The sequence below is a fragment of the Pseudochaenichthys georgianus genome, chromosome 3 (genome assembly GCF_902827115.2).
Source record: "Pseudochaenichthys georgianus chromosome 3, fPseGeo1.2, whole genome shotgun sequence".
NCBI lineage: Eukaryota > Metazoa > Chordata > Actinopteri > Perciformes > Channichthyidae > Pseudochaenichthys > Pseudochaenichthys georgianus.
Window position 1 is genome coordinate 51,495,340 of NC_047505.1, and position 72,089 is coordinate 51,567,428.

The window sequence follows — 72,089 nt, forward strand, 5'->3', positions numbered from 1 at the left end:
ATTAAAACAGTGGGAATTTGAAGGATATGTTCTATTGTTTGCAGAAACCACAGGAACAAGAAACAGGAATCAAGTTATACTTTCCATCGCACTGAGCACTTGAATCCCTTTCTTTTAGGAGAAAGTTGTTCTTGTTTGTCACAAGTTTACTTATGATCGTTAGCTGCAGTCCTACCTTGTTCTCTGTCCATCTCTTCTTGTAACTGCTGCTCCCACTGCTCTCTGTGCTTGAGGTCGTCCTGGTTCTGCCTCAGACGCTGCTCCAGCTCCTCCAGTTCTGCTTCCAGGGCCGGAGTGAGACTGAGGACTGTGTCCGACGTCCTCTCCAGCACCTCGGCCTCTCCTTCCAGAGCCTCAAGCCGTAAGTCCAGGTCCTGCAGCCTCCTCTGCTGCTGCAGGATCTGCTTGAATACCTCTTCTTTGGAGGAAGAGGAAGAGGAGGGAGGGTCCAGGAAAGAGACTGGGGAGGCTCTAGGTTCCGGGGAGGCTCGGGGCGACGGAGACCACTCCCTGTTTGATTTCATCCTCTTGGGATGTGTGGAGGGACCCAGGCTGAAGCTGAGAGCTTTGTGTGGGTCATTGCGTTTAAGCGGCTCTGGTTCTGACGGTCCGTGCAGGGGGAAACGTCCCTCTCTGGTGGGGGTTTCCTTACCCTCACTGAGGCTGGGGCCGGTCCTCCGCAGAACGAACTGGACCTCCGCCGCCTGCTGCCCCAGGTGAGCCAAGTGCTGGAGAGGACGTTCATCTGCAACCAGCTGCCTCTCCGTCCCCCGAAGCTTCAAGATGAGAATATAACGACCTGTCTGACCTGCGGGAAACAAACAAACAAACAATCAATCAATCAATCAATCAATCAATCAATCAATCAAAGTCAACTTTATTGTCAATCATTCAGTTTGTGCTACAGAGAGGGAGATCGAAATACTGTTTCCTACAATCACGAATACGATAACAAAGATATATACAAATATGTATACAAATGTATTTACACAATCAACACATTTGTACATATGCACACATTTAGACATAATTAAAAGCACAGCAATCAATATATACAAAATAACAGTCGTAAAAATAACTTTGAGAAATGTGCATTACTGCAAGACTGTCCATAGCAGCGTAAACAGTGTCTGGTGCTGGATTTGAGTCAATCAATCATCAAAGTTTCATTTACAAAGCCCAACATCACACATTCTACATTCAGGGGGCATTATAGTTTACAGAGAATACGACTCCCTCTTTCCTTAGACCCTCACATCAGACAAAGATTAACTTCCACACAACCCCACAGATCATTTGGAGAAAATGCGGGAAAACTCAACGAGAGAAGGGATCCCTATTCCAGGAAGGACAGACTTGCAAATTTAAATAAATTAAAAAGAGAATACATTTACAACATAGATAGTCCCAATGCGAAAAAAAAAAATCATGTGTCTACTAAGAAGATGAAGATGGATCCAGGTGGATGTCAACAGTCCTGTTGGAGCCATCAAAGAAGTAGTAACACAATACAGAGATATGAATATCTAACAGTCTTTGTTTTTGGGAAAGGTTGCCACCCATTGGAGATATCTGAGTGACGCAGAGTGGTGCAGGAATGAGTCCTAAAACCCTAAAACGATTTTACATTTGGGTACTTTTAGCTTTTTACTTGTCAATGTCAATGGTTTCGTATTTGTGTTTTTGGTTGTTATCCTGAAATAAGGTCTGTGGTTAAAACAAGCTACGACATAAAGTACATTGGTAAATGCCCCAATAGTCAATTATTAAATAAACAAGGAGATTATTTTCGGCAATTATCCAAAGTCCATTCGAAAAATCCCATTGACTTTTTGTTGGAGGGAACCGGGAAGATGCAGCCTTCAGGGTCATCCTGCAAAAATACAACATCCCTGACCCAAAACTAATCCCTAATTCCACTTACTCATCATTTAAAAGGCTCACGTTACAAAATAAAGCCAAACTAGATGTTTCTATTGCAATAACACTAAATAGCTTGTCTCTAAACACATTGTGTAAACTATGTGTTTAAAGACAGTCAAGCTAAATTAGGAGCCTTACCGATTGCTTGTGCGAGTGCTATGACCACGTCCTGACAGGAAGTGTTTTCTGATAGGCCGCACACCACTCTGACCACGCCCTGCACCCACACCTTCAGCTCCATCTGCAGGGAGACAAACACACACACACACATTTAAAATTGATATTGAAAATGTTCAAACTTTCTGTGAATAATAAGAAAAAAAGATGATATGTTATGTTTTTGTTTTTTGTACCGCGGCTTAGTTGAATACCCAAGTAAAGTTCGTAAATTCAAAATGTTCCTTAAAGGTGGGGTAGGTACGTTTCAGAAACCGGCTCGAGATACACTTTTTGTTATAGTCCATGGAATGCTCTTAACATCCCGATAGCAATGAATATCTGAAGTGCTTTGACAAAAAATCCATAAAAAAATGTCATCTGTAGAAGCCGTAATACTGTAAAAAGTACAACCGGCCCGGCTAAACGGATTGGATGGCCTACCTGCCTGTCAGCCTTCCATCGGGGCACAAACTTATCTCGTGCCCTCATTGGTCATGTGTGTGTTGGAGGAGGGGCTCTATAAGGAAGTGGCAGATTTTCTCCGGTTGTGTATTTTCAAATTCTAAAGATCTCGAGCCGGTTTCTCAAACTTACCTACCCCACCTTTAAGTAGAAGAAGAACAGCACAGCATTACACTTTTCGTAACAGTAGCCTACTCCACATATTTGATTTGATGAATTTGTCAAATGATCCTAACTGGACGTAGTTTTTTGGTACATTTATATTTCATATAAATATGTTTTTATAGTTTTTTTCTTGTGGTTGTTTTTCGTACATTTTATCTTCGACTGTGTTTATGCACCATACACCAAAGTAAATTCCTTGAACTTGGAAATAAACTTGTTTCTGATTCTGATCTGCAAAACTACCTGTTGTGTGTAATTGCACATTATAGCACTTTCACAGTTTTATATAACTATAGATTATATCAACCTGTTTTTATTACTCACAATTGCATGTATCCTAAAAGGATTTTATTTTGTTATATACTTTTTTGTATGTGTATTAAATATAGTTAATGTAGAATGACATTCTCCCCTTTATTCTTATAACTTTGTGGTGCTTGATATGGATATATGTTTTATATTTAAAACAAACACACATTATTTGGCCAGATGTGACGGTTTGTCAGTTGGTCACAGGTTCGTCACCTACGTTCGTACGTACGTGCGCGTGCAGCCCTAAACTGTGTCCGGCTAACAGAGAGGTGGGTTGTGTCCGTCTTAAACATGTTTAAATACGTTTTCAATTGTAATTAAATACATTGTTATTGTTTGATCTAATTGTACATATTATCAAATACATTCCTGTTATTTTTACCATCGCTAAATAACTTTTTTTGATGGTTTTTATCTTACATACTATGGGCTAATTGTAGAAGCTCCCAAGCTAGCTTACAGATCACCGTTTTCGTGAAATGTATTTATTTTGCTTTTTAATCAGGAGAGCCGCCTCCCACACAGAGCACGCAGTGGAGGATTGTGTTCATATATTTCACGACAGGTATGGAGATGTTTCCTTTGTTTTAATCTTTATTTTGAACTTGTTTTATTTTAGGCTTTATCCGTTTAGTGGAGGGTGTGGTTAATATGACAACACTGCAGCGCTGTCTGCGTGATCGTAGTGTCTAACATCAAATGTCTATCTGTTATTTAAATTGGGATTATTATTTTGCTTACATATTTATTCGTTTAAGTAATGATATTATACCGTTTATAAACTTCAGTTTAAGTGCAGAAGAAACATTTACTTAAAATACTCAACTACATTTAACAGGCAGCATTTTGACAGCTTTAGTTATAAGCAGTTATAAGTTATATATAAACAGTAATATTAAAGGTTGAAATATCTAGGCAAAGTCAGACTTTTATATGCAGTAGTTGTAAAAGACTATTTTTGCAATTTAGTTTCAGTAATTATTTCACATCTGTGTATAATGTTAGTGGAGGTTAAACTATGTAATGCAATATTTCTGTAACAATGGACTCAAGCTTTTGCTATTTAAAACGGTTTCTAATTCTTAATAGATACATATTAATATATTCTGTGGTTGTTGTTGTTGTATATATTATATTACATTCATCTTCAAACTCTTCTAAAATGTGTGTTTTTTGCATTAACACACTACACACAAAGCATCATTTTCATTGGCACACGGAGCATCAACTATTCACAGATAATAAAAATGAAAACAACAGCCTGGGAATAGCAGGTTGCGATTAAATAGGAAGTAAGTAAGTAAATAAACACAGATACACACAGGTATCCACATGTGTAAACGTTTCTGCCTCCATTCCTGTCCAAATCACACTTAACCCTGTGGCCAATTATAATGCTGGCGCTCTGATTTGTGAATCATTATCTAAAAGTATTTTCACACAGTTCACAGCCATACTGTAATAATGTAGAGTTATTCAATAACAAAGTCAGTGTAAACCAGATAATATGCATTCAGTTTGCACACTCAGTAAATACATTGGCTACAAGAGTTACAGTAATACTTTCCGAGTGCTTCAAGAATCAGTGAAACAGCAATAACTCTGTATGTATATAAACTTGGACCACATATTTTTCATCAGCTTAACGCATCAGGCCGGTTTAAATTTAGGTCAAGGAAACCGGTGTGTGACAGTGAGGTGTGTGTGTGTGTAGTTTCTGTGTGTTTGCAGAAGAAGACACTCAGGTTTGCTGAGGGCAGGAATGTGGCAAAACACGCTGACATTCCTGCAGGACTCAGACTCCACCCACAAATACCTCAACTCTCTGTTTACTTCCACTGTTCAAACTCTCCGTCAGTATCGTCAACACCAGATAATCATAGAAACTACAGCTCCTGTTTGTTAAGCTGCATGTAGCCTTCAGTATTCAGTCAATCCCGTAATATGGCCAAAGGACATGAAAACATTACATTTAGCCAACGCTTTTATCCAAGTGCAATAAACCATGAAGAAACAAAATCAGAAAGCGCTTTCTGTTTACTCCCACTGTTCAAATTCCCTTTCACAAATAAGATAATCAAAGTGAACTCCTGTGGAAACTACCATTAAAACCATCTTTGTATTGATGATCAGAAACTTATTTTCTAAATATTTCTGATAACAAATGTAATGTGAAGCCTTAGGAAGTATTTAGGAAATGTATGTGTCTTTTCAGTTTTAAATAAAAATGTGTTGTATACATTTTATAATGATAGAAATAAACCTCCTTAGTTTCTTTTGAATATTTTTGTTTTGTTTGAGGTATTGAATTTATTTATAAACGTAAATCCGTAAATACTTAGCTTTGATTTTTTTTCAATTGAATACATCTTTTCTAAATTAAGACATTATTATAGTTGGTGTTTTACACTAATGGTTATTTTCAACTTGTTTTGTTAGCTTGATTTTATGTGCACCTTTTCCCAGGCTTATATCTGTATCGTGTTAAACTGTCTGCAACATAGTTATAACCTCATGAAACCTAAAGTATATTATGTACAACATCATTTTGAATAAATCCAAAATCAAGGTATTTGGAATGCCCTTCTGTTCTAGATTTAATCTTATGGAGCCACAATAAAATACAAGTCATGCTTTTCATTACATACAAAAATGACTTTTGAAAAATATATTTCCCATCCCACAAGAAATAACATTTGTATTTTTAACAGAACGGAATAAGCATCAGTATGAATTTAAAACTTACCTTGTAGTTTAAGCTTCTCTCAGTTTCATTGATGGTTTTTTCTCTTTCTCACTCTTGTGTATTCAGGCTGTGACACAAAAACACACCTACAGACACTTTAGAGGAGGAGGAGGAGGAGGAAGAGGAGGAGTGAAGATGAGGAATGCAGCCTTTCTTGATGTGCTGTATGAAAAGTGATGTCACTCTGGAAATGGCGGGAGGTAATTAAATACACTCACACATCCACTTTCACCTCAGAGGAAACTATAATTACACTGAACAAAAATATAAACGCAACACTTTTATTTTTGCTCCCATTTTGCATGAGATGAACTCAAAGATCTAAAACATTTTCTATAAACACAAAATAACCATTTCTCTCAAATATTGTTCACAAATCTGAAAAAAACCTGTGATAGTGAGCACTTCTCCTTTGCCGAGATAATCCATCCCACCTCACAGGTGTGGCATATCAAGATGCTGATTAGACAGCATGATTATTGCACAGGTGTGCCTTAGGCTGGCCACCATAAAAGGCCACTCTGAAACATGCATTTTTGCTTTATTGGGGGGGTCTGGGGGGGTCCGAAAACCAGTCAGTATCTGGTGTGAGGGGTAGGGTTACACGCACGCACGCACGCACGCACGCACGCACGCACGCACGCACGCACGCACGCACGCACGCACGCGCACACACACACACACACACACACACACACACACACACACACACACACACACACACACACACACACACACACACACACACACACACACACACACACACACACACACACACACACCAGAGATCCTGGGACGGGGAGATCTGCTTTTTAACATACTCTGCCGCTGTTCCGTGGTCCAGCTCCGTTCTGCACTTTTTAACCACTCTTTTGAAACGGTCTTGTCCTCACGGAGCTTTTACAATGCTTTTTAAAAGGGTTTTTATAAGGTTTATGTTTACGGAGGTTTTTAATGTTTTTTTAAACACCTATTTACCGAGAGCGCAGGGCTCCAGAGGAGGCTCTCTTCCCCAACCTAACACTACCCCTACCCCTCACACCAGATACTGACTGGTTTTCAGACCCCCCCCAGACCCCCCCAATAAAGCAAAAATGCACGTTTCAGAGTGGTCTTTTATTGTGGACAGCCTAAGGCACACCTGTGCAATAATCATGCTGTCTAATCAGCATCTTGATATGCCACACCTGTGAGGTGGGATGGATTATCTCGGCAAAGGAGAAGTGCTCACTATCACAGATTTTTTCAGATTTGTGAACAATATTTGAGAGAAATGGTTATTTTGTGTATATACAAAATGTTTTAGATCTTTGAGTTCATCTCATGAAAAATGGAAAACAAAAGTGTTGCGTTTATATTTTTGTTCAGTGTATGATTGTGGCTCCATGTCTATCTTTGCTGCTGAAATTACTCTGCAGATTTAGATTGGGTGGTATCATAACACATCTCTTTCCTTTCTTACATCTTCTTTATATCCTTCAAGTACTTTATGGAAACCCCCAAAACTGGAAAGACAGTGTTAATCAATGGAATAAGTACTCACATCTTATACATAATAATACCACAGTGTAGACATACTTTGTTACAAGCCAAAGTCTCTATGTCTCTACGCATTGAAAATGTCACTTAAGTAAAAGTACAAAAGTAGGCCTAATCGCAACAACATGTACGTAAGTACTGATTCTTCACAATGGCCTATTTCAGAATAATATAAAAGACAGACGTAACAGATACATGTACATCAAGTATCAAAAGTAAAGAGCATTGTACTTTGTCAAAATGTGATTACAATTCTAGAAACTTTAAATACTGTGTATATTAGTAGTACAGCAATGCATTATACCACATCATCTTATCGTGTGCTTTTATATGTACAAATTCAATTTGAGTGCTTAATAAATGTAATAGAGTAAAAAGTACAATATTTGCCTCTGAATGGATTAAAAGTATAAAGTAGCACCACATCTAAACGTACTCATCATCCAAAGAGACCATTGTTGGAATAATATATACAGTATATTAAAGGGATATAATTATTGATCTTTTATTGTGTTCAACATTTTAATCGTACAGCGGGAAAAGATTGAGATACCTTTAGTAACAATAACCTTTTATAACGCCAAGTATCTTAATTTAAAATAGTACATTATAATGTATTAGTTGATGTCTTTTTGTATTAATAATATTAACCTGTAAACACGCAACCTGTAAACACGCAGTGGAGTAAAAAGTACAATGTTTGCTTCCAAAATGTAGTGGACTAGAAGGATATAGTAGTATAACATGGAAATACTCAAGTAATGTACTACATTCTGTGAGTAAATGTACTTAGTCACTGGTTTTAATCTGAGAGCCAAACTCAGTAGCTTAATATTTTGTCTTTCTTCTACTTTGTTCTCGGAGGAACATTTTCTTATTCTTCCATATTAATCTTTAGTGCTGAATTAATTTGTTAGAAACTCAAGGTAAGTCCCTTAAATATTTAAAATGTCATCCCTTTCTTTCATTTCTTGCATCATTATTTTTCTTCTTCCCTTGTTTCATGGAATCCTGGAACTAGAGATACTGGGTGTTATCCTGGCATACAAGCTCTACTTTTCTTGACAATCAGTAGCATAATATATTGTCTTTCTTTCACTTTGACCTTAGAGGAAAATGTTGATATAAGGTAAGATAAAATAAACCTTTATTAAACCTCGTAGGAAAACCCAGGTGTCAGAGCAGGAACAAAAATGAGGGTGAACAGGACAGCTAAAAGTTCAGAGGAACAATACATTAGAAATCTAAGTGACAGTATAAGGTACAATTTAAATATCTTTACATATAAACAGATATAAATAATTATGAATATGTCAAATGTATACATGTGAATGTGCAAGTCGAAGTTTTTGGCGAAATTTGCCATTTTTGGCCAGCACAATTTCCCTTGAAGACCAGAGGTGGTTTTGAAAACGTTTGTCACGTCGCAATCTTCTTCTCAGTAAAACATTGTTTCAAAGATGCTTCTTGAGTCTTTGGGCCGATCAGAAACACGGTAAGGGCATTGTTTTATTTTCCATGGAAGAAGAACTTTTTGCGGTTGAACCATCACTTTATATATCCATGGGTACAACATGAAGACACTATGTCCTGTTTGTTGCTAACTTTACTTTAAGTAAGTTGTTGCTAATATAATGTGAACTTGCCAAATCAAGTTTTAGTGCGTCATAATAATCTTTCCCAACCTGTTAATAATAGAAAGATTGCCAGCTTGTTAACACGTCAGCTAATGTTAACTATTTCATGTATTTTTGCTGAGTTAATGCTTACGAGTGCATCAGTATTATGTCATGTCATATGATTTTAACTTGCGTCTTTGTCTTAAGTTACGAGGGAAATACAAATGAAAACTTGTATACATGTATACATGTGAATGTGCAAGTCTTGAGTATGTACCATACCTGCAAAAGTAGTCGCTTTTCTGGCGAAATTTGCAATTTTTGGCCAGCGCAATTTCTCTTGGACTGTAGACCAGACGTGGGTCGGAAAATGATTGTCACGTCGCAATCTTTTTCTCAGTAAAACACATTTTCAAAGATGCTTCTTGAGTCTTCGGGCCAATCAGAATAACGGTAAGGGCATCATTTTCCTTTCCATGGAAGAAGAACTTCTCGCGATAGAACCATCACTTTATATATCCATGGGTACAACATGAAGACACAATAGTTATGAGGTAAGTCCTGTTTGTTGCTAACTTAACTTTAAGTAAGTTGTTGCCAATGTAATGTGAACTTGCCAAATCAAGTTTTAGTGCGTCATAATAATCTTTCCCAACCTGTTAATAATGGAAAGATTGCCAGCTGGTTAACACGTCAGCTAATGTTAACTCTATTTCATGTATTTTTGCTGAGTTAATGTTTCCTTCCGGTGCATCAGTATTATGTCATACCATATGATTTTAACTTACGTCATTGTCGTAAGTTACAAGGGAAATAAAAATGTAAACTTAATGAAATAAGAACCACGGTTTGATTGGTGAATGGCTCTCATCATAACAATTTGTAGTATTATGTAGTAGTGAAGGTGTTACACAGTTTTTGGTGACCAATTAAAAATGTTGACCTGCAGTGATGAAAAAAAAAAAGATTTATCTTTGGTCTTTGTTAGATTCTTGCATGTTGTCCAGCGCGTCTTTAATGTATTGTACCCCTATTTTATACTGTAATACAAAGTTACAGTACTTCCTCTATCTCTGTAAACAGTGATGCCACTGTTTCACTAAACCCGGGCTCCTCCTACCGTGAGGAAAATATAAAAACAACCCTCTTCCTCCTCCAAATCTGCATTCCACTATGCAAGTGACGTGTGTGTGTGTGTGTGTGTGTGTGCTGAGGATTAGCAACTATGTTCAGCTGGTTAAACACACGCTATAAAGATAAACTACGTGTTTAAAACAAATTAACGTAGATTAAGAAGACAATTTCATTTTAGTAAATAGCTAGTCTTAGCCACAACTCAAAGGGTTAAATGATATGGGAACAGTAAAGTTCTGGTTATTTAAATACTATTCCAGTTTTTGTTTTAGTATTACCGGTATGTGTTTGTTTTATTTGACTTTCTTGTGAAGTAGTTGTGCTCTGTTACTGCTGTATTTAAATGGCCTTTGTCTGTAAAGCATCTGGTGCTGCTGACCTTTATTCATTGTGGACTTCATGAGCCTTTAGTGCCCTCTAGTGGCTTTTCCCCCCAATTATTAATGAGTAATATTTTTGTGCAGACTTTATTTCCCGTACAGTATTTGGTATAGCCTGTAAAAACAAACAAATACAAATGTGTACTTTTTACATATAAAACCCCTATACTATACAAAAATACTATATGATATGATGAAGTATGTTCAAACTTATGAACCTAGTATTTGAGACAGTATCTAAAATTGGCTCCACATTCACAAACTACAACATTAAAATGCAAGGTATTTGTAATGATAAAAAAACAATATAATAACGATAATAATATAATTCTGTGAAAAGAGCCATTCTGCCTACATGTACTTTTACATTTGATACATAGTATATTTAGCTGATAATAGTTCAATAGTTTATATATTCTATACTTGTTCTGGTATGGGCCATCGGGCTTACATTTACGTTTGTACTTTTACATACTTAACATTTTGAATTCAGGACTTTTATTTGTAACTGAGTATCTTAAAACCATATAATTTCCACTTGTACTTAAGTTGAAGATCTGAATACTTATTCTCACAATAGATTTACAGGCAACCTTGAATCTTATTCAGATTTTATGAATAGCATTATATAATATTAAAACATGTATACATATTGTTTTGTTTAAAGACTTGGTTCAACAGAAAAAAATATAGACACCACCTTTCCTAACTACTGTAACGTCTTTGATGTAACCTAAATGAACAGAAACAGATTTAAATTAGTTTGTAGTAATTATAGTATTTTAAATCCCATCAGGGTGTCCATGTTACTATCGATAATCCACAGAAATATTGTAAACATCCTTTATATTTGTTCCAATTCTAGTGACAACTTAATTTGTTCTACCTCTATGTTATTCTGGTGTTACAGATTACTCAATACAATCTGAAAAAACATAGATTTTTACTTGAGAAAAGAAAACTGACAACTGACTTTGATCAGAATCATTTTATTGTTACATTTGCTTCAACATTCATAGGATCTGACAACATATAATATCCTTTTTGTTGGTTTCCATTATGCACGTCACTTTATGTTTGTTAACCTGAATACAAGTAACACACAAAAAAAGGATATAAAAGTTAAACTATATATGATATATTTTTCAACTTTCTTGTGGCTGGATCTACTTTTAATATATCTGAAAATATCAATACCATGATCAACAGTATTCTCTGCTGTTGTCTTGTTTAGATGATATGTAATCTACAGCAACAAGTCAGTTACACCAACATCAACATTTCTTATTCACTGCCTTTACTTCAAGTAAACAAAAAAGTAGAGCATATTAAAGAATAATGAGTACATGTTAGAAAACATCTGTTTCTCATGGTCTTTGTACTTTAAGCACTAAGGATGCACTGCAATAAGTGTTGTGTAAAAATAAGAAGAATAATAATAGTAAGTAAAACATGATTTAATCACACAGTCTTTGTACGACGCAGACCCGCAACATCATATTGTGCACACAGCATAATGCTCTTTAAGCAAATTATTTGAAAAGAATAAAACAAATGGAATATTTAAAAGTAAAACATATAAATGAAAAGATGAAAATGTCTTGCATGAAACTATAACAGTACAAATATTAAAGAATAGTGATGCCCTTAGATAACATCTGTTTCTCATGGCCTTTGTGCATTAAGCAAAGTTGAATAATAAAACATGTAAATAGTTGAGTAAGTAATAATAAGTAGTACAAATAAAAGTAAGTAAAACATCTTCTCATCACTAGTCTTTGCCTACATCATCATGTTATGCACACGGCATTGAGAGTTTTTCAAAAATATTATTAAAAAACATTAATATAAAAATGTCTTGCATGAAACTATAACCGTAAAAATATTGAAGACATATGAGACAACATCTGTTTCTCTGTTCTTGTATTTTAACATTATCAACAACATCAGCTTCTTTATATTTTTGCACTAGTCTTTATGAAAAGAGCTGCAATCATCAAAAAACAAAACTCAAAAAAATGAAATCTGAGCATTCAAACAGTCCTTCTTTCTGACTTGTTCATCACATCATTATCCGTTAAAAGAATAAAAATCAAAAGTTCCTCATCAACAAGATGTGAAGGATGCCACAGTATTTGCACATGAAGCAAAACGTCATCAACATGCACTTACAGTACTTCAACTGAGGCTGGCTTATGTACTCTCCAATAAGTTTATATTTACAATACATGTTCAATAATAAAATGAAAAATGAAAAACTGTTGAGAAAGTAATAATAAGTAGTAAAAACAAACACAAACATGATCTCATCACATGGTCTTAAGACACAAGGAATGAATATAAATTAAAAAAACAAAGCAAGTCAATTGTATCTTTTTGTATTATTCTCAGACTGGTATAAAATCACAAATTGTGTCCTCCTGGTTTTTATCTGCACAACTTGTTACTTAAAAGCTCAAAAGTGAAGCAACACATGACTCATGCGGACATTTACATCACAAAACATCTCTTTGTTTCCAACACGGTCTTTGTAGTAAAGCATCTTCATCATTGACATCTCTTTGTTGTGCACACCAGTTATAATGCAATCTCTTTCTTCAGGTGGACTATGACGTACCTCATTTTCAGAATATTATTTTGTTATGCTAGTCATTACACCCAGAGGAAAACAACATCTTGAACATAGAAAAAAATGGAACAATAAAGATTTAAAGAATTGTTCCTCTTTTTTGTTAACATCATTATCGTGCATACTAGTCATTGTACATAAAGATTTAATAGAAAATTGATAATGAAAAAAAAACATAAAGAAAAAAAACTTCTCACATAAGCATCTCTAGCTTTTTAACTTCTCTGCAACTTCTTAAACTCATCAGTTGTCAATGGTGTTCATCAGACTGAATGATGCAGTCAACTTTATCATTTAAAAATGTTGTTTTTGTTTTCTCCCTTCATATGGATATGAAAAATCCGCACGTTTTTAAACGTTGTTTTGTTTAAGAGATTTTTGTCAGGACTGTACGTTGTTCATTTAAGGCTTCCTTTGCGAAGAATAATCAATACACTATCTTTTATACTCTCGATGTTCTCTATTTTCGCTGCAGTTATTGTCCTTACTGTATAAAAAAGGGGCATATTTCCAAGAAGCTGGTGGCTGTGTGAAATATTATTCCCTTACTCATGTCCACTGTAATCAGCATTATTTTATTTTTTGTAGGCAGACCAATCAGGCCAGCCACGCGAGCCTAACCTAGGAAAAGGGGGGTTTGACCTTAGAAGGCTTGGAGGGTTAACATTGAAGGCTTCCTTCAAGCCTTTCAGTGCTTGTTTATTTGTAATTTCCCTCCATGCTTCTGGAACATCAGCTGGCTTGGCGTTGTATTCTTGGGCAAATCTCGCATTGTATTTAACCAGGACATACTTCCAGTAGTCAGATGCCTCAATGGTGTAGTCTGGAGGAATGAGCCAGTCTGGGTAGATTGTGGTGTACCTCTTGTAAGGATGCCACTCTCCATTAGTGGCTGCACATCTGAATTTAGCTTCACTGTGAACGTCAGTTGTGCACAGTGTTTCCATCAGCTTCTCAGTGCCATCATGCCTGTATTCACCCAGACCTTGTGGCCGATGAACAGCTGCATGATGTTTGATATGTTTTTTCCCTCCGGCTTCACAAGGAACTTTACAAAATGGACACTGTTGTCCACAACCAAACACCCGACTGAAAAGCTCATCCTGTGGTTTGGTTGGAAGTTTGTTCACAGTCTCAGCAATGTTTTCAGATTTTGAGAACTCCTCCTGCAGCTGTCCCTTCATTTCACTCAATGATCTGACGAGGCTCTCTTTAAATGGATGGCATGTGCTTTGGATTTGAAACAGGGTGGTTTTTTCAGCCTCTTCTGAAATCAAGATATCTTTGGTCAAAAATGTGCGCATTCTTTTGATGAGCTCTGTGATGCGTTCCTTGTTATCTGGCAGCAGGACACCATCCTCTCCTTTTGAGGCCCTTTCTGTTGCATCTTTCAATTTTTTAACTATGACTTGCAGATTCTGAATTTTCAGTTTGCATAAAGCTTTGTCCTCTGACATTTCTTGCAAGATGTGCTGAAATATCAAGTCCTTTACATACATTTCATATTTACAAATGAACTTGACAAAACTCTGAAAGTCTTTCTTTTGCAGCAACTCTTTCTGAATGTTGTACTGGAAAAAGTTTCGGGAACTGTACTCTTCTGAATGGCGGCCTGCCAAAACTTGATCCACAATGTTAGTTCCCAGATGTCTACTGATGTACTCTTCCACAGCAGGTTTGATACAAAGTCTGACAAAAGCATTTGCTTTGCGTTGGCAATGATCTTTCTTTTTGTATAGATCAATAAAATCCAACAAGTACTGTGGCCTGTACTTTTCCAGCTGCATTTTGGGATCCCTTCTTGACAAGACATGTCTGTGCATTTGAAGGAACTCTCTTGAAGCAATGCCACAAATGTGAAGTTTCAGGTCAATCTCAAACTTGGGCTGGAAAGTGTTTCCTTGAAGGGAATCATCTACTTTTTCCAAAAGATCCTTTGTAAAAGAGTCATGGTAGTCTGTGTCAGTTTTTGCTTTACCAAGTACAAACAGTGTGCAAGACTCAATGGCAGTGTCTGCAAAACTCTGCAAATCTTTATGTAAAGCTTCTTTTTGCCAGAATTTTATACCATTCCAACCTACTTTTACATGTTCAGATTTGACCTCAAATGGGCCCTTGATTATGTCCTTTAGGTCTTTAATGTTCTGTAATTCCTCATTGAAGTTACGATTTGAGAAATGTATCCTCAACTGTTGAAGGACTTTTTCAGATATGTTTAGTTCTTTCAGTCCAGACACATTTGCTGTGACTTTTGTCCACATCTGTTGAAAGTCATGTTTCAACTGTTCATCAGAGAGTGTGCGGTGTTCACGATCACTCAAGAGTTTCATTACTTCTTTTTCAATCATTTCTCTGTGTTTGCTCTGAATGTCCTGAGCCTCTTTTGAACTTTTTTTTTCTTCAAGCGCACAATCCAATGCATTGTTTACTGAATGTTGGAATTCGTCTTTAAGACTTCTGATACGGTTGATAAAGTCAATTTTGTATTTCTCTACAAGATTCACATGTATGTCTTTCCTTTTGTAGTAGTCATCAAGTTTCTCGTCCATTTCTTTTCGTCCACCCTCTATTTTGGCAATCAACTGTGTTTTTTTGGAGGCAACCAATGTCTTCCAAGTGTTCACATGTGTTTTGTTGTCAGAATTTAAGATCTGTAACTTTGCCCCATCCTGCCAAAAGATCAAGTCTTTTTTGAATTTCCATTCCCATTGATTGAACTTCTTGCAAAGGTTGTCATAAGCATGAGCCACAAGAGTGTTTCTGAAACTGAAGATGAAGTTCTCATATTTGACTGCTTTCCAGAGACTTCTTACCCATTCTAGAAACTCTGGAATCTGTGAAACATCATCGGTTTTTACTTTTTTCACTGTCTCCAAGAGGTTTTTCTTGAAATCTGCTACAGCTTCACTGTAACCTGTGTTCACTGGTGCCATAGGTGGAGTCCCATGCCAGAGTCCGGGGATGTTCCAGTTGTTTTCTTTTATGTCATAGTCCAGCACATCTGTGAATCTCTTTATAGAGGGCTGCTTTTCCATTTCTGCAGCAATTTTAGTCATTTCATTGAGTTGGTCCAAGAGAAGTTGTCTCTCCGTCAAGGTCCTTGCATGAGCAGAGACTCCAGCAACATTCTGGTGCACAAAATGACAAATTGGCTTTTTACCAATTTGCTTCATTCTCAGGAATGCATGGATTGCAATTTGCAGCACGTCTTTCATTTCTGTGGAGTTCTCAGATGCGACATTGATAATTGTGACATCACTTAAACCAATGACAAAGGTTGCCAGCTGGTTGTCATGCTCATAACTGTCTTCTAGTTGTGCCAAATGAGGAGACTTGAGACCCTCTGTGTCAATGAGAACTATGAAGTCACAGTTCAGCTGGTCTTGCATATCATCACTTACTCTGAGGAAGAGCATATACGCTCCTCTTGTGCATCTGCCACTGCTGACTGCAAACTGAACACCAAACATGGTGTTGAGGAGTGTTGACTTCCCGGTACTCTGAACACCCAACACAGTCAGCACCAACAGTCTGCTCTTCTCTCCAACCTTAATGTGTAGCTCCATTAGTACATCTCTCACCCATTTCTCTGGGATGTTGGAAGCATCTCCATCCAAGAGCTCTAAAGGATATCCATCCAGCAGCAGATCAGCTGCCAAACCAGGGAGACGACGTATTTCATCAGCATAGTTTTGTGACTGCAATGAAAACTCATAGATCAGTCCCATCTCTCTCATGTAATGCTCTAACCCTAAAGAGCTTTCCAGCAACTCTTGATCCAGCTTCTTAATCTCTTCCACATCTTTGTTCTCTTTGTTACTTTGTTCTGTCCACTGATGGCGGAGTGAAGATAGTTGATCCCGTGAATGTGCATCCAGTTTGAGTTTCATCCACTTAAGGAAAAAATCTCTGCTCTTGCTGTCATTTTCATTTTTAGGTAACTGTTTAATGAAAGTCTTCATATCATCTGATAGTTTCTGTTTGCCAAGCTTCTCCTTGATTTGTTGTTTTTCTCTCTGTAGCTGAGATTTATATTCTTCAGGTGCTAGAGTATCAGGCCTCTTTAACCTACATTCCTCTTTCTCTAGCTGTGATAACCTTTTCCAGTCAGCGCCTTGCAGAGGAAGTTCTTTGCTCTTGTAGTCTGGTATCTTCTGTACTCCAATTCTTTTGACAATCTTTTCTGATGCTTTATTTTGTTCATCACTTGTGCATTCATCCACAGACAGACCAAGTTCAACAGCTTTGTCAAGCATATTTTCAATGTTCATTGTGGGTTTTCCAACTGTTATCTTGTTAATGGCTGCAGAAAGTTTCTCTGAGAACCCTACAACATTTACTCTTGCGTCTTTCATTTTCACACTGCTGTTTGGCAAACCTAATTCTTTCACTGTTTTCCTGACAGATTCCATGTCCTCTTTAGCACTTCCATCCTTGCGGTTGACAACCAAGAACAGTTTGGATTTCGCATCTTCAAGAGAAGTCAGAATCTCATGCTCCTCTTTTTCAATTTTGTCCAGGAATACAAAGGTAGCAGTTGACACATGAAACAGAAAAGTGAACTGAGCAAGTGACTCAGACATGTTTCCTCTCAGATTGGCAAATGCAATTGGGTCTGGAAATACATCAGGATGTTCTCTGCCTCTGGGAAGGTACCAGCACACCTCAGCCAAACCATTGGCTATCTGTCTTTTAATTGCTCCTCCTTTCATGTCTCTGTGTATGAAGATATTGTGATTCTGCTGGCCAAGGCTGAGAACTTGATTCAAAATCTGGGACTTGGACAGATTACAGTTCTGGAGCCTCACAAAGGAATAGAATGGTATCTTTGCTTGAACAATGTTGTTTTCAACAAAGTCTCTTGATTCAGACAAACTGTGTGGACACCACTCTTTGACAATGTCCCTCAGAGCCCAAAGCATCAGGGTACTCTGACTGTTATTGACATGGGGCATCAGCAGTGGGACAGAAAACTGGCACATTGACATCTTGAGGGCCATTTCCTGTTGCAAGAAGCTGTCAGCACAAAGGAAGAGTGCTGTTATGAGGTCGAGAGGGTTAACCTCATTGTCTGCAGATTCATCAGCAGTGTAAAGGTCAAGATCAAATGGATCACTGCTTTCTTCATTATCATCACTGTTTGATACTTGTGTACAGCCCCTGCATTCTGCATTGATTTTAAATAGTTTTCTGAGAAAGCACCAAGGTATTTTCTGTACTGATTTGGCAGCTTCTTCATTTATGCTGTTTTTGTTGATCTCCAATAGAGACCGAAGAGTGAGCTTGTTGGGATAATATTTCTCCAGTCCCAGTTTGGAGAGAAAGCTGAAAATAACTGTTAAAGAGAAAGAGAAGGTCATATTTAGATATTAGGCACCCCTTAATGGATTGTATTGGATGTTTCCTCGAGGTCTGACGTGCTGAAGGCATTTCCTTTCTCATTTAACATAAAGCCACATTTTTTGTATTATTTTAAATTTGTGGATTATTGTACATCAAAGTTTGCAAGTTTTCAGATTAGTTTATTTTTGTTGGATTACACTGTTTTTGCACATCACCAAGATCTGTGAATCATTTGAATCTGTGATTTTGTATTTTCACAATTCTAAGAGATCAAAGATGTATTTAGTTATTTGTGTGGTAATTTTTACACTTTATATACATCTTAATACATCCTTTAACAATTTAATTTGAATGTCTACAGTACAGTACAAATCAAAGTTCAGTGAATGGGGGAGTTTACCTGCATGCTCTTCACGTGTGTTTGTAGACATGGTCTGACTTTTCCTTCAACTCCCATGTGCTTTGAAACCTAAAAAAGGTAAAAATAAATAAACCTTATTTTTTTTCCTTTTAAGTACTTTTATTTTCAAAGAGGCACACATTGTGTTATATCTCTCACAGGCGGAACCCTCTACTGGACTCTATGGGTACTACCCTCTATGCAAGCATTCACCTACTGAGACTTCTATAGACGTAGCCGGCCCCGGGGCAGGCCTACCTGAATGCGCGCGCATCTCACCGTATAAAAGGAGGCCTCGCCTCCTGACTATCATCCCTTTCTCTTCAGTGAGCGGGTAACATCTGAAGCAGAGATAAGACGTTTGAAAAAAGAAGAAAGAGTTATCATCCCTCACACACACTCACACGGCAAGCTCCGATTAATGCATTTCACCGTTGAAGGGGAAATACAACGTTAATACGTGGGCGCACGGCCCTCGTAAAAGAGTGGCCGCGGTGCGTTCAGGGACCTCCTCAGGAGAATGGTGGTTTACGTTTGTAAACTCTAGTTCCAGAGTGATATGTGTGTGTGGGAAAAATGCATTCAGTAAAAACGATTGCATTTATCCCAGTGTAAGAGTAATCTCTCTCCACAATTCCACTTTTCCCCCTAATGTCCGTTTCAAAGAGACAACATTGTGATGGCGCGCGGCCCCCTTCCCCCCGAGGGCGGGCCGCGGTGCGTTCAAAGACCTCAGTAGAGAGAAGAGTCACCGCAGCGCGCGCTCCTCCTCCACAGGCTTTCCTGCAGACGAGGGAGCGCGACGGTGAGACAAACCCCTAGTTTCCACTGGGTCCGTCTGCGGCGCGTTACGGCTGCGCCGCGGTTTTGGTCCGGCCTCCTCCGGCGTCATACCCTACCGGGCGCCTTTCACGAGCGTTTCAGAAGCATTACGGAAGCGGAGCGTCTTGCATGCCGGCTCACAGTTCTTGTTGATTTGGGCATATTTCCTGGACATTTGTACTTCTACAAGATAGTAAGTAGGCTACGTAGTTAAATGGTTTATTTTTGTGTCTGTTTAAATCGTGTTTATTGTTGTTATTTCCTATTTTGTTGTGTTGTAGACTACAGACATAATTAATAATAATTGTAATAGTCCAGTTAAAAACAACATGAATCAAAGATGGGTTGCTGTATTTTAGTGGTAAAAAAAGTTCATTCATCATCATAATTATTCTATATAATTTACACACAGTGCCTGTAAACCGAAGGAGAACGCTGGCCTTTATTCTCCTACTGGAAAGACTACAGAGGAGGGATGGGGGGGAGGAGAAGGAACCGGTTTTGGGGGGTGGGCCGGATGCTGTCACCGTTCCACTTCCTGCCCGACATTACCTTACGGCTGCCTCCCATGGAAAAATAGACTTCAATCCTATTTCGAGCTGAGCCCAGCGGCGAGACGCTTCTGGGACGCTTCTGAGCCGTAACGCGGCGTGTCTGGTGGAATAGCACCCATTGACTAGAGTGGCCGCGATCTTTGCGGACGCCGCGGCGCAGCCGCAACGCGCCCGTAATGCGCCACAGACGGACCCAGTGGAAACTAGGGGGAAGGGAGAGATGCAGGCACGGAGATCCTGTGCCCACGGCGCCCTCCACCACTTCGGCCCACCCCGTGGAACCTGCGTGCCGGCACTCAAGGGGGCATGCTTTCCGTCTTTACGGATCTGACTGGCGGGGGAAGAAAATCTCGCCGCCCGGGACGAGAGGGCGAATCCCGCCTCCTCCCTGTATAATGCACAGATCACTACGTTTTCTAATAAGAATGAGGTATCTGTATCCAAATCTAAGTGTCTTTTGTTCCACAAATGCTACACTTACACACAATGTTAACCGTACAAATTCCCCATTCGCTGCCCTAGCTGTAGCTCCTGTAAAGGAGGTGGCTAGTGGGCATGTGCAGATGAGAGGGATTAACCGCAGGGAGTGCTATCTAAAGGAGAGCGCTATGCGGGTGCAGGGACATTATGGCCGGCGTATTACTGTCGGAGAACACATTACGCCTAGAGCAAACACTCCAATTAATGCAGTTTACCGTAGTGGTAAAGGCTGCATTATGGCGGAGCCCGCACTCACACAAGAGCTTGTGGCGGTGCATTCACGGACCTTAGTAAAACACACTACACCTATAAAGACTCCGATTAATGCTGTTTACCGTAGTGGTGAGAACAGCATTAGTGGAGCGCGCGCTCACACAAGAGCGTGCTGCGGTGCGTTCAGCTCCGTGGGCTGGCAGTAAGACGATATGGGTCCGTTCTTATTGTGCATCCATGGGTAAAGATAAACGCAACTCACATTGGTTTTTCAAACAGCATCTCTGTAAACTACGTGTATTCACTGAATTTCACTCTCTGCCTTTAACGGCTCGTTGTAGCTCCAATAGCTCCAGCCCCCACCCTCCCTGTGAGCACAGTGTGCTCTGATTGGTCGGGACACGTAACATGAACGTGCCGGGCGGCGCGGCCCGCGCGTTCATAATGCAGAGGGAAATAACTCTCAGAATAACGTTATTAGCACATTATTACAACTTGAGGAACGAATGTTTTTAATAAGGGCTATACAAGTGTTCATACTGGGTAGTTTATTGAATGAATGAATAATCGTATTTAATAATCGTGAAATCAATTATTGACCAAAATAATCGTGATTTCTAATGTGATATTTGCAATAATCGAGCAGCCCTAGTGTGTGTGTGTGTGTGTGTGTGTGTGTGTGTGTGTGTGTGTGTGTGTGTGTGTGTGTGTGTGTGTGTGTGTGTGTGTGTGTGACAAGAGCTATATTCGGAGCTCTGCTGCCGTGGCTACAATCTTTCATCGTTGCTGTTGTATGACTGGTGTTTAACTACGGTATTTAGCGTCGCCATGTAGGTCCACAACACCTCCACTTTTAGGGTTGACGTCGCCCGGAGGTCCCCCAGTGTTGTTGCGGGAGCTGCTACACTAGCTAACGCTGCACTAGCTAACGCTACATTAGCAAAACAAACGCTAATTTATTTTGCAAAAGGTGCGGCGGGCTTCAAACACGTTCCCCTCCACTGGTTTCAACCAAGCACTAAATTCTATGTTTTCCAACCAAATACGGTTGAACTTACACTTCCCCATATTTATTTGTAAGTAGATTCGAAGATACCTGAGTTTCTGACTGCCGCTAGCTGAAGCTTGGTTGCTAGGTTACTAGCTGGGTGTTCTCCGATAAGGGACCGGGGGAAACAAAGTTAGTGATTACTGGTTCCATGTTGATTTATTTCAATACAAATTGTTGGGGGGAACTGAAAGGCTATTACCGTACTGGTTACTTTGCAGCCCGGACATTTCCCCCAAAACACATTTAGACGCGATCGCAAAACAGAAGTACCTATAATTTTTAAGACTTTCTAAATCATATTTAAGAACTTTCTTATTTTTGTAGTCATATTTAAGACCTTTTTAAGGCCTTAAATTCAGATTATCAAATGTAAGACTTTATAAGACTTTTTAAGACCCCGCGTGAACTCTGCGACCCGCTCTTTGGGGTGGACGCGTTTGCACACGAGCCATGGCAAAGGAAGCTACTATACGCCTTTCCACCGCTGCGTCTCATTCTCCCTCTCCTGGGGAGAGTGAGGCGAGAACGTCTGTCAGTCATCCTATTGGCTCCGGACCGCGTCGGGCGCCGTGGTACTCAGAGATAACACAGATGAAGGTGGGCCAGCCCTGGGCGGTTCCCCAGTTCTGGGGGGCGATGTCTCAAGAGACAGGTGCAATCGGGGCGTTACCCACTCTCGGGCCAACCTCTCCAGGCTTGGCTCCTGAGAGGGACATGCTGAGACAGGGTGGATTGTCTGACAGTGCAGTGTTTCCCACAGATCTGAAATATACTTGGGGGGGTGGTGGTAGCGGGGGAGGGGGCAACTACATTAACCTTTCTATTGGTCGCTTGTTAGCAGACCCTTCACGCGATACTGTTACTGACAGGGCCCATAGTGATAGCCCTATAGTTTAAATCTACATAAACATATGGAAATGGGTTACTATTTAAAAAATAAATGTATTTATAAATGTATTTATGAAGCTATCAATGTGATTTTAAGTGGGGGTTGACATCAAATCCTCTAGTGGGGTCCGGGGGCATGCTCCCCCGGTAAGATTCTTTTTTTAAATGTTGGAGATAAATGCATCAATCTGGTGCATTTTGAGGGGGAAATAAAGAGACTAGATCTATGGAAACACCTATATTAAACAGAACTGTATACATTTCAATAATCATAAAAGCATGGCCATAACCAATAACATACCATTTCCAATATGAAAAAAACACTGAAACTTGTTTATTAATTTATTTTTGGTTCATTTATAGTTGTGAGTGTGTCTGTGCTCCTGAATCAGCCTCTCCTGTCTCCCTCCTCTCCCCCCTGCTCCTCTTTGAGGCAGCAGCAAAGACTAGTTTTAGCTCTCAACAAGTGTTAAAAGTGTATCTTACCTTCTTTCACCTAGTTAACTTTGTATTTATTTATTCATGCATATTTTACTAATCACTACCCTCTCAAATGGAAATATGTGTTTACATAAATGGTGACCAAACCATTTGAGACCCACTGAGAACTTAGAAGTTAACTATCTAAACACTCAGAGAGTCCTTTACCTCACCTGAGCTGAGGTTATCCCGAGCTTGAATGACACACAGAGACCAATCAAGGGCTTTGATTTTTGATCTGTATGACAGTGGCCATGTCGGCAGGCCACATCATGTGGACAGCCAGTCACCCTGTCTGAGGCAGGCCACTAACAGGCTAGACCATCGGGTCCCCCGGTCCTCCCGATGGCGAGTCTGGGACTGGGTACAGGAGGCGTAGAGCGAGGGATCACTGTCCACAAGTTAATCGATCGCAGATAGCGTCGTGGTCACGGACGAATAAAAAAAATCGTATACAAAAAAACTTAAAAACGAAATGGGTTGCGAAATATACTTGGGCGGCCGTTATTATACCTGGGCGGCCCGCCCAAGTATAGTCTATGTGTGGGAAACCCTGCAGTGTTATTCAGTCTATCCAGGCAGCTAGAGCGGGATCCACCACAGCCTGTTACAGGCCAAAGTGGCTAGGATTCCAGCGATATTGTGAGGAGCGGAGAATAGAGCCCCTATTTTGTGAGTTAGGCTCTATTTTATACTTCTTACAGTTACTGGTGGACAGAGGGCTGGCGCATTCCACAGTAAAAGTGTATGCAGCAGCCATCTCATCCTGCCATGAGGGATTTAGCGGCAGGTCAGCCTTTAGTCAACCACTGATGTCGCAGTTTTTACAGGGGGTCAGGAGGCTGTGCCCAGTAGTGCACGCCTCCACCCTGCAGTGGGACCTGCCCCTAGTGCTCGAGGCTCTGGTCTCAGAACCGTTTGCGCCTCTGGAGCTCTCCTCCCTAAAAGCACTGTCGTGGAAGACAGCTTTGCTTCTTGCCTTAACGTCAGCCAAAAAAGTGTCCGAGTTAACCGCTCTGTCGGTGCACCCGAGCTGTTTACTGATTCGGGTTGACCGGAGCGGCGCAACACTCAGACCGAACCCCTCCTTTGTGCCCAAGAGCCTAAGGAGTGCGTTCAGGTCGAGGGCTATTCAGTTAGGGGGTTTTAGTCTTCCCCCCCATAGTGGGAACAGGAAAGCTAAACTGCACCTCCTCTGCCCGGTGCGTGCGCTAGCATGTTATGTAGAGCGCACGGCTGCCCTTAGACGCACAGAACAGCTGTTCGTGTGCTTCGGGGGCGGGGTGATCGGGAAAGCTCTGTCCAAGAAACGCCTGGCAGGCTGGCTCTGCGAGTGCATTGCACATGCCTACGGACAGGCAGGGAGAGCCTGCCCCCCGGGGATTTGTGCGCACTCCACACAGGCTGTACCTTATTCAACGGTGTGAGTGTGGAGGATATATGCACAGCGGCGTCATGGTCAACGCCAGGCCCCTTTATAGAGTTTCATCTCTTGGACATGTCTGGCTCTTTCTCCGCGTCTGTGCTTGCTGGGGCAACACAGAACTGGTGAGGAGGGGCGGGGAGGGGGGGGGGGGCTGTGGGTCAGTAGGCATCTGACCCCCTCCCGGATGTAATGCGCCTTCGCCTTCCCGGGCCCTCTGAGGTCCCGGGATGGGCGAGGTGCGCACCGGCCCATTACGGGGCGGAGGGGCTACGTATTGTAACCCTTGTAATATTAGCACAGGCGGAGCCCTCTACTCAGGGCACTGTCTGTCCTATATCGCTCGCTGAAGAGAGGTGTAGGATGATAGTCAGGAGGCGACGCCTCCTTTTATATGGTGAGATGCGCGCGCATTCAGGTAGGCCCGCCCCGGGGCCGGCTACGTCTATAGAAGTCTCAGTAGGTGAATGCTTGCATAGAGAGTAGTACCCATAGAGTCCAGTAGAGGGCTCCACCTGTGCTAATATACAAGGGTTACAATACATAACCCAATGTTATTGCTTATTCATTGCAGATCAGTTGCAATCAAACCAAAACATCTCACATTAAGAAGTATTTGTCATCCATTGATTAGATGCCGTTATTTTCAGTGCACATTATCAGACCAACTCTAGGTAAGTTATTTGAATATGTTGTATTTGGAACAATTACAAAGAAGAAACTACTGTTTGAATGAAGCAAAACTAAACATGGTAAAGCAGCGTTCAGTTATTATGCTCCAAATATCTGGAACAAACTACCAGAAATCTGCCGGTCCTCTGCAACTCTGACTACTTTTAAATCCAGGCTGAAGACTTTTCTTTTTGCCGCTGCTTTTAGGGGGACATCTGATTGGCTATATTGAAAAAATTACAAGTACGAATCGGGTGACCGTCAGGGGAGTCTAAAAAAACCCACACACAAATGCACAGCGATCCATGCACAGAAAGCGATTTGTGTTTGTAGGTTCAGGGGATTTAAATGGAAAACAAATATGTGAAGATCAAAAAAACATATGTAAAACTTTTTTCTGTATTTGGATTTTATTTACATGTATATGAAACGGTACACATTTGTGTGTGCATTGAAAAACACAAGTGTGGATCCGGAAATACAAGTGTGAATCCCCCTTAAAACACATTTATTATAGTTCTTGAATAGTTGATGAGTGAGTAAGCAGAGAGGTGTTGTGATAGTAAATGTAATAGTTTTTTTGTGTTTTTCCAAAGTATTGACGGTCCCTTAACGAAACCCTGTAGGTTCATCTCATCCACGGATTTACGTAGGATTTGATAAATACCCAGGGCATGCCCATTTCCCTGCTGTAGATATGTGCATTTAGATTTAAAACCATGTCAGTGGGCAGCAGCACAAGTGATCTTTGAAGTACTGCATGAGAATCAGATTAAATGTTCCAATAAATGGTCCACATTATAATCAGGTAACTCAATTTTTTTAAATGTATTTTGTCAATATTTTGTAAATTGTTAAAGTAAAGGTAAATAAATTCACACTATACAGAAGCCATCATTGTTCATTTCTCTCTCAAGTGTGTAAACATAAATGTGGTAATTTAGTCTGTTATACACACCTTCATTCCATCTGTGAATTTGCATTATTTTGAGTAGGGCTGCAACTACTTTTAAAAACACCAACATGCAGTAAGACATTTTGTTCTGTCAGCTTTGTGTTTCATTTTGAAAATTCACAGGAATAATTACAGAAAGCTGTCATTTTATTGCACTAATTTACTTAGACCAACGTAGCTGGATTATGAGGACCATCTTGTGCTGCAAATAATGTAAGTCATAACCCAGCATAAAGTACATGCAAGACTGATGTAAATATAAATATCTTTATTTTAATGTTTTTATTGTATATTTTGAATTTACCTTCATACGTTTAAATATTTTGTATTTATTTGATCCGTTATCGGAAATGTTACTTCAACTTTTTAAATGTAGCCTATCATTATTTATTTGTTCCTATTATTGCACATTTTGACTTATTTTATTGTCAATATCTTTATCGATATCATTTTATTGCATATTTTTAATTAAACTTCTTATGTAAATGTAAATATCTTTATATTAATGTTTTTTTATTGCAAGTTTTAACTTATGTCATTATCTTTATTTGTTGGATTCTGATATCCTTGTATGCCTTTGGTCTAGGTAATCTTTGGCTGATTCATTTTTACAATAATTAAAAAGTAAGCCTACTTTGCTTTTTTTATATGAATTATTACAAGTTCATTTCACCACACTAGGGATTAACTAAGACTAACAGAATAAAAAGGTAAACATTATTTGTTGGCAATCTTTAAACACTTCCTAAGTTACTGAGGCATCCACCCCAAAGTGAATTAAACTGGAAACACAGGGCGACAACCCACTTCCTGTTTCCTGTTGCACGCTTCAATTTCTGCACTCATGTGAGAGCATTTTCATTTAATATTACACCTATATATACACTTTATATTCCTATTATTGCCGTGCCAGATATTTTTATCTCATACAACATCATGAGTGTCCCTTTTTTAAATGAAAAATATACTATTCTGCAGACCTAGCTTATACACTGGGAAATAACCACCTCATTTTTAAAATGGCTGAGTCTGTCCCCACTACTTTTCAAAAGAGAATAACATGTGCATTCTCTAAATAATAAACATGAGCTCAAAAAAAAAAAAAGCTTACAGAAACTTAAATGACTCAAATGCACCGAAAAGTAGGTTTAACAGTTTGAGGTTTACACTGTTAATTCATACTGATACAACAACGGTATTTAGGACTCTCTAGCAGCCTACGCCCTTTTGAGCCCTCATGTCCCCACTGCTTTTCAACACCTTGTATACATGCTGGGATTCTACCTGCAAGCTCTGGTCCTTCTCTGTTCATCGTAGACGTTTCACTTTCAAACCTAAGAAAAAACCCAAATATTAACTTTACATTCACGGAACCAAATTGTGACAATCAAATCAATAAAAAAACATGAAACATGAGGTATTCCTTGTTGACATTTCAGTGTCACGCTCTTCATTAACTAAGTAGTTGCAGTATATCTACAGAACAAGTTAAATGTGTCCAGCAGGAGAGTAACTGAAACTTACCGGGCTTCATGCTGCAGCGGACTGAGGCTCTCTTTGTCTTCTGCTGTATTTGTAGCCTATTACACAGAAGTGAAACAGAAAGTAAGTGCTGCACGCGCGCATGCTGTGGAGACCCACGTGCATCAGCCCGCCTTCTCATAATCAAGAAACGAAACTTATGAAACTCTAAAGCTGGCAATGAGCCACTTTGGGTTTAAGCTGTTAAGAACACGAAAGCTGCTTTAGAGTAACATAAAGTGTGCAATCTTATTTGTGTTGAAGACACAACATGTAATGCTGTAGGATTTTGCTGTAAGTCTTATTTGAAAGGATAATACATTTTATTTGAAGGCTCCTTTCACGAAACCACACAATTCAAAACGTACTCGTATTACAATAAAAAGTGTATTCTCAGTCTGCAGACCTTTATAATTGATTAATTCTGTATATCTTCCTTTTTAAAATTTCACTTTTGCGTACTTCCTTTTCTCTTTTGACAAACAAGGTGTTGTTCTGCAGTGGGACCACAGGATGGCAGCATTTTACATACATGTACAACACTCAGTTGGGCCAGTCACTTGACATTCTTTTCCAAACTCTTACAAGGTTATCTACAGTTTGAACATCAGCCAGTACCAATATGATACCTGGGTTTCACAACACGTAACCAAAACAATGCTGATTCTACTTTATATTGAGGAACGTAAACAGCTGAACATACAGTTACTGTCAGGGTGTTGGGGTAAGGCTCGACCCAAATGCAGTAAAAAGACAAAAGGTCTAGTAACAAAAAGCGAGCTCTAATCAAAAAGCCGATTCCAAAGAAAAAACAAGAAACAACTTAACATGAGCAAACCGGGGAGCACGAGAAACAGGAACAAACTCACAGACAGACAGGCAACAAACTCACAGACAGGCAGATAACAAACTCACAGACAGGCAGGCAACAAACTCACAGACAGGCAGGCAACAAACTCACAGACAGGCAGGTAACAAACTCACAGACAGGCAGGCAACAAACTCACAGACAGGCAGGCAACAAACTCACAGACAGGCAGGTAACAAACTCACAGACAGGCAGGGAACATTGACGATGATCGGACAAAACGCTGAAGGAAAGACATATCTGCAGTAATCATTGTGAGAGAGATTTTCTTTTCAGCAATGTTGATGGAAGGAATGGAGGCTGGAGTCCGCTTTATATCAAACACCTGAGTTTATTGAGAGCCACGGCCGGGAGCATTGGCAGGGTTCTCACACGACTTCATCATGTGATTCCCCAGCCAACACTGAAGATTACACAGAAGCACAGCGCAAATCTACACAGATAATCAAGGAGGAGCCTCTATTTCGCGCGTCTTCTGATCGATAATCACAAGAACCTGGATTCAGAGACAAAGACAGTCTGTTAAAGTCCTCTGGCAGTTAGTCACAGTCCCCCAACAGGAAAGCGGAACCTTTAACCCTTTAACCTTTAACCCCCTGCTCTAAGTTATGGCAGACCTATGTGAAACACAAAATGCTTTTTGGTACAAACACACAACAAAATATTTCCCTCACAATCATGGACTATTTTTCTAATTATTTCCTGATGACATTTGATACAAAGCATTTATCAAAACGGTTTCTTCTTGGATAAAACCTCTTTTTTTCACCAATCTAAAAGTGTTAGATCTTGTTTTTTTAACAACATTAAGTGTATTTATATGAATTGAGATTTCAAGTGAAATAAATAATATTCTAAACACTTCAACTCGACTAACTCAAATCCCTATTGTAGAAGAAGAGAAGAGAAGCAAGGCCACCTCGACTGAGGATTCTCCGGAGCCTGAAGCCAACACTTACTGTGTGTTTAGGGTCAAAACTCCAGCTTGGGTCAATACTAGGGAATGATCAATAATAATAATATTTACTTTTTGAATATAATTAACCTTTAGTTAACCTTTTATTCAGATTGTGTTTTTTTTACATTACATTACATTGAATTTAGCTGACGTTTTTATCCAAAGCGACGTACAATAAGTGCGTTCGACCAACAAAATACAAACTTGAAGAAAACAGAATCATATAAGTACATCAGGTTTCATAAAGAAAAAACATTTCAAGTGCTACTCAACTGGCTTTAGATAAGCCAGTCCTTTATTAGTATATAAGTGCTTTGTTAATAGTTCTATTGCTCGAAGTGGAGTCGAAAGAGATGAGTTTTCAGTCTGCACCGGAAGGTGTGTAAGCTATCTGCTGTCTTGATGTCAATGGGGAGCTCATTCCACCATTTTGGAGCCAGGATAGCAAACCCACGTTGGGTCCCATTCACAGCGAGGGTGCAGCGAGCCCGTTTGGTTGATGCAGAGTGGAGTGCACGTGCTGGGGTGTACGGATTAACCATGTCCTGGATGTAGGAAGGGCCAGATCCATTCGCAGCATGGTACGCAAGTACCATTGTCTTGAAGTGGATTCTAGCAGTTACTGGAAGCCAGTGGAGGGAGCGGAGGAGCGGCGTGGTGTGGGAGAATTTAGGAAGGTTGAAGACCAGACGAGCCGCTGCATTCTGGATGAGCTGCAGAGGTCGGATGGCACATGCAGGTAGACCAGCCAGGAGGGAGTTGCAGTAGTCTAGGCGTGAGATGACGAGAGCCTGGACCAGAACCTGCGTGGCTTTCTGGGTCAGCTGGGGACGCATCCTCCTGATGCTGTAAAGCGTGTATCTGCAGCAGCGGGTTGTAGCAGCGATGTTTGCAGTGAAGGACAGGTTGTTATCTAGGATCACACCCAGAATCCTTGCAGTCTGAGTCGGGGAAACAACAGAGGTGCCGATGTTGATTGTCAGGTCAAGAGTGGGACAATCTTTTCCCGGAAGGAAAAGCAGTTCAGTTTTGTCAAGGTTGAGCTTGAGGTGATGAGCAGACATCCACTGAGAGATGTCAGCTAGACGAGCAGAGATGCGTGCGACGACCTGGGTCTCTGAGCAGGGAAAGGACAGAATTAATTGGGTGTCGTCAGCATAGTAGTGGTATGAAAAACCATGCGGGCTAATGACCGATCCGAGCGAGTTTGTGTACAAGGAGAAGAGGAGGGGACCGAGAACAGAGCCCTGAGGGACCCCTGTAGTTAATTGACAAGGGTCGGACTACGACCCTCTCCAAGTAACCCTGTAGGTGCGGTCTTTGAGGTATGAGGTGAGGAGGGAAAGTGCAGAGCCTGAAACTCCAAGTTCTTGGAGAGTGCGAAGGAGGATCTGATGATTCACCGTGTCGAATGCAGCAGACGGGTCCAACAGGATGATGACAGAGGAGAGGGAGGCTGCTTTAGCAGTGTGCAGTTCCTCAGTGACAGCAAGGAGGGCAGTTTCTGCTGCTAACTCTACTACTACTCTACTACAAACGGCGATGAAAATTAAAACGACTGCACGTTTTGTGTAGCACACAGTTATTAAACCTCCTTGTCAACATAAACACACATGCACAAAACATTTAGAAACCCGCAAAATACACACATGTAGCTACAGCTGTGCCGCTGGCTGTTAGCCAGCCGCCCAGCTGGCTGTGCCCGCGAATTCCTGGCCTAGCTATCGCGGGTCTAGCTATGTACTGAGTGTGTGTATTTCGCTGGTTGAGTGTCAATGGCATCCCGTGGAGGAATTCTGAAATGTTTTACCGTTACATCACAAAAACGCACAGCAGAACCAGACCCTGGAGCGCCGGCCTCTGTATTTACTTACCCCTCTTCATCCCCTATGGGTAATAAGGCTGAGATGAGAACTCTCCATCGTATTTAGTCCTTAGCAATATGCTGCCTCTCCCCATGTAGGGATGGGTACCGAGACCCGGTATTAAACGGGCCCCGGGCCGGAATTATTAAAGACAGTGGTAACGTTAAGCCCCGAAGTTATCGGACTTTTTATCGGTACTGGAGACATTTAAAAAATATATGTCATATGTATTATTGCTACATACACATTATATCGCAGTTTTAGTTTCACCAACTACGTTTCTAATATGCAATAAGACTACAACATGCGTCTATGATGTATTTTCGAGCTTTCCAATCCAGATGAAATCTCTCTCTCCCGTCTGTGTGCAAGGGGGCAGGGCCGCTTGTAAAGGTAAATATTTAAAAGTAAAACATATATAAATGGAAGGATAAAAATGTCTTGCGTGAAACTATAAAAACAGTAAAACTATTGAAGACATATGAGACAACATCTGTTTCTCTGTTCTGGTATATCAACATCATCTTGTTTTGCACTAGTCTTTACGAAAAGCAATCATCAAAACTAAACATTTAATCTGAGCATTCAAACAGTCCTTCTTTCTGACTTGTTCATCACATCATTATCCGTCTAACAGAATTAAAATCAACTTCATTATCAACAAGATGCCACAGTATTTGCACTTGAAGCAAAACGTCATCAACATGCACTTACAGTACTTCAACTGAGGCTGGCTTGTGTACTCTCGAAGCACACATCAAAGTTTATATCTACAATAAATGGTGAATAATAAAATAAAAAAGTTGAGTAAGTAATAATGTGAATCAGTACATGCTCACTTCTATTAATAGTTTAAGACCTTCTGGTAGCACATTATTCATAAACCTTTCTTTATTTGTCTTTATTTGTCATACGAACATAGCTGCAGAGTAGTTAAGCCTGTGACCTAAGATTTTCATCGACATAACTACTCTGTAGCTATGTTCGTATGACAAATAAAGAACCTTGAATCTTGAAGCAATAATATTCTTCAGAGCTCTAAATATGTCACTTTCCGCTGCACAGGGGAGCTACATGGTGAGAAATGGACAGTTTTATTAATAATGTTGCCTATACCGCACAAATAAGTGAGCATCTGGGAGGTCAGAGGATAACATTTGCATCAGGTGATTTTATTACATTGAAGAGTCAATGGATCATTTATCCACAGCCCCAAATACTCCAGGAATCTTTCAATTCATGTTTGGGAAACATCATTGCATCTTCTGTTCCTCTTGACACTCACTGAGTGGGCTATTAGCTAATACACACCATTTCACTTGTTCATAGTTACAGTACTTCCCCTATCTCTCTAATCAAATCAAGTTTTATTTATACAGCACATTTATAAACGATTTTTGGTCGAGCCAAAGTGCTGTACATATAATAAAAATAGCCTACAGTAGAGACACTCTACAGCTAATACAACAACACAGATTGTTCAGAATATCAGTATGAGAAAAACGACACCCTTTGTCCTTAGACCCTCACATCGTACAAGGAAACACTTCCAGAGAGAAACCCACAGTTTAAGGGGAAAATGGGAGAAACCTCATGGAGAGCAACAGAGGAGGGATCCCTCTCCCAGGACGGACAGACGTGCAATAGATGCCGTGTGTAAATCGAAGAGATAATACATTTTAAAGCATATAGACCGAATGTGTCTGAAATGCATGTGTCTGGAATAAGAAGATGAATCCACGAGGATGTCAGCTACTCTCTAAACAGTGATGACAACGTTTCACTCAACCCTGGCTCCTCCTACTGTGAGGAAAATATAAAAACAGCCCTCTTCTTCCTCCAAATTGGCATTCCACTCTGCAAGTGATATACTGTTAGACTGGATGTCATTGAATAAAAAACATCATAAAGTATATTAACCTAGACATCGTGGAAAATGGTTAACTCGTGACTTTCGTGAAGTCAAATCCCGGCTTTTGAGGTACTGGCAGTGACACAGCTAATGTATATCCAGTCTCAAGCTATTTAAATATTCATATTCCCTATCATTTTCAAAAATGGAGATTCCCTCATATCTCCATTGTTGAAATGTTTTCCCTTTATTTATATATTTAACTAATGAATCCCCTTTACACTGTGTTTTTTGTTTGATTGTCCTGTTTGAGTGATTTCACACCTATTATATTGTTATGCTATATGATGATTTACAGAACTATAATAATTGGGGCTAGCAACGTTAACGATATAACGATAAATCTGAAACCTCTACGCGTTAAAATAAAATGTGTATTTGTTTGTTATATTTGACTTGTTTTGTGAAGTAGGTGTGCTCTGTTCCTGTATTTAAATGGCCGTTGTCTGGAAAGCATCTGGTGCTGCTGACGAAGGTCAGCAGCACCAGATGCTTTCCAGACAACGGCCAACTCATCGTGGACTTCATGAGCCTTTAGTGCACTCTTGTGGCCTTTCCCCCAAATATAAGTGAGTGTTTGTGCAGACTTTATTTCCTACACAGTATTTGGTAGGCCTATCCTGTAGTTACGGCTTCATCAAATCATTTTCATTAGTTTATGGGGACTTAAAGTAGTTTGCTGAAAAGAAAAGAGCAAATCTGCCACTACTGTTATGTGTGGGCAGTTTGTGATTTCTTGCTCCCTCAAGTGGCAGAAAGCAGAATTTCACATTAATGTAACTGCTTTTTTCTCACATTTCTTCTTCAATGCTGCACTGTGTCATGTGTCTTCACACAGTGGTTGAATATAACTAAGTACCTTTATTAAAGTTCCCTACTGAAGTAATATTTGACATACTTTTCCTTTATACTTAAACTCTGTAATTTGTACTTAACAGCATATATTTAACACTCAAGTACTAGTTACATATATAACAAACACATGAAATATTATATGATAAAATGCAGTATGTTACAAATTATAAACCCAGTATTTTTGAAAGTATCTATAATTGGCTCCACATTGAACAACTACAACTTTTAAGTGCTAGGAATTTGTAATGATAAACAGGATAATATAATAACTATAATATAATGCTGTGGAAAGAGCCATTCTGTATAACATGCACTTTTTATTTTTCTGATAATAGTTTTACAACATATCATCTGTTCTGGTATTGGCCATTGTGCAGAGTGAGTCATTTTACTTTTTGTACTTCAAGTATATTTGGAAGCCAATAATTTTGTACTTTTACATACGCAACATTTTGAATTCCGTATTTTACTTAAAACCATAGTATTTCCACTTGTACTTAAGGATCTGAATACTTATCCTCACACTAGATTCACAGGTCACCTTGTTCAGATTGTATGAATACTATTATATAACATGAAAACATGTACACATACAAATCGTTTTGTTAAAAGACTTTAAACCAGATTTAAATTAGTTTGTGGTAATTATAGTAATTTAAATCCTGATTCAACTGTTGATTTTAAATGTTATTTTGTAATGCATAGTACCATAAAATACATTTAGTGTCCTGCATGTTGTTCTGGTGGAGGCAGAATACTCAGTTCAATCTGAAAATCTGGATGAAAAACACAGATGGATTATTTAAACTTGAGAAAAGGAAACTGACAACTGACTTTGATCAGAATCATTTTATTGTTATATTTGCTTCAACATTTTTTTTGTTGATAGGATCTGACAACATATACTTTTTGTTGGTTTCCATTATGCACACAACTTTATGTTTGTCAACCTGAATACAAGTAACAACAAAAAAAAGGATATAAATGTTAAACTATATACGATATATTTTTCAACTTTCTTTTCTGGATCAACTTTTAATATATCTGAAAATATCAATACCATGATCAACAGTACTCTCTGCTGTTGGCTTTTTTAGACCAGACGAAGTCAGTTACACCAACAAACATTTCTTATTCACTTAACTTCAAATAAACAAAACCGCATATTAAAGAATAATGAGTACATGTTAGAAAACATCTATCTAACAGAATGAAAATCAAAAGTTCCTCATCAACAAGATGTGAAGGATGCCACAGTTTTTGCACATGAAGCAAAACGTCATCAACACGCACTTACAGTACTTCAACTGAGGCTGGCTTATGTACTCTCCAAGTACACTTCAAAGTTTATATTTACAATACATGTTGAATAATAAAACAAAACAATGAAACTGTGGAGAAAGTCATAAAAAGTAGTAAAAATAAACATCACATCAAATGGTCTTTAGACATCATTGCATGAACACAAATAATAAAACAAGACAAAAGTAAGTATTACAAAGTTCAATAAAATGTATTATTCTCAGACTGGTATGAAATCACACATTTTTCCTCCTGGTTTTTATCTGCAAAACTTTAACTTAAAAGCTCAAATGTGAAGCAACACATGACTCATGCGGACATTTACATCACAAAACATCTTTGTCTCCAACACGGTCTTTGTAGTAAAGCATCTTGAGCATTGACATCTCTTTGTTGTGCACTCCAGTTATAATGCACGACGTTTAACAGTTTACTGAAAATAAATGTAGCAGTCAAAAAACTAAAATGACAAACTAATAACATAATCTCTTTCTTCAGGTGGACTATGACGTACATCATTTTCAGAATCATATTTTGTTACGCTAGTCATTACACCCAGAGGAAAACAACATCTTGAACATAGAAAACAACGTAATAAAGATTTAAAGAATTGTTCCTCTTTTTTGTTATCATTATTGTGCATACCAATCATTGTACATGAGGTCTTATAGAAGATTGATGAAGGAAAACAAAACATTTGTAATGTTAAAAAGAACACGCCACACATAACTATCTTTTCCACTTCTCTGCAACTTCTTAACATCAACAGTTGTCAATAATATTGATCGTCAAACCCCAGGATGCCACTAAAGATCACGGTGCAGTCAACTTTATCACAACAGTGTCGATCTGTTTTATATTTTTGCCCTGGCGTGTTCAGTTCCTGTTTCCTTCTGGTTGTCTCTCTCTTGTTAAAGAGATATTTGTCAGGATTGCAGGTTAGTCTTTTATGTTGAAGGCTTCCTTCAAGCCTTTCAGTGCTTGTTCCCGTGTGATGCTCCTCCATGCTTCTGGAACATCAGCTGGCTTGGCGTTGTATTCTTGGGCAAATCTGTCATTGTATTTAACCAGGACATACTTCCAGTAGTCAGATGCCTCCCTGGTGTAGTCTGGAGGAATGAGCCAGTCTGGGTAGATTTTAGCGAACTCCTTGAAAGGATGCCACTCTCCATTAGTGTCTGCGCATTGGAATTTACGTTCACTGTTAACATCAGTTGTGCACAGTGTTTCCACTAGCTTCTCAGAGTCTTCAATCCTGTATCCACCCAGACCTTTTGGCCGATGAACAGCTGCATGATGTTTCTCATGTTTTTTGCCTCCAGCTTCACAAGGAACTTTACAAAATGGACATTGTTGTCCACAACCAAACACCCGATTGAAAAGCTCGTCCTGTGGTTTGGTTGGAAGTTTGTTCACAGTCTCTGTGATGTCTTGAGATTTTGAGAACTCCTCCTGCAGCTGTTCATTCATTTCACTCAATGATTTGATGAGGCTCTCTTTAAATGGATGGCACGTGCTTTGGATTTGAAACAGGGCGGTTTTTTCAGCCTCTTCTGAAAGCGAGATATCTTTGGTCAAATATCTGTGCATGTTTTTGATGAGCTCTGTGATGCTTTCCTTGTTATCTGGCAGCAGGACACCATCCTCTCCTTTTGAGGCCCTTTCAGTTGCATCTGTTATTTTGTTAACTATGACTTTCAGATTCTGACTTTTCAGTTTGCATAAAGCTTTGTCCTCTGACATTTCTTCCAAGATGTGCTGAAATATCAGATCCTTTACACAAATTTCATATTTACGAATGAACTTGACAAAACTCTGAAAGTCTTCCTTTTGCAGCAACTCTTCCTGAATGTTGGACTGGAAAAGGTGTCGTGAACTGTACTCTTCTGAATGGCGGCCTGCCAAAACTTGATCCACAATGTTAGTTCCCAGATGTCTACTGATGTACTCTTCCACAGCAGGTTTGATACAAAGTCTGACAAAATCATCTGCTTTGCGTTGGCAATGATCCACCTTTTTGTATAGATCGATAAAATCCAACAAGTACTGTGGCCTGTACTTTTCCAGCTGAATTTTGGGATCCCTTGCTGACAAGAAATGTCTGTGCATTTGAAGGAACTCTCTTGAGGCAATGCCACAAATGTGAAGCTTCAGGTCAATCTCAAACTTGGGCTGGAAAGTGTGTCCTTTTAGGGAATCATCTACTTTTTCCAAAAGATCCTTTGTAAAAGATTCATAGTAGTCTGCGTCGGTTTTTGCAATACCTTGTACAGACCGTGTGCAAGACTCGATGACAGTTACTGCAAAACTCTGCAACTCTCTCTGTGAAGCTTCTTTTTTCCAGAATTGTACACCTTTCCAAGGTACTTTTACATGTTCAGATTTGACCTCAAATGGATCCTCTTCTATGTCCTTTAGGTCTTTAATGTTCTGCAATTCCTCATTGAAGTTACGATTTGAGAAATGTGTGCTCAATTGTTCAAGGACTTTTTCAGATATTTTTAGTTCTTTCAGGCCAGACACGTTTGCTGTGACTTTTGTCCACATCTGTTGAAAGTCACGTTTCAACTGTTCATCAGAGAGTGTGCATTGTTCGCGATCACTCAAGAGTTTCATTACTTCTTTTTCAATCATTTCTCTGTGTTTGCTCTGAATGTCCTGAGCTTCTTTTGAACTTTTTTTTTCGTGAAGCGCAAAATCCAATGCAATGTTTACTGACTGTTGGAATTCGACTTTAAGACTGCTGATACGGTTGATAAAGTCAATTTTGTATTTCTCTATCAGGTTCACGTGTATGTCTGTCCTTTCGTAGTATTCATCAAGTTTCTTCTCCATTTCTTTTTGTTCTTCTAATTTCTGCAACAACTGTGATTTTTTTGAGGCAACCAATATCTTCCAAGTTTCCACATGAGTTTCATTGTCAGAATTGAAGATCTCTAACTTTGCTGCGTCCTGCCAGGAGATTAACTCTTTTTTTACCTCCCATTCCCATTTGCTGAACTCCTTGCAAAGGTTGTCATAAGCCTGAGCCACTAGAGTGTTTCTGAAACTGAAGATGAAGTTCTCATATTTGACTGCTTTCCAGAGACTTCTTACCCATTCTAGAAACTCTGGAATCTGTGAAACATCATCGGTTTTGTCTTTTTTCACTGTCTCCAAGAGGTTTTTCTTGAAATCTGCTACAGCTTCACTGTAACCTGTGTTCACTGATGCCATAGGTGGAGTCCCATGCCAGAGTCCGGGGATGTTCCAGTTGTTTTTTGCTATGTCATAGTCCAGCACATCTGTGAATCTCTTTATAGAGGGCTGCTTTTCCATTTCTGCAGCAATTTTAGTCATTTCATTGAGTTGGTCCAAGAGAAGTTGTCTCTCCGTCAAGGTCCTTGCATGAGCAGAGACTCCAGCAACATTCTGGTGCACAAAATGACAAATTGGCTTTTTACCAATTTGCTTCATTCTCAGGAATGCATGGATTGCAATTTGCAGGATATCTTTCATTTCTGTGGAGTTCTCTGATGCGACATTGATAATTGTGACATCACTTAAACCAATGACAAAGGTTGCCAGCTGGTTGTCATGCTCATAACTGTCTTCTAGTTGTGACAACTGAGGAGCCTTGAGGCCCTCTGTGTCAATGAGAACTATGAAGTCACAGTTCAGCTGGTCTTGCATATCGTCACTTACTCTGAGGAAGAGCATATACGCTCCTCTTGTGCATCTGCCACTGCTGACTGAAAACTGCACACCGAACATGGTGTTGAGGAGTGTTGACTTCCCGGTGCTCTGAACACCCAACACAGTCAGTACCAACAGTCTGCTCTTCTCTCCAACCTTCCTGTGTAGCTCCATTAGTACATCTGTCACCCATTTCTCTGGGATGTTGGAAGCATCTCCATCCAAGAGCTCTAAAGGATATCCATCCAACAGCAGATCAGCTGCCAAACCAGGGAGACGACGTATTTCATCAGCAGAGTTTTGTGACTGCAATGAAAACTCATAGATCAGTCCCATCTCTCTCATGTAATGCTCTAACCCTAAAGAGCTTTCCAGCAACTCCTGATCCAGCTTTGCAATCTCTTCCACATCTTTGTTCTCTTTGTTGCTTTGTTCCTTCCATTTGTGGCGGAGTGATGATAGTTGATCCCGGGAATGTGCATCCAGTTTAAGTTTCATCCACTTAAGGAAAAAATCTCTGCTCTTGCTGTCATTTTCATTTTTAGGTAACTGATTAATGAAAGTCTTCATATCATCTGATAGTTTCTGTTTTCCAAGCCTCTCCTTGATTTGTTGTTGTTCTCTCTGTAGCTGAGATTTATGTTTTTCTGGTGCGAGATTACCATGTGTTTTCGAGCTACATTCCTTTTTCTCTAACTGCGATAACCTTTTCCAGTCAGCGCCTTGCAGAGGAAGTTCTTTGCTCTTGTAGTCTGGTATCTTCTGCACCCCAATTCCTTTGACAAGCTTTTCAGCGGTTTTCTTTTGGTCACCACTTGTGCATTCGTCCACAGACAGACCAAGTTCAACAGCTTTGTCAAGCATATTTTCAATGCTCATTGTGGGTTTTCCAACCGTTATCTTGTTAATGGTTGAAGAAAGTTTATCTGAAAACTCCACAACATTTACTCTTTGGTCTTTAACTTTCACACTGCTGTTTGGCAAATCTAATTCTTTCACTGTTTTCCTGACAGACTCCATGTCCTCTTTTGAACTTCCATCCTTGCGGTTAACAACCAAGAACATTTTGGATTTCACATCTTGAAGAGAAGTCAGAATCTCATGCTCCTCTTTTTCAATTTTGTCCAGGAATACAAAGGTAGCAGTTGACACATGAAACAGAAAAGTTAACTGAGCAAGTGACTCAGACATGTTTCCTCTCAGATTGGCAAATGCAATTGGGTCTGGAAATACATCAGGATGTTCTCTGCCTCTGGGAAGGTACCAGCACACCTCAGCCAAGCCATTGGCAATGTGTCTTTTAATTGCTCCTCCTTTCATGTCTCTGTGTATGAAGTAATTGTGATACTGCTGACCAAGGCTGAGAACTTGATTCAAAATCTGGGACTTGGACAGACTACAATTGTTGAGCCTCACAAAGGAAAATAATGGTATCTTTGCTTGGACAATGTGGTTTTCAACAAAGCCTCTTGATTCAGACAGGTGTGGACACCACTCTTTGACAATGTCCCTCAGAGCCCAAAGCATCAGGGTACTCTGACTGTTATTGACATGGGGCATCAGCAGTGGGACAGAAAACTGGCACATTGACATCTTGAGGGCCATTTCCTGTTGCAAGAAACTATCAGCACAAAGGAAGAGTGCTGTTACGAGGTCGAGAGGGTTAACCCTATCGTCTGCAGATTCATCTGCAGTGTAAAGGTCAAGATCAAGGGGATCACTGCTTTCTTCATTATCTTCACTGTTTGATACTTGTGTACAGCCCCTGCATTCTGCATTGATTTTAAATAGTTTCCTGAGAAAGCACCAAGGTATTTTTTGCACTGATGAGGCAGCTTCTTCATTTATGCTGTTTTTGTTGATCTCCAATAGAGACCGAAGAGTGAGTTTGTTGGGATAAAATATCTCCAGTCCCAGTTTGGAGAGAAAGGTGAAAATTACTGTTAAAGAGAAAGAGAAGGTCATATTTAGATATTAGGCAGCCCTTAACCTGTTCAGCCCAAAAGGTCCCCACCGACGTGGACCCTGTTTTTTTGTCACAACACTGTGTGGGCATCTTACTATTTAAAAACCTATTAATGTGTTATACCAGATTAAAGAGAAGAATCTCAGCTAACTGACAATACGAACCATTTTTACCGAAACAAAACACAAGTCTCACAAGAAGCGTTAGCATTAGCCCTTAGCTAAAACGGGCAGATGCTACTTCCGGTGCTAACTAGCAAAAATGATCTTGACAACTTAATATTTTTCTGCACAAACTACATATCATCTGAAAGCTGATACTCCACAGATTATTTTTGTTTAAGTATCATCACTGTAGGACACAAACTCACGGAGCTAGCAGCCAGAACAGAGAAGAAAAAAAAAAACAGTTTTCAAAACCATAACAATAATTATGTCTTACCGTTGCTGTTTTGTGATCAAAGCTCTTGTTTAAGGGAATAAAAACGCTGTTTCAGGTTAATCCAATGTCTCTTAGTCACTTTAGAATTGATAATCTGCCATTGATAATCTATCATTACATTCATGGCAGCAGAGTAGGTATAAAGTTTTGCAGTCCCGAGCTCATGCTGTCTCATGTGCTGTTTACGCAAACCTCTCTCTACTTGACGTAAGTGTTTAGCGGGACTTACTAACTGTCACTCGATTATATTGGCTCTAACGGTTCAGAAAAGGTGTCAATCACCCACATTGACCAATGGGTTCCAAAGATATGATCCTGCGTAGTATAAACTACGCCCGCTCTGGCTCCATTACGCATTACGCAGCCAGAAGGGAGAGCTTCCCCACCGAGCAGGAGCTAGAGATGCTAGCTGACAATAGCTATGATCATACCAGATGACTCTTCGTCGGATGATGAAGATCTCCTCCAGCCAGACCTGGATCCGGACAGTAGTGACTCGGATGTTGAACTTCCACCACGGGAAAGGTATGTAATCTCTGTTTTTATATATTACTTATGTGTTTGGTGTAATATTATTCATTTATTGTCCAATATTATCCTTTTTATATATTACTTTTGTGTTTGGTGGAACTGCATCACAGTGTTAGCTTAGCCAAGAAGCTACAGGAATGATTAGGCAACATGCTAAATGGTGTTACTTGTCTTTTTGGAGTTACATTTTCTAAATGAATGGCAAGTGAATGAATATACATGCGTTTACTTATTTATTTGGTGTAATATTATTCATTTATATTCCAATATTATCTTATAAGTATAAGCCAGTGAATTAATCTAATCTCTTTGTTTTCCCACATTTGTTAGATGAGTTGTGACCCCAGCAGGACAAAGCCACACACCCAGAAGACTTTCAGGGAGCAGCTTGCTGCAGAATTGTTGGAGTTTGCTGAAGGCCCTGCTTTATTGTATAGTACGTTGGTAAAATGTTTGTTTTTACATGCCTATAGTGTGTTGGTAAAATGTTTGAAATAAATCTGCCCCAGTTGGAGTCAAATATTACCTATGTTTCCGTTTTTTTTTTATTGTGCAAGTACACCTACACACAATGACCTACAGTGTAGTTTTATTGTATAGTGTGTTGGTACAGTTACATACACACCTACACATACCCACACAGCTACACTTGCATACCCACAAAAATATTTGTAACGTTTTTTTTAAAGAATTTATTTATTTTTTTATGTTGGTGGAATGAATACTTATAGTGATGATTCAATGGAATACAATGATTTTTATAGTCTGGTACCTGAAAAGGTAAAATGGCACTGATGGAACCAAATGTGCCCAAAGTTTATTCCGCCTGGACTTTATTTTCATAAACCTCTCTAAAAAAAAAGGTAAAATGTCACTTGTTTTGCCTCAATCTTGATACAGGGTACTTATATGTTATACTTTCGATTCCTAAAGCTTTTAGGCTACTAACCCATCATTCAAGGTTGGTCTTCACTATAAGTAATGGGTTTTCTTTAGGCGGAGACAGGAATTTACATTGTTTTGCTATGGTTCGTCTGAATTTACTCTGACACAGAAAGATCTATATTGATTCTGACACTTCTACATCCAACTCACAAATGTAACCTTGCTTTGATAACAACAATTATTCATATAAACCTTTTAGAAGTGAAGTTATAGTCATTTGTTCTGGGAATGTCATTTTCGAGCCTGAAACCTGAAAAACAGGCTCAGGGTTTAACAGGTTAATGGATTGTATATGGATGTTTCCTCGAGGTCTGACGTGCTGAAGGCATTTCCTTTCTCATTTAACAAAGCCACATTTTTTGTATTATTTTAAATGTGTGGATTTTTGTACATCTATGTTTGCAAGCTTGCATAATTGCTTATTTTGTTGGATTACAGTCCAGGGGTGCCCACACTTTTTTGGCTGGTGAGCTACTTTTGAAATGACCAGCTCACCGAGGTCTACCAACCAAAAATAAAATCCCAAATTGCAAGGGTTGCTGAATAACACGTTTTATTTATACATGGGATAATAGGGCTGCAACAAACGACTAATTTGATAATCGATCTATCGATTAATGAAACGATTAATCGACTACTATTCGGACTATTACTGTATGCCTTGCACATTTTCGCAAACGCTGTTATTTAGCTATCAACTTTTAGATTTAGCTTGATTTGGTTGTTTTAGGCATGTGGAAACTAACAATGAAGACAATAAAGATGAATACTTGATTCAAAAATACATATATTATTAAATTATGAACAAAACTAACATTGCTTTTTATTTAAATGAAATAAATAATATCTCACATCAAAAGAAACAACAATGTTTTAACAAATCGTATTAAATAATCTGATGACAGAACTGTAAACAGAATAGCTGAAACTTTAACAAAATAAATAACTCAGTTACCTCTAATCATTAAGCCATGTTTGTATAATGGAGTAAACTCCGTGTGTTGCTGCCAGCATACATAACACCTGACGTGGAAACGTTACTCGTGGATGGGGCTACAGAGCTACTAGAAAGACAGTCGAAGCCGGTGCATTCCTCCTTCTGAACGTGGAGCACTTTTGCTAAATGTTTAGACAAATTGCTCGTGTTACCGCCCTTACATGCTAAGCACTCTTGGCAACAAGCATTGTCCACCTCAAGACGGGTAACATTTAACCACACCTTGGAGCGCTTCTCTCCGCCATCTCCTCCGTGTGTTGCTGCATGTAGCAGCCGCGTGTGTAACTGCCCCGCCCCTCGCACACAGACGGGGGAGAGAGAGACCTTGTCTCGATTGGAAAGATCGAAAATACACAGACCATTTGTTTGTCTTTTTGCATGTTAGAAACGAGTTGGCGACTCTAAGACATGACCTTTCTCTTTCTCAACTCGCTACTCGGAGGGAAGTCGCTGTCATATGCATTGTGAACTCCGATAATGCCTCTCCACGTTACCTTTCTTTGGCAGAGCGACGCTTGCTTTACAAATAAGGCAAATAACCTTTGAATGTGATATCACAACAAAATATTCTTCCTCCCATTCTGGGTGGAAGTGGTATGTCTTTAGCTTTTTGCTCGGTCCGCACTCATTGCTGTTTGTCTCTTGTTTGTCTCTTTAACTTAATTTGAGTTTTCCCGGCACTTGACTGATTTTGTATCGCTTTGCATTCTGGGTTAACAGACTGGAAAGCGATTGGTCGCTTTTTCTGTCAATCAAGTAAACTCCTGAATTAAGTGCCAGGGAGGCCAAGGGAGCAGGGATCAAAACCTTTTTTAACGGAGCTGGATTTTTTTGTTTATGAATGACTCGTGATCCACCAGCATTGGTCGACGTACTGGGCACCTCTGGATTACACTGTTTTGGCACATCACCAAGATCTGTGAATCATTTGAATCTGTGATTTTGTAGTTTCACAATTCTAAGAGATCAAAGATGTATTTAGTTATTTGGTCATTTTTACACTTTATATACATCTTAATACATATTTTAACAATTTCATTTGTATGTCTACATATACACAGTACATCAGTACACATCAAAGTTGAGTGAATGGGGGAGTTTACCTGCATGTTCTTCACTGGTGTTTGTAGACATGGTCTGACTTTTCCTTCAACTCCCCTGTGCTTTGAAACCTAAAAAAGGTAAAAAAAATTAAAGCTTTTTATTTCATTTCAAGTACTTTTATTTTCAAAGAAGCACACATTGTGTTATTGCTTATTCATTGCAGATCAGTTGCAATCAAACCAAAACATCTCACATTAAGAAGTATTTGTCATCCATTGATTATATGCCGTTATTTTCAGTGCACATTATCAGACCAACTCTAGGTAAGTTATTTGAATATGTTGTATTTGGAACCATTACAAAGAAGAAACTACTGTTTGAATGAAGCAGAACTAAACATGGAGAAGCAGCGTTCAGTTATTATTAGGGATGTCCCGATCACCTTTTTTTGCTCCCGATCCGATTCCGATCATTTGATTTTGACAATTTGCCGATACCGATTTTTGCCGATCCGATCTTTATGCAATGCATTAAGAAAAAAAAAAGGTAACAGATAACGGCTGGTCATCCAATGCGATGAATTCAGCTATCTAGTTATTTGTTTGGCCTTTTCACTGTTCTGGGGCAGTTTCTCTTTCCTTTTGAAAGTCTCTGAAAGTGTCGGTTGTTTCAGTGCCGTTACCTGAGTGGCCGCTGTGTACTCGCCGTGTTGTTGTTGGTGTTTGTTTCTCAGGTAGCGTATTAGATTGGTCGTGTTGAACGCAGCTCTGTTCTTTCCACCACGCGGAACCTCCGCCTTGCAAACATTGCATCTGGCTGTTACACTGCCTTCGCTTTCAATTTTATAATACTTCCAAACTCCTGACATTTTCTCTGTCCCGACTCCCGAGTCACCAGCTGAACGTAGCCTCTCGTTAGCTTACTGCTACTATTAGACACTGCGCCCACTCTGTTGCCAGATTTCAGAGAAATAAGCAACCAGGTCTGAAAACAAGCCCAAAGAAAGCAACACATACATGATGTTGTGTAATTTTAAACCAAAACTAAGTCCTCAGGATGACTTTAAGACGTGAACATGGTAATTTTTGTTTTGTAACATTAAATAAAAAAAAAAAAATTTATAAAAAAAAAGAAATCCCGATCCCCGATCTTTTGAAAATCACGTGATCGGCTCCGATCCCTGATCACGTGATCGGATCGGGACATCTCTAGTTATTATGCTGCAAATATCTGGAACAAACTACCAGAAATCTGCCGGTCCTCTGCAACTCTGACTACTTTTAATTCCAAGCTGAAGACTTTTCTTTTTGCCGCTGCTTTTAGGGGGACATCTGATTGGCTATAGATAGAAAAAATTACAAGTACGAATCGGGTGACCATCAGGAGAGTCTCAAAAAACCCACACACGAATGCACAGCGATCCATGCACAGAAAGCGGTTTATGTTTGCAGGTTCAGAGGTTTTAAGGCCGCTACACACCAACCCAATTTTGGGAGTCAGAGGCTGTCTGAGGCATTCGGGCATTCGTGGCCCCCTACTCAGGTTGGTGTGTCCCGCACCGTCGTCTCTTTATGGCACATTTTCACACAACATGTTGAATCGGCCGCGGGAGGCCAAGGAAAGTCGGGACAAAGAAATCACTCTGATTGGCTGTTCAGCTTAGCGAGTCAGTGCATGAGAAGCGAAGCGGAAGTGAGGGACCAACACAAACGATTAAGAAGGCACACAGACGGTTAATCTTTTTCATTTTCATCTCACCTGGACGCAAGAGTTTCTTTTTTATGTTTACATGTTTTTGATCGACGAGAGAGTGAAAATGGAACCCAGACGCCATTTGTTTGTTTATATCACGCAGCCTGTTCTTCTTCTCTCGGTGTATAGTCTGTCTTCCGGTTGTTGCCTCTTTTGAATGACGAATACACACTACCGCTGCCTGCTGGTAAGGACAGTTATTGCCACTCGTCAACTGAAGTCTTTGCGGTGTGTTCGTAGGCAGGCGACGCAGGCGACGCAGGCGACGTAGAAGTCGGGACTCCGTCGGTACGCGTTCTTTGGTCTCAGGTTGGTGTGTAGCGGCCTTTAAGGCCCTGACACACCTACCCGATTTTGGGAGTCAGAGGCCGTCAGAGGCAGTCGGGCATTTGCGGCGCCCTACTCAGGTTGGTGTGTCCCGCACCATCGTTGCTTTACGGCACATTTTAACACCTCCCGCGGTCCGCCGGCCAAAGAAATCACTCTGTTTGGCTGTTGCCTCTTTTGAATGACGAATACACTACCGCTGCCTGCTGTTAAGGACAGTTATTGCCACTTGTCGACTGAAGTCTTTGCGGTGTGTTTGTAGGCAGGCGGCGTAGGCAGGCGGCGTAGGCAGGCGGCGTAGCCGACGTAGGCGGCGTAAAAGTCGGTACGCCTTCGGTATGCGTTTTTTGGTCTCAGGTTGGTGTGTAGCGGCCTTTAAACGGAAAACAAATATGTGAGGATCAAAAATACATATGCAAAACTTTTTCCTGTATTTGAATTTTATTTACATGTATATGAAACGGAACACATTTGTGTGCATTGAAAAACACAAGCGTGGATCCAGAAATACAAGTGTGACTCCTTTTGCGGATCATGAAATCCAAGTGTGAATCTTTGTGTGCATGTGTGTATTATGAGACTGTTCTGAGCCCATACAATTGTCTCCCATTTACTTTAGTGTTTGAAAAACACTTATCTTGAAATTATTCCAAATAGGGTGTGCCCCTTAACCTCTTAAGCCCTGAGCCTGTTTTTCAGCTTTCAGGCTCGAAAATGCCACTAACACAACAAAGACTATATCTTCACTTCTAAAAAGGGGTAAATTAATAATCTTTTCTCTCAAAGCAAGGTTACATCTGTGAGTTGGATGTAGAAGTGTCATAATCAATATAGATGTTTTTATTTTAAAGTAAATTCAGATGGAACAGTAAAAACATGTAAATTCTAATGTCCGTCTAAAAACAAACATTACTTATAGTGAAAACCACCCTTGAAAGATGGGCTAGTAGACTAAAAGCTTTAGGAATCCAAACTATAACATATACCGGTAATAAGTACCCTGTATCAAGATTGATGCAAAACAAGTGAAATTTGACCTTTTTACAGAGATTTAGAAAAATAAAGTCCAAGCGGACTCACCTCTGGGTAATTTGGGAACCATCAGTTCCATTTGAACTTTTTCACTGTAAAAATCATTTTATTACTTTGAATTATCACTATAGGTATTCATTCCATCCAAATACAACTGTTGTGAAAAAAATAAAAATAAAAATATAGGCCTACTCTGTTATCCTCAACCTGATCTCACCAGAATGCGTGACTCCACCACGACTCCTTAACACCACAATGCGTGGTGGAGTCACGAACTTTGTTACATTTGCGTGTCGGCACCACGCAAACAACCCCAATGTAAAGTGAATGAGGCTCCTTTGTCGTGGTGCACACACGCATTTCTACAACGTCCCGCAGTGAGCTTTTATTCTATACAACGTTTTTAAAATCTACTATATAGCTTGTAGTAACTCACGGGAGGCTTCTTTTATTTTATTTGTATTCATAATAATTTTTATTTTTCGTCAGAATGTAAAATTACATTAGTTACGAATTTGTGTTTTCAAAAAACAGTGCATTGTGTGTAATGCAACTGTGATTTTTATTAAATTAGTTAGTTTTTAAGGAAGGCCAGAGCTTCAGCTGTGTCAAATAGATTGTTCCCTTCAGTTAACGTTATTTAAAAGATAATGATCATGTCCTCTGTATTGTATTACGAGCGTCCATTCCCATTGGATAACGGAGAATTTTACACCCGGAAGTAAGTAGCCTATTCTCCTTACTGTCGATTGATTTTACAGTGATATCTGCACTACTCATCGACTAAAAAACACCAAATTGTCCTTGTTAATTACACAACATTGATTGGTTTGAAGTGTGCAATGCTTTTGTATTTTCCCCCTTCGATTCGGAGAAACAAATATTTTTTCGGCGTTTTAGGATAGCCGAAGACACTACACTACCCAGAATCCTCAGCTATCGTTTGGAACTACACCATGTGCTTAGCTTGACAAACCCCGTGATCAGTCTTCAACCTCTGTGATTGGATTTTAGTTTACACACAGAGCGTCCAAAAGGACTTTGAAATGGAATGAAACCCATCGAACGTGTCCTACCCCCCTCCCCCCCTTAGGTCACAGGCTCCTCCAACAGTGCTACGCAATAAAACAGATACACAGAAAAAATAGTGAAATAGTGCAATAAGAGTCTATATACAAGTGATTGGAATATGATATATTAGATAAATAATTTCTAAGTAGCAGCCAGATGAATGTTATTTCTAAATTCAGGTGTTTAATAGTCTTCTGGCCTGTGGGATGAAGCTGTCTCTGTGTCTGGTGGTTTTAGTCCGAATGCTGTGGTACCGCCTGCCAGACTGCAGCAGACAGAACCGTTTGTGGCTGGGGTGATGGTGGTCTTTTATAATCCTGAGGGCTTCCTTTAAGGTTAACCTGGTATTTTTACTCCACTACATTTATTTTAGTTACTTTACAGATTTGGATTAATGATGTGAAATATAAACAAGCCTTAAATCAGACTTTAGTTACACCTGAATGAAATTCAGTGAAGGTGATTGTCAAGTGCCAACAATCAGGCGAGATATTTGATAGTTGGTGCTTGAGAAGACTACATATTGATCTGCAGATCCGTTTAAAGCATATTCATTACTCGTTATTCTCTAATAGTTCATTAAAGACTGTATATAATTGCTATTTTGCACATCCCTTTCAAGATGTCAAGATTTTATAAGGTTTATTGACATATCATATACACAATAGCGTAGTTATGCAATGAATGACAAACTTAGGTCACAGGTTCATCAACAGTGCATTACAAGACATCTATCAATGTGTGTACCTCCACCATTACACTGTCGTATTCAGCACATTTCTTTAAATAAAGCCTTATTAGTTAGCACATCCTCCTATCAGGCACTAAACTGTTTTACTCTAGATATCATTTGAGTATCTTCTTGATATTTTCTATTCTATATTTATATAATTGACCTTCTACTTTCCCACTATTTTGTATGTACTCTTAATATTTGAATGTTTTCATAAAATATAACACATTCAAAAGTGCGTTACAAAAATGAAAGACATTAAGAAAAAGGCATTTTAAACAGTCATTAAAAAGCAACACAATCTTCCTGCATTGCAATTACTCTAGACGTGTAATAACGTGCTTTAACCAGTAGGTGGTTTGGGTTAAAAGCATAGGTTAAAAGGCTGTCAAGTTTACAGTGTTAACAAAATAAAATATACTGCTGTTTCCGGTTTAGTTTACGACGAATATTATTTTGTTATTGTTTTGATATTTGTAACACAAAAGCGATGGAAAAAATCCATAGCAACCAAAAAAAGATGGTCTTAACATGACCCAGTCGTCTAGTAGTTAATAAAAAACAATAATATCAAAACAAAATATTACTACTAACTTTATTGTGAAATTAAAACAGAACGGTAAAAGAATAGTTTCCGGTCTATGCTAATGCCCGATCTCTGTAGATAAATAAAGAACTAAGACAGATGTGTAATATTTAATGCAGCCAAACCATTTATTACAATGCATTCATGTGATGACTATCAAAGAGTAAAGCAAGCACTGCTGAATAAAGTATGATTTTCTCTTTTACGAAACGTTTTTTTTCATATGGAATGCAGTTGGAGGTCAACCAATCAAAGAGCTTGAGGGCTGATCACGGGGTTCATGGTGTAGTCCCAAACGATAGCTGAGGATTCTGGGTAGTGTAGTGTCTTCTGCCGTCCAAAAACTCCGAAAAAATATTTGTTTCTCCGAATCGAAGAGGGAAAATACAAAAGCATTGCACACAATTCAAACCAATCAATGTTGTGTAATTAACAAGGACAATTTGGTGTTTTTTAGTCGATGAGTAGTGCAGATATCACTGTAAAATCAATCGACAGTAAGGAGAATAGGCTACTTACTTCCGGGTGTAAAATTCTCCGTTATCCAATGGGAATGGACGCTCGTAATACAAGACATGATAATTATCGTTTAAATAAAGGGAACAATCTATTTGACACAGCTGAAGCTCTGGCCTTCCTTAAAAACAAACTAATTTAATAAAAATCACAGTTGCATTACACACAATGCACTGTTTTTTGAGAACACAAATTCGTAACTAATGTAATTTTTACATTCTGACGAAAAATAAAAATAATTATGAATACAAATAAAATAAAAGAAGCCTCCCGTGAGGTACTACAAGCTATAAAGTAGATTCAAAAAACGTTGTATAGAATAAAAGCTCACTGCGGGACGTTGTAGAAATGCGTGTGTGCACCACGACAAAGGAGCCTCATTCACTTTACATTGGGGTTGTTTGCGTGGTGCCGACACGCAAATGTAACAAAGTTCGTGACTCCACCACGCATTGTGGTGTTAAGGAGTCGTGGTGGAGTCACGCATTCTGGTGAGATCAGGTTGGTTATCCTCTGAGCCTCTGAATTAGCCCCGAGCGAAAAATGCTAACCTATTACTGCACAGAAAATCACTCCTAGCTCCCTTATTACTTATCCTAGCTGCACATCCAACACATCGTTTATGATCGTAAAGACACAGAATCTAACGGTGCCCACCTCAACACTGAAAGATACAAACTCGCGACGTTATCAACAAAAACGTACATCAAAACAAGTGGTGCTAGCGCTAATGCGCTAGGCTAACATGGCTCACCTTCCTCTTTGTATGGTCTAAACTGGTCTTCAATGGCATTAGAACGATAAAAACGATGATGTAGTTAATACATAGGTTAATATCCAATGTAGCTGTGTCCCCTTTGAAATGTTCTGATAATCTACAAGCAATACAACTGCAATTCCGTTATCTGCTGTCCGCTCTGTGCTCCATGCGCTCTGGGTCCTGCAATTCCTTCTTCCTTACGTAGTAAACAATAAGTAAAGTCTGCTGCGTAATGTACTTAAGCTGGCTGGCATTCTTTATACTTTACGCAGTACCATATCTCTGGAACCCATTGGTCGAGTTGGGTGATTTACACCTTTTTCTTAACCAGTATCCAATAGAATCGATGGGCAGTTCCCAAATCCACGTAAACATTACCATTGTGGACGTAATAGAGAAGCAAACGAAACATATCTGAAAGTACAAGCCTGGACGGCAAAACTTTATACCCAGTATATTGCCATAAATATGATGATGGATTATCAGTAAAAATGTCTACGTGACACAAAGACATTGGATTAACCTTGAGCGGCGTTTTTATTCTGTTACACAACTTTTGATCACAAATCAAAAAAGGCAAGACGTAATTATTGTAATATTTTTGAAACCGGATGTTGTTTACTTTCTCTTTTCTGGCTTATAGCTCCAGGAATTCGAGGTCCTACAGTGATGACACTACATGTGTGGAATCTGTGGAGTCTCAGCTTTAAATCGTATCTTGTTTGTGCACTTAAGATAGTAATAAGGGCATTTCTACCGTGAGTTCTGTGTAAAAAAGCGTTAGCATTAGTTAGCATTTTTTCGCTCAATGCTAATTCAAAGGCTTGGTATTACTCGTGTTTTTTTTAGCTAACAATTGTTCTTATTGTCAGTTAGTTAGCGGAGTTTCTTACCTTTAAAAGGGTATGAAACATTAATAGTTTCATAAATGTTAAGAAGCCCTGAGACATAGTCTCGTAAAAAGACGGTGGGAGGGGTCCACTGGGGGGACCTTCGGGCTTAAGAGGTTAAAACACATTTTTATAGTTCTTGAATAGTTGATGAGTGAGTAGGCAGAGATGTGTTAAAAATGTAATATTTGTTATGTTTTTCCAAAGTATTGACGGTCCCTTAACGAAACCCTGTAGGTTCATCCCAACCACAGCAGTACTGAGGATTTGATAAATACCCAGTGCATGCCCATTTCCCTGCTGTAGATATGTGCATTTAGATTTAAAACCATGTCAGTGGGCAGCAGCACAAGTGATCTTTGAAGTACTGCATGAGAATCAGATTAAATGTTCCAATGAATGGTCCACATTATAAATCAGGAAACTCAATTTTTGAAAATGTATTTTGTCAATATTTTGTAAATTGTTAAAGTAAAGGTAAATACATTCACACTATACAGAAGCCATCATTGTTCATTTCTCTCTCAAGTGTATCAACATAAATGTGGTCATTTAGTCTGTTATACACACCTTCTTCATCCCATCTGTGAGTTTGCATTATTTTGAGTAGGGCTGCAACTACTTTTAAAAACACCAACATGCAGTAAGACATTTTGTTCTGTCGGCTTTGTGTTTCATTTTGAAAATTCACAGGAATAATTACAGAAAGCTGTCATTTTAAAGTTAATTGCACTAATTTACTTAGACCAACATTAAGTAGCTGGATTATGAGCACCATATTGTGCTGCAAATAATGTAATAGTCATATCCCAGCATAAAGTACATGCAAGACTGATGTAAATATAAATATCTTTATTTTAATGTTTTTATTGTATATTTTGAATTTACCTTCTTACGTTTAATATTTGTATTTATTTGATCCGTTATCGGAAATTTTACTTCAACTTTTTAAATGTAGCCTATCATTATTTATTTGTTTCTATTATTGCACATTTTATTGTCAATATCTTTATCGATATCATTTTATTGCATATTTTTAATTAAAGTTCTTATGTAAATATCTTTATATTAATGTTTTTTTATTGCAAGTTTTAACTTATGTCATTATCTTTATTTGTTGGATTCTGATATCCTTGTATGCCTTTGGTCTAGGTAATCTTTGGCTGATTCATTGTTACAATAATTAAAAAGTAAGCCTACTTTGCTTTTTTTATATGAATTATTACAAGTTCATTTCACCACACTAGGGATTAACTAAGACTAACAGAATAAAAAGGTAAACATTATTTGTTGTCTATCTTTAAACACTTCCTAAATTACTGAGGCACCTTCCGGCGCAGACTGAAGACTCATCTCTTTCGACTCCACCTCGAGCGATAGAACTATTAACAAAGCACTTCAGTGGCGGCCGGCCCATAGGGGCGCTAGGGGCGCCGCCCCACCTCTTGCCAGATACAAAATAAAAAAAAATATTAAATAAAAAAAAAAATATTTAAAAAAAAAATATATTTTATATTTTAATTTTTAATGAACAAGGTAAATATCATACAATTAGTATCACAAAAATGTATAATCTACAATACAATTTTGTTTAAAATTGTGTTACGATGTCTAAAGTTACTGATAAGTCACCCGTTTCCTGCCTGGCCTTGCCCATGGCATTAGTTTATCATTACGGGGCAGAGCCCCCGAGCGAAACAGCAGCAACCAGCAGGTTGCAAAAGTCTCAATAGTAAACTGTGCCGCCGAAACATAATTTCAGCCAATCAGCGCCGTCAAATATTTTGGTCACGTGGGCGCTCACGTTGGCGCCCATGTTGGCGCCCATGTTGCAAACAGCCGGGGACAGATACGATCTGTTCAGAAACTAGACACAAGTTAAACAAGTACAAACCACAGACTGTCTGTGTCATGGAGAATACAGTCGCTGGTTTATTTATGTCTGTAGGCCGTGGTTGTGAGTGTGTATGGTCGGAGCATATATAGCGTTAGCTTAGCCAAGCTCCATTCAGGGAACAAGCATTCTAAAAGGGTTTTCGCCTGCCGTCTGTCTGCAGACTTGTCAAAGCATTAATTCATGGTTTTTACTAACCGGTATCAGTATGTTGTTACGTCGGCATCATTTAGAAACGTGTATTACAATTTAATCACGGTAAAATATGTTCATGTTGTTGTAGCTCCCGAGCCAGCGCGTCTTGTTTGAATGATGCGAGTAAACACAGCTGACAGCTGCGGTGAAACTCGAGCGTTTAGAGCGAAGCGAATATTCGCATCGCGTCCGGTCTGAACGCAGCATTAAAGCGAGCCCCACGCTGCACTGGAAACACGCCATTACATCACCAGAAGTCCTAATTTAAGGGGTCATTTGTCCCAAAAAAAAAAATGTTTACTCACTCTATCAATAGCCCCACCAAAAATATTTTCCACCAGCCGCCACTGAAGCACTTATATACTAATAAAGGGCTGGCTTATCTAAAGCCAGTTGAGTAGCACTTGAAATGTTTGGCTCTATGAAACCTGATGTACTTATATGATTCTGTTTTCTTCAAGTTTGTATTTTGTTGGTCGAACGCACTTATTGTAAGTCGCTTTGGATAAAAGCGTCAGCTAAATGCAATGTAATGATGATGATGGCGCGCACAGTCGCAGCGGCTCGTAGCTCTTCCTTTCTGTGCTTTCTATGTGTGTTTTCGTTCGTATGTCTACTAGCCAATGTTACGGTTAGCAGTGCGAATCCTATGTACAGCCGCAGGGACCTACTTACGATAGGATTACAGTGCAATGTGGCGATAACAAGTGCATTTTCGCACTCCCACAAAATACCGGAAGAGATAGCCAGGACACCGGGCTCTCTGTGGATTGTTGTCGGCTCCACCAGGCATCAGAGGCGGAGGAGCAGGAAGCAGAAGCGGGGATGCCGGTCCGGTCAACTGGCTGAGCTAAGGAGACAACCTCACAAACCAACGCTATCCAGCATATTTCTCACGAACGCCAGATCCATCCTCAACAAAATGGATGAACTAAACCTACAGATGTCTGAAAATAAATACGTACAAGACTGTTGCATCCTGATCATAACGGAGACATGGCTACACCCACTTATCCCAGACGGAGCCATTGAGCTAGCGGGGCGAACAGCATACCGCTGGGACAGAAACATCGACTCAGGGGAGAGGGGTTATGCATTTATGTACATAACTGGTGCAAGGACGCCAAAATCATGGACAGTCATTGCTCTTCAGACCTGGAGTACTTGACGGTGAAATGCAGGCCTTTTTACCTCCCTCGTGAGTTTACCGTTGTCATAGTAACAGCTGTCTACATACCACCAGATGCTAATGCTAAAATAGCGCTAGGCTACCTGCACAGTGCTATCAATTCACAACAAAGCACATATCCCGAAGCCGCCCATATCATAGCTGGTGATTTCAACCATGCAGACTTAAAGACAGTTCTCCCAAAGTTTGTACAACACATAAAATGTGCTACCAGGGGTAAAAACACACTGGATAAGGCCTATTCAAACATTAAGAAGGGATTTAAGTCTGTACCACTACCACATCTAGGGCAGTCAGATCACCTGTCCATCCTTTTAACCCCAGCATACACCACTGTCAGGAGGTAAACTCAACCCACCACAAAGACTGTTAAAACATGGCCTGAAGGAGCTTCCTCGCAGCTACAGGATTGCTTCGAAAGGACTAACTGGGATATTTTTGAGGTTCAGGACTTGGAGGAGTATGCATCAACTGTACTCTGCTATACAGAAGTGTGTGAATAATGTGACGTATTCAGATATACCCCAACCAGAAGCCCTGGATGACGAAAGGAGGTCAGAGCTCTCCTCAAGGGCCGAAACATCGCCTTCAGGTCTGGTGATAGCGCTCAATACAGTGCAGCTAGAGCCAACCTGAAGAGAGGCATCAGGGATGCCAAAGTAGCCTACAAGAGGAAGATTGAGGACCACTTCACCAACAACGATCCACGGCAGGTGTGGCAAGGTATACTGCACATCACCAACTACAATAACAATAACAGAACAACAGTTGACGGGGACGCCTCACTGGCAGAGGAACTTAATTGTTTCTTTGCTCGTTTTGAGGTCAATGCAGTCGAGACGGACACAACAACCTCACCAGCATCCAACAGTCACACCCTCACGGTGCAGGAGCATGATGTGAGGCGTGTGCTCAGAGCGGTGAACCCGAGGAAAGCTGCAGGCCCTGATGGCGTGACGGGAAGGGTGTTGAAGGAGGGTGCAGACCAACTTACGGAGGTCTTCACAAAGATCTTCAACCTGTCACTCTCCAAATCCATCATCCCTTCATGCCTGAAATCTGCCACAATCATCCCTCTGCCGAAAAAAAACATCATCTTCAGCCTCAACGACTACCGTCCGGTAGCACTCACACCGCTCATCATGAAGTGTTTCGAGAGGCGGGTCCTGCAGCACATCAAAACCATTCTCCCACCCACCTTCGACCCAAATCAGTTTGCGTATAGAGCAAATAGGTCTACAGAGGATGCCATCGCCACTGTCCTTCACAGTGCACTGTCCCACCTTGAACACCAGGGGAGCTATGTGAGGATGCTCTTTGTTGATTACAGTTCTGCCTTTAATACAGTCATCCCGGGAAGATTGGTTTCCAAGCTATCTGACCTAGGATTTTCCCCAAACATCTGCCAATGGATTAAGGACTTCCTAACTAACCGCCCCCAGACAGTGAGAATAGGCCTTCACCTCTCCTCCACCCTCACACTCAGCACCGGTTCACCACAAGGCTGTGTGCTGAGCCCCATGCTCTACTCCCTGTACACCTATGACTGTGCCCCCACTCACCCCACCAACACCATCGTCAAGTTCGCGGACGACACAACCGTGGTTGGACTGATCACAAGAGGAGATGAGTCAGCCTACAGGGATGAAATCCAGAGACTAGCAGTGTGGTGTTCAGATAATGACCTTGTTCTGAACTCCATACAAACAAAATAACTCAGACTTCAGGAAAAACAGCACAACACCAGATCCACTGTACATCAACGGCAACTGTGTGGAAAGGGTTCCCACCTTCAGGTTCCTCGGCACACACATTGCTGAAGATCTATCCTGGTCCATCAACACCACAACATCTGTGAGAAAGGCCCAGCAGCGACTCCACCTCCCGAGGATCCTCAGGAAAAAAAACCTGGAGGAGAAGCTTCTGGTGTCTTTCTACCGCTGCTCCATAGAGAGTGTGCTGGCATATTGCCTAACCACGTGGTGTGCCAGCTGCTCCGAAGAGGACAGGAAAGCCCTTCGGAGGGTCATCAACAGCCCAGAAGGTCATCGGCTGCTCACTGCCTTCTCTGGAGGAACTCTTCAGCCAACGTTGCCTCAACAGAGCAGGCAAAAATAATTGCAGACTCTTCACACCGTGGACACTTCCCGTTTGCTCTTCTGCCCTCCGGTAGACGCTACAGGTCAATTCAATCAAGGACAAAACGACTGAAAAACACTTTCTACCCCAGAGCCATACGAGAACTGAACACCGTCAAACGCTGAACTGAACAGTTACAACTGCACTACTTTTTAATAGTTGTATTAACTGATCGACATCAGAGATGTGTTTTTATATTGTAAACTGTATTTAAATAATGTGTGGGCATGTATGCATGTTGGTATGGATGTGTGAGCATATGTTATGTGTGTATATGTTTATATAGATATATTTATTCGTTTTATGTGGAAATGCACTGCGAGGATTGCTTTTTTTTTTTTTTTTTTTTTTAAATGTCGTTGTACCTGGTGCGATGACAATAAAGGAATTCTATTAATGAGGCATCCACCCCAAAGTGAATTAAACTGGAAACACAGGGCGACAACCCACTTCCTGTTTCACACTTCAATTTCTGCACTCATGTGAGAGCATTTTCATTTAATATTACACTTATATACCTAAAAAACATGAGGTATTCTTTCACACACACATACGGGTTTTGGGCCGAGGGCAACACCGTACTTCCGGTATGCACCATTTCGCGAGGTGCAAGCAGAATATCATAGTCTATTGCCTTAATCAATATCTAGTCAACTCTAAAATACCACATATATGCATTGGCATGATAATATTATTGTGACGAGTGTATTCACCTGGCGTTTCCAGAAATTAGACGTAGATGCGCCAAAATCGACCGAAGGCCACTTTCGAGGGTCGTTTTCCATACATCTGCAGGCAGTCTGTAAGGGCAATCGGACAACCCACACAGCTCTAGTTCACGCTGGTAACGACCTAGAGCACACCCCTCAAGTCCAGAGATGTAATCCGAAGACATGCAGCGATTTCTTCGGTCTTTAATTCAGAAAAAAAACCTAGTGCGCTCTGCCTGGCTACTTTAGCTAGCTGTTTATATTAGCACCTCCAGGAAAATGGCGTATATATATATATATATATATATATATATATATAATATATATGGCGCGCGTTGCATTGTGAGTAACTCGTGACGTCACTGTGTGTGAAAGAATTCCTTGTTGACATTTCAGTGTCACGCTCTTCATTAACTAAGTAGTTGCAGTATATCTACAGAACAAGTTAAATGTTTCCAGCAGGAGAGTAACTGAAACTTACCGCGCTTCATGCTGCAGCGGACTGAGGCTCTCTTTGTCTTCTGCTGTATGTGTAGCCTATTAGACAGAAGTGAAACAGAAAGTAAGTGCTGCACGCGCGCATGCTGTGGAGACCCACGTGCATCAGCCCGCCTTCTCATAATCAAGAAACAAAACTTATGAAACTCTAAAGCTGGCAATGAGCCACTTTGGGTTTAAGCTGAACACGAAAGCTGCTTTAGAGTAACATAAAGTGTGCAATCTTATTCGTGTTGAAGACACAACATGTAATGCTGTAGGATTTGGAAGTCTTATTTGAAAGGAGAACACATTTTATTTGAAGGCTCCTTTCACGAAACCACACAATTCAAAACGTACTCGTATTACAATAAAAAGTGTATTCTCAGTCTGCAGACCTTTATAATTGATTAATTCTGTATATCTTCCTTTTTAAATGTCACTTTTGCGTACTTCCTTTTCTCTTTTGACAAACAAGGTGTTGTTCTGCAGTGGGACCACAGGATGGCAGCATTTTACATACATGTACAACACTCAGTTGGGCCAGTCACTTGACATTCTTTTCCAAACTCTTACAAGGTTATCTACAGTTTGAACATCAGCCAGTACCAATATGATACCTGGGTTTCACAACACGTAACCAAAACAATGCTGATTCTACTTTATATTGAGGAACGTAAACAGCTGAACATACAGTTACTGTCAGGGTGTTGGGGTAAGGCTCGACCCAAATGCAGTAAACAGACAAAAGGTTGGTCACAAAAAGCGAGCTCTAATCAAAAAGCTGATTACAAAGAAAAGACAAGAAACAACTTAACATGAGCAAACCGGGGAGCACGAGAAACAGGAACACACTGTGAGTTTCTTACCTGCCTGTCTGTGAGGTTGTTCCCTGCCTGTCTGTGAGGTTGTTCCCTGCTTAAACAGGACTAAATACACACAAGGGCAATCACAAGCCAAATCACAGCTGGGAAGGGGAGGTGAAACACAGGCAGCAGGTGGACACAATAAGACAATCAGGCACAGGAGGGAAACTAAAGACAGGAAGGCCAACACAGGAAGTAGGACCAGACAGACACAAGGAGGAAAACATTTCAAAATAAAGGTAGAAAATGGCAACATAAACCCAAAACCATGACAGTTAAGTGACTGTTGAAAAACAAAAGGCAAACATTTCCCCATTGCTTCTCTCATTATGTTGACATTACTTATATGTGTGTGTGTGTGTGTGTGTGTGTGTGTGTGTGTGTGTGTGTGTGTGTGTGTGTGTGTGTGTGTGTGTGTGTGTGTGTGTGTGTGTGTGTGTGTGTGTGTGTGTGTGTGTGTGTGTGTGTGTGTGTGTGGGAATAGTCCTGATCAGATCACTTCTAAATAGATGCAACAGATTTTATGTTGTAGTACTTTTAAGAGGTCAAAAAAACACCTGAGTTAAAAGAATTTCAAAGTGGATTATCTCTTAGAAGTAAAGTAACTATTATAATTTTCTGTTGACTTCCCGGAGGACAAAAGTGTTCATATAAATAACTGGAAGTCTATTATGTAGGTCATATAGAGGCATCTATATGTCTTTGAGATTGTTAAAAAGCCAGTTAAACGTTTCTTTTTCTTTAAAGGGGTTTAGCACTTAAACAGGCCACAGATCCAGATGTTTCATTGGGTTCAGGGTTGTAACTTAGTATCCCTCCGCACTTGCAATTCTCTATTCATCCACTAGATGCCTCCCTTCTCCCATCGGACCCTGTCACCTGACTCCTACATTGACCCGCTCACCTTTTCCTCATTCCCTTATTACCTGGCTGCGGTGGAATGGTCGTTTTCTCTCAGGAAGTTTCCTAACTGAGGGAAATTATCCCAAGTGTCAGCCATAAAAACATCTGTTTGATGTCTAGATGATAGTAAAGGTGCTTCAAAGCTTCCTCCCTTGTGAGCGACAAATGGAAATCATGAAAGTTACGCTGCTTATTAAACATTTTAGAACTAATGCCGTGTCTTAGAAAAGGGCTCATATGTTTTGAACTTTCAACACTTACCAAAAGGAGGCAAATTGTGCATCACTTTTTTTTCATACTTTTATATGGATTGATGTTGTTCAGGAGGTCGACAGGAGGTCGAGCAACCATTTCGCTTTAAATAAATAAATAGTGTTCGTAACCTAGGTAATTGTGTAATATATTTTTCAATGTTGTCAACGTTAATAAAAAAACACTCCTCCGTCTCATCATAATGACGTCTCCTACAGTGCAGTCTCTTTTCCTAAGTCTTGATTAACTCTCCTTCCCTTCTTCCCTTAACCCCATGCTGTTTCTCACTGAGGTAAATTGGTAAAGACATAGAACTTGATTTTCTTTAACTATCCAACCCCTATCTGTATTTTGCAGCCACTAGTCAGTTATCAGATTGTGAGCGTTGTTACGTGCGAATGGCTTTTTTTCACAATCGACCCATTCCCTGTCCTTGTTATCTGTTCTGACCTGCTTCCCAGGCGTGGTCTCTGTGTTCGACTCTTCAGACCTGTTCTCAACATGTTAGCCGGATCGTGACGATTTCCTCCAGTAAACGTTCCTTTATCCACTTTCCTTGTGTGCTCGTCTCCAAGCAGTCTGGACTGGCTCTGACAGATAAATAAGAAAACTACTCTGAATGTGAGGCTGCATATTGTGAATTATATTAGTAATTATAGTCTTTTTCCAATTGAATAGCAGCGCTGTAATCTAAATGGGTTTACAGAGCAACTCTCTAAATCGGCAGTTTTGTAATTACCCCTAAACTAAATGCTTCTCACTGCATCCCCCTCTTAATTACTAACAATTTGTCTCTGGAAGAGCTAGTGTTAAGCTGCAGTCTACCAAGAAGTGATTAGAACAACAGACTTTGTTTTACATGTAATAGTTGTTTGTCTTCAGTGTACGACAAATAACATGAACCTGCATTAGAATATTATGGCATATATAAGAGTACACTGAAAAATTGAAACGTTGACTTTAATTGAATGTATTATGTCAACATATTTCACATAACTATTTTTAGGTTAGTTGAAAGCAATAATATTAAGTTTCAATAAAAAACGTAAACAGTTAGTTGACATAAAACATTTAATTAAAGTCAACGGTTCAGTTTTTTCACGGTATTTGTAAGATTGCAGCTAGGAGGTGAGGCTGCAGAGAGAAGGCTGCAGAGAGAAGGCTGCAGAGAGGAGGCTGCAGAGCTAAAACTAAATAGTGAACTAAAACCAAATGTTTTCATGCCATAGCCTTAACAGAATACAACTTCCTAATTCTTGCTTTTCACAATAATTTAATATTTTCTGACACAACGGAAAAGGAAGAGCAAGCCAATCACACAAAAGACAGGTAGAACAAAAAACTAATCACCAACATATACGTGGTAGAGGCAACCATATTTTTGAAGTAAGTGTAAATGTTTATATGCTTGTGTTCTTCTTTTTATTAATTTTCACTATACTATAAATAACTTATAAATAATTTCCGCACTGAATTAAATGAGTGCAAACATATTTCCAAACAAGGTCTAATGCTTGAAATGAGCCATTAGCTTTTAATAAGAAACACCTCTGCACTTTTTGAACTGACAAAAAAACCAAACCAGTGAAGAAATGCAGACTGCATTTTCCCAGTGATGAGTGTTTCTTCTGAAATATAAAGCCTCATCAGTTTTGTGTTGCTGGAAAATATATTCAGATCTACCGCAGACTCCATGCCTTTTCCTGATGAATGTGCTGTTTCAAGACACTGTGATCACCGGTGTGACATTTGTCTCACAAACATCCAAAGGACATCAGATGAACCCCACATGAAGTGCAGGACACATCTTCTGTCCTCGTTTCATCTCAGTGACTCACTCTTTATCAAACTGCTGCCGCAAGAGACGCTCGCCTTTTCGGCTTCTCTGGCTTGAAATATGTGTGTGCGTCTATGTGTGTGAGAGTGTGTGAGAGTGTCTGTGTGTTGTGTGTGTGTGTGTGTGTGTGTGTGTGTGTGTGTGTGTGTGTGTGTGTGTGTGTGTGTGTGTGTGTGTGTGTGTGTGTGTGTGTGTGTGTGTGTGTGTGTGTGTGTGTGTGTGTGTGTGTGTGTGTGTGTGTGTGTGTGTGCATTATCCTGCTCCGTTGGCAAGACAGCCACAATAGAGCTGACTAATGCAGAAATAGACTGCAGGCTAAGCTTCTTTTCCCAGAAATGTCTTGAAATGTGAAGGGTGCATTCTGTGGCCCATTCCTACTATGCTCATATCTCCGTCTTCATCCAGAGATATAGAAATGTGCGTCATCCATTTAAGGACTCTCACTTACACACAAACAAACATTCGCATATACGTAGAAAAGGGGGAATGATGTGGCAGTTCAGCCTCGCCGCCCAATACAAACCTATTTCCGATAACACTTCAGAAACATTTCTTTTGAGGGAGGGCTGTGTTAACATCTTGTGTTCTGAGTAAACCATTAAACCATGGATTTAGACTGTTTCCTCAGATACAGCTTCTTACTTTGGTGATGGAGAGATGGAAGAATCTAAATTGAAAGAAAAGAGAGGCCGAGAGAGAACGTCTAAAGCCGTGGTCACCAAGCGGTCGATCAATCTTTGACACTTGACATATATAATCATCCTGCACAAGTACATTACTACTAATTATTACATGGCTTAATTGAATTGTGATTGGTCACTTTGGACATTTCAGAGGTTGTTTATACTCGATAACACACCGCCGCTAAGCAAAATAATGACCGTTTGTAGGGGGATTAAGGGAGAGAAGGAAAGAGGTTAGAAGACAGAGCAGATATAAGGATTAGGGCAGGGGTGTCAATTTCATCACGGGCCACTTAGGAATTATGGTTGCACTCAAAGGGCCGGTTGTAACTTTAAGACTATATCAAAATACATATATACATATTTAATATATATAAAATAATGCATTATATTACATGATTGCCTCTGCATTGGATTATTATCGGATAGGGTAATAACTTCATAATTAACTACGTCTGAAAGCAGAAGTCTAGGGCAAATAATTGCAAGTCTCTTCAGTGAGAATGTCACAAAATGATTTTTTTTTAAAAGCCAAAAACTGGAGGAAAAGAAAAAAGAAAAGTGACATTTTGAAGATAAAAAGTGACAAAGAAAAAGTCAAATTCTGAGAAAAGGGGACATTTGAGATGCATTGTGGGACATGTAGTGTATGGGCAACGTGCTTCTGTAAATCGCCATGTAACCGTATAATAAACATATTATATTCTTGACGCCATATTATAAAATGACGCCGCGGGCCGGATTTGGCCCCCGGGCCATGAGTTTGACACCCCTGGGTTAGGGTGTCATCAATGTGATGTGTCTTTATGTCTTTGTTGGGATCACCATAAGCACTCGCATTGGCTCTTCTTTCTGGGGTCAGACAAACATTTACACATAAACACAACACATATAAGAACTCGTCTCATGTAACTAACAATCAAGTGTGGTAGTGAAACAAAACGTATCGTCCTATCCACTATCATTAAACCGAACACAACGTTTGTATTGCATAAACATAGAACGACAGCACTTCCATTGCTCCACCTAATGAGGAGCTGTTTCTATAAACACTTCATATCAAAATGTATTTTGAGGGCTGTGTGTACATCTTGCCTCAGTGGAAAATACTGTCTATGTCTTTATTAGGACCCCTGTGCTTTAGCCCAATACTAAGATACGGTTTATGTTGTTGCTTCAATGAAGTGGCTCGTTTCCAGTTGCAGCCAAACACAATCCATTATCGTCCCGGTGTGGGAAATGCAGTTGAACTTGCATACGTGTTGTGAAAGCACTGTAATGCACATTGTGCCGCTTTATTTTGAGCTACCTTTAACTCAGGGGTGTCAAACTCAATTTCATCGCGGGCCACATCAGCATTATGGTTGCACTCAAAGGGCCGGTTGTAACTTTAAGACTATATAAAAATATATATAAAATATATCATATATAAAATAATGTATTATATTACATCATTGCCTCTGCATTGGATTATCATCGGATAGGGTAATAACTTCATAATTAACTACGTCTGAAAGCAGAAGTCTAGGGCAAGTCTCTTCAGTGCGTATGTCCCAAAATGATTTAAAAAGAAAAGCCAAATTCTGGAGAAAAAAGAAATAGAAGTGACATTTTGAAATAAAAATCTAATTCTGAGAAAAAGGAATTCTATGAAAAAATGCATATTTTGAAGAAAAAAAGGCAAATTCTGAGAAAAAGTCATATTTGAGATGCATTGTGGGACATGTAGTTTATGGGCAACGTGCTTCTGTAGCATGTAACCGTATAATAATCATATTATATTCTTTGCAAGCTCTTGTGGGGCCACATAAAATGAAGTCGCGGGCCGAATGTGGCCCCCGGGCCTTGAGTTTGACACCCCTGCTTTAACTTGTAACATCACAGCTCCCATGCAGGGCATCAGACAGCAGAGAGGAGGCTGCAGAGCATGAGCGGTGGAATACATCTGAGGGGGAAGTCATCATTAGGCTGAAGACTTTCCTCTTTAGTTCAGCGTCAGTTAGGACTGGTTTTAAGCTCCTCGTGGACCCTTCATTTTATTTAATTGTAATTATTGTATTCTAACTGTATTTGTGTCATTTTCACATTTATCTTGTCATTTTACTATGAATATGTTTGTTGTTTTTACATTATCATTCGTGTTTGTTGATTTGTGAAGGTGTATATAAATAAAATGTAATTGAGTTGAATCATTGATCTGTGGACGGGGTCACGGCCTCCCCCTGTGTCCGTGATTGAGGCTGGGGGTGTGGCATTAATGAACAGGAAGTCATTTGGGGGAAAGCTGTCCCTATCTGGTCTTACGTGGAAAAATGGAGCGCCCCCCCCCCCCCCAGTCTTTGTTAGAGACATGGATTTGTCATGAGGGGGGCTGGGGGTTGGGGGGGATGGGGAGAAGGAGGGAGGAAGGGGGGGTCCATCTGTCACTGAGCATGCTGGGTCAGAAGGCTTTTGTTGTGAAGGAGTGATGAGACAGATAGATGGTGTGTGTCACCTACCGCTGGTTTAATCAGGTGAAAGTGTCCCTGCTTGTAACACGTTTAAACCCCCCATCAACACACACACACACACACACACACACACACACACACACACACACACACACACACACACACACACACACACACACACACGCACGCACGCACGCACGCACGCACTCACGCACGCACGCACGCACGCACACACACACACACACACACACACACACACACACACACACACACACACACACACACACACACACACACACACACACACACCGTCAAATACAAACCACACACAGTGACACATAATGATTGTTCATTTTTAATTAATACTGAGAGTCTTGCTAAATGTATTAAATGAGCAACAATATATAAATCAATCATGACACACAAAGTGCATTTAACATGTACACCTCTAGTTCTGCTAAAAAAGAACGTGTGTGTTCTCGGTGCATCCTGGGAGATTTCTGGGTCTCTGTGTCCTTTAATGTGTTTTATTTTTCGCTCTATTTCAGGCTATTTATAGATTTTAAAAGAGCACTTTTGAACAGTGGCTGCCTCTCATCTCCCACTGTCACCTCGACCCCAATTCAATCACAAACCCCTGTGATGCAATCTGGTCTGCGCATGCGTGTTCCCTGATTGAAGCAGCTGCGTTAAACCAGAATGTCAGCGGAAGTGAGGCGAATTGACCTTCAAAATAAAACCACCATTCTTTACTACGAGAGAATAACTGCAAATCAAAACATCAACCCTCACTGTTTAAATGTATTTAAAATGTAAAACTAAAGATGACATTTTCATAAAATCAAGATGACATGATGTTGCTCAATATGCTTAATGACAAGTAAAGTAACTTACAAGTACTGCACTTAAAGGTGGGGTAGGTAATTCACTTCAGAAACACTTTTTGTTATATTCCATGGAATTCTCTTAGCATCCCGATAGCAATGAATATATGAAGTGCTTTGACAATAAATATATACAAATATTTCATTTGTGGAAGCTGTGGCGCTGTAAAAAGCACGACCAATCATCTGAGCCGGCCCGGCTAAAGTAACTGGATGGCCTACCTGCCTGTCAGCCTTCCATCTGTGCACAAACCTATCTCGTGCCCTCATTGGTCATGTGCGCGTTCGTGTGTGTTGGAGGAGGGGCTCTGTGAGGAAGTCTGAAGGAAGGAGCAGATTTGTTTCAGTTGTGTATTTTCAAATTCTAGCGCACTCGAGCTGGTTTCTCCATTCTTACCTACCCATACATTGAAGTACAATTTTGAGGTACTTGTACTTTACTTGAGTTTTTCCATTTAGTGGTATTAAACAGCTTTAGATACTTTTAACTAAATGCATCTGTACAAATTAGAGGATTAACTCTTTCAAGTCACATAGAGTCAAAGTATTTAAATATTTTACAAAAGTCGATCAGAACCTTGTCTACAACAGTAAAATGATAGTTGATGAAACAGCATTATCTATACATGTAATATATATAAATATAATGATATATACACACTAAAAGGAAATTGTACTGCAAAATGATTACTTTTTATACTCAAAGTACATTTTGCTGATTATATCTTTACTTAAGTAGGATTTTGAATGCAGGACTTTTACATGTAATGAAGTATTTTGACAATAATGTATTGGTTATTTTACTTGGGTAAAACATGCTAAATGAAAGGCAGATTTTCCTATTAATAAGAACATTTCTTATTTATTTATTAATCCTAAATCTCTTCTTATTTTCTAAGGTTACATTGTTCTGTTGTCTTAAAATATACAACTAAATCAAAATATCTTGTTGATAGTTTTTTTCTTGCATTTATTTGCATTGGATTTGATATTGGGGTAATCCAAAAGTGACAGAAAGTACTCAAGTTACTTATATATTCGGATACTTGGATGCAATTCCAACAATGTATGAATAAAATAAAAAACAGTGCAAGTGAATATTGCAAGCGATCAATTTGTACATACAAATCTGAAAAAGGTAAACTTTAAACATACAGAATAAGAATTAGATAACACAAAAACAGAATGTTGTTTTAAATGCACAATCAATTGGTGAGCGGTGAACAGCGTCTTCTTTAAACATGTGAAGGTAAAGGCACTTCCCAGAGTTCAGTAGTTTAGCAGGAGGTCTGGGTACTGATTACATGTTTTAATGAGAGCAGTGACCCTCCCAACCTGCTATTACGCTGACATTGAAGCAGTCCTGTCAATATTCATTTATTTTTGTATTGCTTTATTTATTTTATAGGTTTTTTATATGTTTTACTCATATTATCTATTTAACAGTTTTATTAGCGACATTTCGTTTTAAGTTGGTCTTTTAACCTTTATTACAATTATTGTTATTAGGCAAGGCAATTTTATTTATATAGCACTTTTCAGCATGTGGCGATTCAAAGTGCTTTACAGATTAAAAGCAAACGACATTTAAGAACAAATACATTAAAAGGCATTTATTACATTGTTATTATATATATATATTTGTATTTTATATTTTATCGTATGTATTCATTTAGTCTTATATCTTTCTTTATTTTTAAGCTGCGTGTTTCCAGAAAGCTCTTACCTCCTGATCTGAGGTGAATTTTCAGTTTTAATGTATAATGTTTGCCATTGTGTCAGCTGCACCTGGTATATGAAATGGTCTATATAAATAAAGCTTTATTATAATAATTAAGTTGAATGGATCAGCTTATATTTTGAAAGGGACAACCGGAAGTGTGTGTTAATGTTGAGTGTTTGCTGACGCAGGCTGCTGAGCGCCAGCAGTAGATGCTGTCCCATCATCAGATCACACCCAACGGGGCTGCAGCGACCCGCTCCTCCGGCACCAACACCATGACACCCGGACTCAAACCCGCCATCTGAGCCGCACTGAGGAACCGAACCCCGGACCCGGAGACACACACCTTGACGCACGCACAGGGAGACTCATATATTGCAGCCAAAAAGACAGGAACGCCGACCGAGGCAAACTCAACTGCGCCGCGGATTTGCACTTTATCTCCCCAAAAATAAAAAATAAACTCACTCCCTGCGAGTTATCTCACAACCAACAATTTAATAAAATGTCATCATCGGTTAAGGACAGCGGGCATTACGCCAACTATGTGGGACCGTACCGCTTGGAGAAGACGCTGGGCAAAGGACAGACAGGTTAGTGAAAGCCTCCAGATGCGGGAGTTGCTGGCAGGGCTCCCCGCTTCAACACGCCTCAAACCCGGGGTGCATTATGTTGCATCGCCGCTGCGGGTTCTGAATGGGAAATGTCTCTAAAGTGCGGGTGTTTCTGGCGGATGCGGCTTTGAGATGTGCTGCCTCCGTGCTGATGATGATGATGACACTGTGGTGGTGGTGGTGGTGGTGGTGGTGTGCCTTTAATCCTTGTTGTCAGGCAGAGAGGGCTCCCTGATAATGGGCCCTTGTGATTTTTCTTGTCTGTAATTCCGTTAAAGCATCCATCTGCTGAGGCTGCTCTCTCCGCAGAAGAGGCAGTGATGCTGCTGCACTGTCCGACACACACACACACACACACACACACACACACACACACACACACACACACACACACACACACACACACACACACACACACACACACACACACACACACACACACACACACACACACACACACACACACACACACACTATGCAGCTGCAACATCACACAATTCTGCAAATGTGTTCTAATGGTGCAGTCTTCTGAGTTCCTTTTCTCCTTGCCTCATATGTAGTGTTACTCGTAGGCCTCACTGTAAGTTTCAGTCGGCAGTTATACATAGGAAACATTAGGAATGCCCCTTCCTAGTGGATTAATGTGTTGTTTTTGGTCTTAGTGGCCTACAATGTCTTTATTCAATTAGTTGATGTTATCCTTATTTCATGCTGAATGACTTCCGATAAACTTGAAAGAGCAAACATCATACACAATATGGATTTAAAGTTGTGCTTTTAAAACATTCTTTGTGAATCAAATGTTGATTGAATCAACTAATCGAGCGTTGTTCGACTGGATCTTAGCAAAGGACGGCCTTAAGATACATCCATGTGAGGTTTATCAATGGCTGCTCGTGAAGAAGTCAAACCAAAGAGGGATCTCCAGTTCTTCAAGATTTATTTTGGGTTCAGTTCTTCTTGGGACTGCTCAGTGTTGATGCAGCTGATCTTGGAGGCTGTAGATTGTGGTGCTGTTGAGTTGTGTTGTTGTGGTAAAGTGGAAGATGTTTCTAACATTTAATTTACCGTTTATATAATGCGGATGGACCAACTAAACAACCTTTAGTATCGAGCTGCATATCATTGTGCTGTTCAGGTGTGAAAAAGGATGTTAACGTTTCCAGTTGAGTTTGCCAAGAAAACCTTGCATCAGATTCAGGACCCATGAGAAATAAGGACACATTGGAATTCATATATCAGAGACTTTTTAAGAATACCATCTAAACATTAGACGTGAAGTTTCTGAGTAATAACTCGCTATTTCAAATGCATGCTGTAGTGTTTTAGATCAAACATTCCATAACCTTTAGTACCATGTTCTTTCTTGTTTTCACATTTTATTTTACAAGTTTGGATATTTGGGATATTCTTCATGACAACGGGACATCGGTGGCTGATCACTTCCACATATTCTGGAACTGTCCAGTGATCAAACCCCATTGGCTATCTATAATAACGGAAATAAATTCAATTCTTGGCTTTGAGATTCCAAACAGTTTTGAGGGGATTTATTTAGCTAATATACCAGTGGAATTTAGTGTTCGGGACAAGTATCTTCTTAAAATATTACTGACAGCCAGCAACAAGGCAATCACCAAAGAATGGCTTGTGAAAGATCCACCAACAAAGGAATGGATAAACATTGTAAATGACTTGTTTCGCATGGAGAGGCTGACTTTTTCTCTAAGACTCTGTCGTGAGAAATGTGACAATTACTGGTCCAAATGGGTTTTGCACATGAAGAGGGGGATCACATAACCCTGAGATATTTATTTTATTTTGCTTTACTCCTTTTGGTACAATAGTCTATAATTCGTTCATAACTCTGCTTCTACTGTTTCACACAGATTGGTTGTGAACCCGTTGTGAGGGAGATCTTCCCATATCACAAGAATAATTGCTGAGAACATGTTGATGATGTATTACCCCAGTGACCTGTATGTTGTATGGTACTTGTTTGTTTTTTTCCTCTGTATTGTCTACAAATTAAAAATAAAGTATTAAAAAAAAAAAAAACGGGACATCGGGAGTGGGCTCCTGCAGGAATTAGGAAAGTCACCACATTGTTAAATAAGCCGATAAAACATTTTTCGCAAATTTGAAACAACAGTGACAGTTGACCAACTTTATTACCCCCCAACGTCAACAAGCGCTCGGGTCTCAGCTGTGTGCGTCACTTTTTAGTGTCCCCTGGAAACAGTTTCCGTTGTGTTCGTTCGGCGCTTTTTGCAAACGCTGCGCATGTGTTGTCAAGTTGATGAAGATGTTTCTTCTGTGTGTCTTGGCACATGTTTGTATTTGAATGGTTTCTGAAGCTTCAGCTCGTTTATCTTCA

The 72,089-nt window shown here is 39.7% G+C and overlaps 4 protein-coding genes across 7 annotated transcripts in view; 1 reads left to right on the forward strand and 3 right to left on the reverse strand.

The window, feature by feature from the left end:
• Positions 1 to 5,841, reverse strand: part of LOC117441416 (ras association domain-containing protein 7-like) — an 8,027-nt gene extending 2,186 nt beyond the window's left edge. The window contains exons 1-3 of the mRNA XM_034077536.2: positions 5,768 to 5,841; positions 2,062 to 2,164; positions 176 to 808 (exon numbers count right to left, since the gene is read on the reverse strand). Of these exons, the coding sequence (XP_033933427.1) occupies positions 176 to 808; positions 2,062 to 2,164 (736 nt within the window). The 5' untranslated portion in view covers positions 5,768 to 5,841. The remainder of the gene's footprint in view (positions 1 to 175; positions 809 to 2,061; positions 2,165 to 5,767) is intronic.
• Positions 5,842 to 11,412: 5,571 nt separating this feature from the next.
• On the reverse strand, positions 11,413 to 27,912 carry LOC117441338 (up-regulator of cell proliferation-like). Its single transcript, XM_034077529.2, has 4 exons — positions 27,874 to 27,912; positions 27,634 to 27,683; positions 18,812 to 18,880; positions 11,413 to 18,403 (listed from the first exon to the last, which is right to left on the reverse strand). The coding sequence occupies exons 3-4, from the start codon at positions 18,840 to 18,842 to the stop codon at positions 13,644 to 13,646; spliced, it is 4,791 nt and encodes a 1,596-aa protein (XP_033933420.1). The 5' UTR covers positions 18,843 to 18,880; positions 27,634 to 27,683; positions 27,874 to 27,912; the 3' UTR covers positions 11,413 to 13,643.
• Positions 27,913 to 35,173: 7,261 nt separating this feature from the next.
• LOC117441354 (up-regulator of cell proliferation-like) lies at positions 35,174 to 60,408 on the reverse strand. Its single transcript, XM_034077531.2, has 4 exons — positions 60,370 to 60,408; positions 59,505 to 59,560; positions 45,289 to 45,357; positions 35,174 to 41,245 (listed from the first exon to the last, which is right to left on the reverse strand). The coding sequence occupies exons 3-4, from the start codon at positions 45,317 to 45,319 to the stop codon at positions 36,570 to 36,572; spliced, it is 4,707 nt and encodes a 1,568-aa protein (XP_033933422.1). The 5' UTR covers positions 45,320 to 45,357; positions 59,505 to 59,560; positions 60,370 to 60,408; the 3' UTR covers positions 35,174 to 36,569.
• An 8,929-nt stretch (positions 60,409 to 69,337) lies between these two features.
• Positions 69,338 to 72,089, forward strand: part of LOC117441370 (serine/threonine-protein kinase BRSK2-like) — a 106,134-nt gene continuing 103,382 nt past the window's right edge. For all 4 annotated transcript variants that reach the window (XM_034077532.1, XM_034077533.1, XM_034077534.1 and 1 more), the window contains exon 1: positions 69,338 to 69,691. In XM_034077532.1, coding sequence (XP_033933423.1) covers positions 69,604 to 69,691 — 88 coding nt within the window. In that variant the 5' untranslated portion in view covers positions 69,338 to 69,603. The remainder of the gene's footprint in view (positions 69,692 to 72,089) is intronic.

Coding starts and splice junctions, on each gene's coding strand:
- LOC117441338 (XM_034077529.2), bottom strand. CDS start 18,842: ATGTCTACAAACACACGTGAAGAGCATGCAG. Junction 18,404..18,811: donor CACACGTGAAGAGCATGCAG/GTAAACTCCCCC, acceptor TCTCTTTAACAG/TTATTTTCAGCTTTCTCTCC.
- LOC117441354 (XM_034077531.2), bottom strand. CDS start 45,319: ATGTCTACAAACACCAGTGAAGAACATGCAG. Junction 41,246..45,288: donor CACCAGTGAAGAACATGCAG/GTAAACTCCCCC, acceptor TCTCTTTAACAG/TAATTTTCACCTTTCTCTCC.